Raw genomic sequence first — 60,948 nt, 5'->3', positions numbered from 1 at the left:
CACTAACCTGGCAGGTGCCATGGTGCGGCCGGCCACACAGCCCCTCCCAGACAGCAGTGCCGGGTCCCAGTCCCGGCTGCTCCCTGCTGGTGCCCCTGGAAAGCAGCAGAGGATGCCCCAAGTGCTCGGGCCCCTGCACCCACGGGGGAGCCCCGGATGCAGCTCCCGGCTCCTGGCTTCAGCCTGGCCCCGCCCCGGCTGCTGTGGGCATCTGGGGAGTGAGCCAGCGCATGGAAGATCTCTCCTGTCTCTCTGCATCACTCTTCCTCTCAATAAATAACGGAAACTCTGAATAACGGGGGTGGGAGTTCCGGCATCCACACCCCACCTCAGCCGTCCCGGCTTCAACACCCAGCTCCGGCTCCTGACCCTGGGGCGGCCGTGACGGCTCCAGGGGTTGGGCTCCTGCCTCCCACGCTGGAGACCCGGATGGAGCTCCCGGCTCCCTCTAGGACAAGGGCACTGCAGGCATGGTGGGAACGAGCCCGCAGGTGGGAGCTCCCCCCATCTCTCAAATTGATTGATTGATGAAAGAGTTTTGCAGACCTGGTAACTTCACAAAATTTGCATGACACGAACTGTTCGCTTCTTAAACAGGAACATCCGGCCGCACTTCAAAAGGTTCGTGGAAATGAAATTACTTCGCTGTAAAAAATGTTGAAATCCAGCGCACAGCTTTTTCCTATAAGGATTTTCCGTGAACTTTTTGAAGGACCCTGTTTGCATGAATTTCACATTTTTTTGCATCGAGATGAACTTATTTTTAATCCATGTTTTCATGGACGCTTTCGAAGTCTCTTTTGCAGCAGGCCCGGTTCCTGAATTAGTCACTCTTTGCCATGTACTCACAGGGCCCAGGGCCCTGCAAGGCTGGACCCACAGCGCCCCCTGGCGGCCGAGGCCCGCACTCACGACCTGCAGCGGGCCTGGGCGGCGGGACTCATAAGCCGCACCCCAAACCCCCCTGGCGCCGCCAGCCGCCCGGCACAGGCTTACCACGCGCACATTCCAGAAGCGAGCACCCACCCCCCGACGCGGGGCTGCCGTCAGGGGCTCAGAGTGGAACGACGGGGACACAGCGTGGTCGGTGGGCTCACAACCGAAGGTCACACAGGCCCGGCCCCGCTGTCTGGGCTGGAAAGGGGCCTGATGTCCCCGCTCTGACGTCTCCGGGTGCTCTGAGCGTGCCTCGGCAAGGGCGTGTTATAAACTGCAGAGCACTGTCCCCACCCGAGTGATCGGAGCATGGGCTCAGAGCCCTGTTGGAACAGCGTTGCCTGCATGCGTGGACCCGCGGCTGACCCGCCGTCACCCCGCCCCGTCTTCAGCGTTGCCTGCACGCGTGGACCCTCAGCTGACCCGCCGTCACCCCCTCCCCTGTCTCCAGCGTTGCCTGCACGCGAGGACCCGCGGCTGACCCGCCGTCACCCCCCCCCCGTCTTCTCCAGCGTTGCCTGCACGCGTGGACCCGGAGCTGACCCGCCGTCACCCCCCCCCCCCGTCTTCCCATCTGTCAGGCGGTCCCACCGCGGGTGCTGCTGCCAGGACTGTGCCGTGGTCACTGCCGCTGCCGCCAGCGCTGTCGTGGGGCCCGATGCTCCCCTCTCTGGCCTCGGGTGTCCAGCGGCCCTGGGTGGGCAGGCAGGTGTGGGGAAGATGGGACTCCCAGGGAGCTCCTGGCCTCTTCCAAGTGTCCGTTCCTCAAGCGCCCACCAAGAGCCCCGGACTCAGCCCGGTGCTGCGGGCCAGCCGCCCCCATGCTCCCAGATGTCCTCCTCCAACTCCCATCCCCGGGCTAACACCGCAGAGACCCGGGGTCTCCCCGCCCCCACGGCCCTAGCTCCAGCCGCTAGTCTGCCCACGTCCGCCCCCGCAGGACTCCGCACCACGCCCGCCCACGCTCACCCCTGGTGGCAGGGACAGCGGTCCCCGCCCCACCCCGTGGCGCCCACCAGCACGAGGTCCCGGCCGCAAGGCCCTGCCTACTCTGCAACCCCCTCCAGGCCCCGCCCAGTCCAGCGCCCGCCCCCCGGCCACGCCCAGGGCTGGCCTGCGTCCCCTCAGGGCCTTTGCTCGTGCCCTTCCCGTGCCCGAAGTGCTCGGCCCTGCAGGCACCAGCGTCGAAGGTCTGCGAGGGAACTTCTAGAATGCTCTCCTCCCGGAACCGCCTCTGCCCCAGCCGCTCCTCTCCGCGCTCACTCCTGGCTCTGCTTCCTCCCCGGCGCCAGGGCCCCTCGGGGCTCCGGCCGGGGCTGTGCTCACGGCGGACGAGGCTGGAGCCCTAACTGGACCCAGATCGACCCTTGGAGCTGCGTGCCCACGCGGCCTCCCGGCTTTCACGCCTGCACCCTGGCGCCCAGACAGCCTCCCGGACACGCCCTGGCCGGGAGTCCCTGTCTCCGTGTCTTCTGCTGGGGACCCGGCCCAGGCCAGCTCTGCACCCAGGGCGGGCCCCGGGCCCGGCGGGACGGAGGGGCAGAGGGGTCCGCGTGGCGCGTTAGGAGGGACGGCTGGGCGCCTGCCCGAGGCTCAGCACGCGGCCGTCACCGCGACTCCTCGGCTTTCCCGGGCCGGCCCCGCAGGGGTCAGCATGCAAGTAGCCGGGACAAGGCCGAGCAACCGGCCTGTCCCCTCCGAGACCCTGGGGGAGACGCGTAAAGACCAGGCCGCGGGTACCACCCCCAATTCAGGACCCACTGGCTGGGCTCCTAGAGGCCAGGCTGAGACCTGTGTGCACAGCTCGCCCCCCAGTGGCCAAGCGCAGCACTGCCCGGCAGCCCGGCTGAGGCCGAAGCGGGGACCAACGTGGGGTGGGGTGGGGGCTCCTCTCCCGGACTCGGCAGGGGCAGGTGCAGGTCAGGCCGCTGCCTGGAGGATGGACGCTGGGGACCTGCACCCGGGCTGGGCGCCCCGCAGCAGACGGGGGACCTCCACAGCGCCAGGGCGGCGCCGGATGGCGGCCCCAGCCCTGCACCCACCCCCCTCATCCCATCCCGCAACGGCCAGAGGGAGACCCCGGGGGACCACGGAGGGGCGGAACCGTGAGCCCCTCGGCCAGCGTTTCCTCAAACAGTGAGCACCCCACTGAGCCGAGGCTAGCTGAGGGCCTGACCCAGCAGGTACCCAGGGCTTCGCACATTCTAGAACATTCTACGTAGTGTACTGACGGCGGCTCCCGCCCTGAGCCTCATGGGGGCGCTGGGTGCAACCTGTCAGGGGGACGACCATGGGCCTGGGGCTCGGGAGAGCTTCTTGTCCACGGGCCCAGCCCCAACCCCCCCTCTCCAGGGACAGGCCAGAGGCTGGTGTCCACGCGACTTCCCTGCCACGACACGCGACCGCCACGCCGTCATGGACGCAGGGAGTCCTGGTCTTGGCTTTGCCGACAGCTAAGTGGACGCAGACTCCCGAGAGGCGCCGGGACTTGCTGGGGACTTGCACTCTGAGAGCAGAGGAGACCAAACGGTGGCCGCCCCCCAGGGAGGGAGGGAAATGTCCCCCCTTGGCAGCTTCATTCACATCGGAGCGCGACACGGCTCTCCTTCAGGTGGTCCCGGCCAACGAGGGTGAGGCAGGCGGGCAGAGACTGAAGCGGTGGCCTCTGTCCCTGCCCCCGCCACGCGCTGGGTGGGGACACCAGCGCCGGGGCAGGGACACCCTGCTGCCTGGGTCTCTCTCAGGGCCGTGCCGCGTGGGCTGGCCCTGCTGCCCATGAATCTGAGACAGGATGCGTGGAGCCCTGGGCACCGGGCAGGGCTCCCTCGGGTCTACCGCTCGCCTGCACCTGCCCCGGAGTGGCAATCCCACCTGGAACCCGTGTGGTGGGGCCTGCCGGGGTGGGGTGGGGACACGGAGACCACACAGCTCCCAAAGGCCCTGTCCCAGTGAGGATCCGCGCCACGCCCAAGGGGCCTGCACGTGGGGAACCACCAGAAAAGCGTCTCTCTCTTTTAAAAAGATTTATTTATTTATTTGAAAGAGTTACAGAGAGAGAGGAGAGGCGGGGGGGGGGGCAGAGAGTCTTCCATCTGCTGGTTCACTCCCTAATTGGCCACAATGGCTGAAGCTGTGCCAATCTGAAGCCAGGAGCCAGGAGCTTCTTCCAGGTCTCCCACGCAGGTGCAGGGGCCCAAGCACTTGGACCATCTTCCACTGCTTTCCCAGGCCACAGCAGAGAGCTGGATGGGAAGTGGAGCAGCCGGGACTTGAACCAGCGCCCATATGGGATGCCAGTGCTGCAGGCAGCGGCTTTACCTGCTACGCCACAGCGCCGGCCCCCAAAACCTTCTCTTTTAATTCCACTTACCTACTCATGACGGCTTAAAGCACCCCCAGATGCCACACAGCTCGTGTGTGTGTGTGTGTGTGTGCGCACGCGCGTGTTTCTGCACACAAAGCAGACAGGAAGCTCAAGGAAGCCAGCAGAGGTCCCGCCCCTCCGTTGGGGACCTGTGGCCTCCAGGACCAAGTGCGTGGAAGTCTGCCCCAGGTCCTTCATCCCAGCAGCCCACGCAGACTGCGACACTACGCCAGAGCCACGTGAACCCCCGCATGTGCCTCGCTTTGCACAGGGCCGGGCCCCCAGAGCCCAGCAGGGCGAGGGGTGAGCGGCTCAGAGGCTCCAGGTACGAACGCAGAGGGCAGCGTCGCGTGCAGGGGGCAGGGACACCGAATCCCGGCCGAGAGCTGCTCCGTGCGCGCCCCAGCAGGTGCACGACCCCGCCCTGCCGTCCAGGGCTGGACGCCTGAACCCAGGCTGAAGACGTTCCGAGGGCCCCAGCCCTCCTCCGAGCCACCTCTCGCCAGCCGAGCCACCTCTCGCCAGCCGTGGAGGTGACCCGGGAGTGGCCCCAAGGGACTTCCTGCTCGTCCACACAGGCAGGGGGTTTGCTTGCCCCCAGGGCTTCCACGGAGGCAGAAGCTGAGATACGCACAAGGCTGGACTCTGCAAACAGGGAGGCAGGTGAGCAGCCCGCCCAGGGTGGGGTGGGGTTCCGGGGGTCCCAGCCCCAGACCACAGGCTGCCAGACTCCAGCTCAATTTCTACAAAGGTTTATTGCTTTAATAGATTTGTAAAAGGTGCTAAAACTCAATTGTTTTCCAGTAGAAAAGGGACAGACCTGTCCCAGGGCCCAGGCAGACGGCCCCCACCCCCACCCCCCAGGAGGTCACCTGCCTCCACTTTGGCACCTGAGGAGTCAGGGCCCCCGTGGGGACAGCCGGGCAGGGCCACAGGGGAGTGGCCGGCTCAGTGCAGGCTGATGTCAGTTTAGGCTGGAGAGCAGGCCGGGGGGCAGGCCCGGGGAGCCACAGGCACCTCCTGGGCTCACACCCTCCGCCGGGGCCCAGGCAGGCAGAGGATGGGGGCAGCTCTCAGTCAGGGTCTGGCACTAAGCCCTCGCCCCCTGCCCACCCGGACCCCGGGGGATTCCCAGGTCCCTCCCATGTGGGTTGCCGGACTCAGGTCTGATGGGAGGCAACCAGGGAGAGGCGGGGCCGGGCTCAGCCGGGACAGGACACAATGCCCACTGCAAGCTGGCTGGGGCCTGGGGGAGTCCCCCCGAGAGAAGGTTCTAGAACAGTGCTATGGCTGCCCCTCCTCCGGGCCCCCGGCGACAGGTGCATCCCTGAGTGCCTGCAGCACAAGGGCAGGTGTGCAGACAGGGGTGTGGCGGCGGGGGTCAGGCCGTGGGGCCGGCGGGCGGTCCGCAGGGCGAGTCCTGGAGGAGCGGGGTATGCGGGCCGGCGGGCTGCTCCGGGCCGGCGGCCAGGCTCTGCCGGCGACCCTGCGGAGAAACGGAAGCCAGTCACGGGCCCAGCCCCAGCCCCGACCCGGCCACGCGGACCCACGGGCCCGGGAGGCCGTGGCCAGGGCTCCAGGCTCACGAGCCTCCCCATGGCTCTGCCCCCAGCCCCCGAGAGGGGGAACCCGAGGCCCAAAGCGGAACCGGGCGTGCACCACGATCAACACGCCACAACCAGACAAGACCACTGCGTGCCACAGACACGGAGCCGGGGACAGAGCAGCACGAGACAGAAGGCGCGGCCCACGCAGACATGAACCTGGACACGCGGGCTGGTTCACGCATGCGCACACATAGGCTCTGCGCTCTCCACACATGCGCACACATGCTCCCTTCACGCATGCGTACACATGCCCGCGCGCTCCAGTTCACGCATGCGCACACACAGGCTCTGTAGGAAAAGTGCTACACAGCGAATTCCTGGCTACCGAGCCTCTGGGGAGGCGGGGAAGGGCCTTGGGGAGATGGGCGGGGACTGCGAGGGCCGGAGACGGGACCGGAGGTCGGCGGTGGACTGGTCTGGGTGGGAGGAGACACAGAGGCCGCAACTGATCTAGTGTAAGAGTGGAAAGATTGGGGAGGAAGATGATGACAGTGCCTCGTCCCCGGGGCAGAGGCCACCAGGAACCCAACACTGCACAGCCGGGGGTCCTGCTTGCCCCCAGGGCCGGGAACCCCCGACACTGCACAGCCCGGGGGTCCTGCTTGCCCCCAGAGCCAGGAACCCAACACTGCACAGCCGGGGGGGTCCTGCTTGCCCGCAGAGCCAGGAACCCAACACTGCACAGCCCGGGGGTCCTGCTTGCCCCCGGGGCCGGGAACCCCCGACACTGCACAGCCGGGAGGTCCTGCTTGCCCGCAGAGCCAGGAACCCAACACTGCACAGCCCGGGGGTCCTGCTTGCCCCCGGGGCCGGGAACCCCCGACACTGCACAGCCGGGAGGTCCTGCTTGCCCCCGGGGCCGGGAACCCCCGACACTGCACAGCCGGGAGGTCCTGCTTGCCCGCAGAGCCAGGAACCCAACACTGCACAGCCCGGGGGTCCTGCTTGCCCCCGGGGCCGGGAACCCCCGACACTGCACAGCTGGGGGGTCCTGCTTGCCCCCAGAGCCAGGAACCCAACACTGCACAGCTGGGGGGGGGTCCTGCTTGCCCCCGGGGCCGGGAACCCTGACACTGCACAGCCGGGGGGTCCTGCTTGCCCCCGGGGCCGGGAACCCTGACACTGCACAGCCGGGGGGTCCTGCTTGCCCCCGGGGCCGGGAACCCTGACACTGCACAGCCGGGAGGTCCTGCTTGCCCCCGGGGCCGGGAACCCCCGACACTGCACAGCCCGGGGGTCCCACTTGCTCACGGCCGCGTCTGAGGCTGTCAGGCCCAGTGGGCACGGGAGCCCCCATGTGAGGAAGTCACAGGCTGGGGGAGCCCTGGCTGCAAGAGGGGGCTCCCAGGGCAGACACGGGAACCAGACCCCAAGGAGCCGGCGCCTCCTCCCCTCCCCCTTTTGTGTCACTGAGGAAGCAGGACTGAGAGGGACAGAGATGGACGAGGAGACACCAGAGGTCCAGCATCTCCCCGAAGGGCCGCCCTGGGCTGCTGTCCAGGCTGTCCACGGCACGAGGGCACGGCGGCCCGGGAGCTGCCCCTGCCTGTGCGTCTCAAGACCCCCATCTGAGCCAGCGAGGCCGTCCCCACCCCCACAAGCAGGCATCCTGGGGTCCACTGCCCACGCCCAGGAGCAGGGAGAGGTGAGGGCCTCCCGCAGGGGCTGGGGCCCCAGGCCCACTGAGGACGCTGCAGTTCCTGCACACGCAGGGCGGCCGGGCCTCTCGGCACATGGACGGGAACGGGCGTCTACTGGGAAGAGGAGACCCTGGCTTTGCTTTAGTCAGGGAGGCGGCGGGGACAGCAGGAGGTCCTGTGTCCAGGGCGCTGCAGCCATGGGGCTCTGACCCGGCTCCCTGCCCCCCCCCCCCGCCTGGGGACCCCGCGCCTGCCTCGGAGAAGCGCCCCGATCTACCTCCCCTCGCCAGCCCGGGCAGAGGCGGCCGAGAGCCCCCGCGAGCCGAGCCGGGCCGGGCCTCATGCCCTGGCCTTGGGTTCCCGGGGACGCTGTTTCAGCCAGACGGGCCCAGCCTCAGGAGGGCGAGGGCGGCGGCATCCTCAGAGGCTAAAATAGCAGCTATCATCTGAGGCGCCGCTCAGCCCTGCCCGGCCTCAAACTGGAGGGCCTGCGGCTGCGGCCACGGCCACGGCCACGGCCACTCAGACCTCAGGCCTGCAGGGGCACAGCTCGGGACAGAGGGGACCCCCGAAGGCAGCGCCCGCTTGTCCCGCAGGCAGGGGTGCCGGGCACCACCGGGGGCCTGCGTCTGAATGCGTGCAGGGAGCCTCTGCTCGGCGCTCACAGGCTGACCGTCCTCCCGCTGCCCTGACATCCAGACTGGCCGGCACCGCCCATGGCTCACGCCCGGGTTCATGCTGGTGCCCAGTCTGGCAGCACAACTGGCAGGCCCTGTCCTGGGCATACAGCTGGTGCTCAATGGATGCCTAAATTCTTTGTTCTCAGCCAAGCAATCTGGACTTCGACCAACGTTTCTCCGACAGGGGGTTCCTGGCCCTTCTACCTCCAAACCCCGAGGTCCCGGGATCCACCACCCACTGGGAACCGGGACTGCAAACCAGGCCGTGTGGGTCCCCCGTCGGCAGAGGCTCCAGGCCGAGCTGGGGCTGAGCAGGGGCCGGAGCCGCGGGCGTGGCCGGGAGGGCGGCGGGGCGTGGCGTTACCTGGTACCCACCTACAGCCTTGCTTCTTGGAGCACAGTGCCCTTGGGGTCTGGCGTCATCAGGGATTCAGAGTAGGCCTGAGCGGCCTCCTTATCCTTCGAGCCCTTTTTACTACTACTCCAAAATAAATAGCACTTCTCCTAGAAGACAACCAAGCTGGTTTAGGGCGGCCGCTGCCGCAGACTCTCGCGTTAGCACGGTCTCGCCGTGAGGAGGGCAGAGGGGAGAGCGGGTGCGGGCTCGGGGCTCCCACGGCCCTCAGCAGCTGGGCTGGGCTCTCGGACAGACGCGGGCCGGCCGAGGCCGCAGGACCGGGCAGCAGAGAAGCAGCGGGGCAGCGGGTGGAGCGGACGAGAGGTGGAGTTTTCTGTTAAAATACTTTTGATTTCTTAAAAAATGGCTTGAGAAGAAACAAGCTCTCTGAAGAGGAGCTGAAATGCAGTGAGTTAACTGGCATGCGGCTAAGCAAGAAAGCAGGGCAAACACAGAAAACGAGTAGGACATAAGCCTGCTGAGCCACAAAAAAAAAAACAAAAAACAAAAAACACAGACCTCATGGGACCCAGATCAATCACGGGGCCCCTGGGGAATCTGCAGGGACAGGAGCCTGAGCCACAGGACACAGGACCTGGCAGGGTCCCCGTGGGCATCAGGGGAGGGGACCCTGGCCAGCACCTTCCTGCTGTGTCCCCTGCTGGAGGGGGATGAGGAGCCATGCGGGGGGACTGCCGCGGGGTTCCTGCAGGCAGTGTCCCCGGCTGGGAGCGTGGCCTCTGTCCCTGGCGCCCTCCCTGCGTGATTCAGCGAAGGGACCACAGGCAGCTCTCACTGGCTGGCTGCAGTCAGAGCCCAGCTGGGCACCGGCTCTCCAGGGGCCACCGCACAGAAGGCGGCTCCCAACAGGGCCGTTCAACCCGCCCGGCGCAGGGCACAAACCCTCAAGGCCCCTGCACAGTGAGAGCGGGCAGCCTGGGAAGAAGCCGGGGTCTGGTTCCAACGGCCAGGCCGAGAGCCCAGAACGCCTGGTCTCAGCAGAGGCCATGGCGGAGGGCGACGTGGGCTGCAGCGGCTGCACCAGAGCGAGAAAGCAAGCACGGAGGCAGGCTGCCCACGCCCACGAGGGCAGGAGGCTCTGGGTGGTGTCAGGTCTCACGGCCCAGCCTCTCAGGACTCCTGGCCTGGGGCTGGCAGCCCTCCCTGCCCACCCACCGGCCATGGTGTAGCTCCGGGCCTTTCCTTAAGCCCTGCGGGGCCAGCGCTGTGGCACAGCAGGGTAAGACACTGCCCGCAGTGCCGGCATCCCGTGTGGGCCCCGGCTGTCCTGGCTGCGCCACTTCCCATCCAGCTCCCTGCTGATGCACCTGGGAAGCAGTGGAAGACGGCCCAGTGCTGGGGCCCCTGCAGCTGCGTGGGAGCCGTGGGAGAAGCTCCTGGCTTCAAATCGGCACAGCTCTGGCCATGGCGGCCATTTGGGGAGTGAACCAGCGGATGGACGATATCTCTCTCTCTCTGCCCCCCCTTCTCTCTCTGCCTCTCTCTCTCTCTGCCCCCACTTCTCTCTCTGCCTCTCTCTCTGCCTCTCTCTCTCTCTGCCTCTCTGTAACTCTGCCTTCCAAGTAAATTAAAAAATCTTTATAAACAAACAACAGAAGAGCAAGTTCTTTCCCGCCCGTCTCCAGACCTCGGAACCAGTTCACCATACAGCAGCTGTCCAGCGCAAGGCGCCGTGGCTCCTGTCACACTGGGAATCGGTCCCAAGCGTCTCAGCCTGCATCCCAGGGCCGGGGGACCTGCCCGTGCCTGAAAGCAGCCCCAGCTCCACCTTAGCTTTCTCCCCCCACCCTCACTCCCCGCCACGCCAGCCTGGCCATCCCTGCCGTGGGCCTTTGCACTGGCTGTCCCTGCCACTGGGTTATTGTTTTCCTGCCTTCTTAGTGTTCACATGGGAGCTTGAATTGTACCTCTTCCGAGATGCTTTTCCTGGGGCTCTGAGCCGGTCCCCCGCGCCCTTGAACACTGCAGGTCTCAAAGACTTAAAGTGAAAAAAGGGAAGACGCTTCTTCCGTTCTGCTCCCAGGTGGGAATGGCCCTGGGATGATCAGTCTCACCTGCTGTTTAAACGCACCGCGGCCGTGAGAAAGCCTGGCCTGGGAGCCAGCGCGTGGCTCGGTGCACCTCGTCCTCGGCTCGCGGCTGTCCCCGTCCCCCCAGGGAGACGACCTCGCCTGTCCCTTTACCTGGCGTCCACCTGTCCCCTTGACCACACCGCCAGCCCCCTCGCTCCCCGACAGGGTCCTCGCCTAGGAGGACGCCTGCACCTAGCCTGGCGGGACGAGCAGATGCCTCAAGCGCCAGGCGCCTCTGCTGGAACCCACCCGCGGCCCCCTGCCCCCAGGACAGGCAGAGCAGTGCGCGGCAGGAAGTGAAGGATGCAAGTGGCAGGGGGCAGAAGCTAGCACAGGCCTGAGCCCCGCCTCAGACCCCGTCCCCCCCGGCGGCCGGGCCGCGCTCTGGCCGCCACCTACCTGGCTGCGGACTTGGTAGATGACAGGGGCGAGCAGCAGGACGCAGCCCAGCGCCAGGAGGACGTACTGTGCGTACTGCAGCACGTTGGGCAGCAGCACCAGCTGGGTGTAGAACGTGCTGAGCGTCTCGCCCTCCATGGCCCCGCTCTGGGGGGCAAAGGACAAAAGGGAGCGCGGGGCCAGCGGCTGTGACCCCCACGCGACCTGCCTCGCCCAGCGCAAGGCCTCTGCCACGGCCCCTGCGAAGCAGGCTGGGGCGCGCAGGGGGCCTCTGCTTCCCCCAGGGCAGACTACATTTCCCAGAAGGCCTTTCAGGTGGGGGCAGGGCCATGTGGTCAGATTCTGGCCAATGGGAGGTGGGCCTGGTCTTTAAGTGCCACCCACACCAGCTACAGCTCTTTCCCCACCCAATGAACAGAAGAGGGCGGGGCTGTGTGGGCGGGGCTTGGGGCCCAGAATGACTGAATGGCGCAGAGCCCCACCTTCTCGCCAACTGGCTTAGACCTGGCTGGGGCAGAGTGAGCTTGACCTTTGCAGGCTGGCTGACCTGGCCAGTCAGCGCCCGCCGCGTTAAGACGGGGAGAAATAAGCTAAACTGAACACAACACAAAACAGGGAGTCAGTGGCCCAGGAGGAGGGAAGGGGCCAGTGCAAGGCTGGCACCCTGAGGCCAGTCCGGTCAGTGCCCACCTGGATGGGGGGCTCCCAGCCAGTGCCCACCTGGATGGGGGGCTCCTGGCCAGCGCCCACCTAGATGGGGGCTTCTGGCCAGCGCTCACCTGGATGGAGGGGCTCCTGGCCAGTGCCTGCGTCCCCAGCCCCCCAGGCGCCGCTCAGCCCCCGCAGGCCGGCAGCCCCGCCCCTCACCCGCACCTGTCCCGACGCCCACCGGGCCTTACCTCCCCAAACCACATCAGCGGCAGCACCACAGGCTCGATCTTCCCGGTTTGCCTGCAGGGAAGCGAGGTGAGCGGGTGAGCGGCCGTCCTGGGGCTCAGGGCGGCGCTGGGCCGTGCGGCCCGACCCCAGGACGGTCCTCCGGGGGCAGCAGGTGGCGGCTCAGGGTCCTCTCTCCCTGCTGGCCACGTGGGAGACCCCACGGGGTTCCCGGCTGCTGGCTCCAGCCTGGCCCGAGCCCAGCTGTTGCTGGTATTTGGGGAGTGAACCAGTGGGTGAAGGATCTGTCTCTCTTCCGTGTGTCTCTCAAATAAAATGAAAATAAGTAGCAATTCGGAAAAAAAAAAAAAAAAAAGGAGCGCAGGTTTCCATTTCTTTTTTGCCCCCACAACACTCATCCGTCAACTCTGCGTCTCCACAGGCTTGCCGAGGTGCCCCTCGTGTGTCTACACGGGCAGCCCTGCCCGTGAGTGGACACCACCCAGACAGCGGGAGCCCGCCCGGGCAGGACGCACCCCGAGAACACGGTGCCAGGGACACCACACGCGTGGGACACTCCCCCCAGAGAGACGAGGAGCAGTGGGAGACCCAGAGGAAGCTCCTGGCTCCTGGCGTTGGCCTGGCCCGGCCCTGGCTGTTGCAGCTCCCGGGAGGGAAGGAGCAGACGGGAGATCTCGCTGTCTCTCCCTGCGATTCTGTCCGTCTCTGTAAGGAGCTCCGCCCTCAGAGGGAGCGTGCACACGTGGCCGTCTGCAGCCTTCCGCTGCCCCCAACCCTCGGCTCTGCCTGACTCTGCCGTGGATGGAAGACCCTGGCTAGTTTGGGGCGGGGCGGGATGCAGAAGGAAGACGGGGACTCTGGGGAGGGGAGTCAGGGTGCAGCTGGGCCTCAGGCCCCCTGGGGAAAGCAGTGTGCGCAGGCCCCGAGCCCCAGCAGGTGCGGCCCGGCCCACTCACCCGATGCCCCTGATGGCTTTCATGTAGAGGCTCAGCTGCAGCTTCACGGAGCAGTTCATGGGGATCCCGGTGACCTGCGGTGAGCAGGCGCTGAGGACGCGGGCCACCCGCACGCCCCAGGGCCAGCCAAGCCCCTTCTCCCAGCCCCGCCGCAAACAGAAGGGATGCTGGCGACTGCGTGGGATGAAGGCTGTGCCCAGCCCTGGAGCCGGGCACACACGCACACACGCGGACTGAGCGCCACACTGGTCGCCAGGGGGCAGGCGCGCCCTCCGGGTGCCCAGTCAGAGCTGGTTCAGGAACAGAGGGCCGGCTGGGCGTTTGCCACAGAGGCTGAGCCCCCGCCTGCGCCGCCCACAGCCCACACTGCAGAGCCTGGGGTTCGAGTCCTGCTCCCTGCAGATGCAGCCCTGGGAGGCAGCAGTGATGGCTCAAGCACTGGGGCCCCTGCCAGCCACGTGGGAGACCGGACGGAGCTCCAGGCTCCCGGCTCCGGCCTGGCCCGGCCACGCGGGAGACCGGACGGAGCTCCCGGCTCCCGGCTCTGGCCTGGCCCCGCCATGTGGGAGACCGGACGGAGCTCCAGGCTCTCGGCTCTGGCCTGGCCTAGCCACACGGGGGACCAGACAGAGCTCCCGGCTCCTGGCTCTGGCCTGGCCCAGCCACAGCTGTAGCAGGTGTCTGGTGATCGAAGCAGCAAATAAATGATCTCCCCCCCCACCCCACACGTCACTCTGCTTTTCAAATAAATCTTCTCATCAGGTAAAAATATAAACACACCACCCACAGAGGCAGGGAGGAGACAGCGATTACAGGGCCGGGGTGGGGGCACGGGGAGGTGAGGCAGGAGGCAGAGGGGCAGCACCAGGGCTGCTCTGCTGGGCCTGGAGCCGCTCCCACTCCCGGCATGGACGTCCACGCGTCCTCCCCCAGGGCGTGCAGGTGTGAGGGGGGCGCTGGACACAGCTAACAGGCACCATCCAGAGTGTCCCATTTGAAAAATGAGCCCAGGAACACAAACCCAGGGAGCGTCTGAATCCGTGGCAGAGACCACAGGAGGGCCCAGGAGAGGGGCACAGCCGGCTGGCAGCAGGGCCACGGGCCCCGCCCGCACACGCAGCCGCACGTGGGGCAGGTTCCACAGAGCCTGACTTATCCGCGGGATGCTCCCTCCCGCTGCTATCTGAAGATCTTTATGGTGCCTTGACACAGCCCAAGGGCCTGCTCCAGCTAATTTGCAGGAGACACACCAGGCTGATAATTCCTAATTAATTTACTGTCTTACAGTCCTTTTATAGAGCCTTAGAGAGGGATAATCAAATACTTGAACTATGGAGTTGGGGTAAAGTGAGGATCTCTGATAGCTCCATATCGGAGCCAAAGACGGCCGGCTCCCTGGCACCCCTGCCCTACACTGGCACCCCGCCCTGCACCGGCACCCAGCCTTGCACTGGCCCCCCCGCCCTGCACCGGCCCCCCTGCCCTGCACCGGCCCCCCCGCCCTGCACCGGTCCCCCTGCCCTGCACCGGCACCCCTGCCCTGCACCGGCCCCCCCGCCCTGCACCGGCCCCCCTGCCCTGCACCGGCCCCCCCGCCCTGCACCGGTCCCCCTGCCCTGCACCGGCCCCCCCGCCCTGCACCGGTCCCCCTGCCCTGCACCGGCACCCCTGCCCTACACTGGCACCCCGCCCTGCACCGGCACCCCGCCTTGCACCGGCCCCCCAGCCCTGCACCGGCCCCCCTGCCCTGCACCGGCCCCCCTGTCCTGCACCGGCCCCCCTGCCCTGCACCGGCAGCCCGCCCTGCACCGGCACCCCGCCTTGCACTGGCAGCCTGCCCTGCACCGGCACCCCGCCCTGCACCGGCACCCCGCCTTGCACCGGCAGCCTGCCCTGCACCGGCCCCCCTGCCCTGCACCGGCCCCCTGCCCTGCCCCAGGCCCCCTGCCCTGCACCGGCACCCCGCCTTGCACCAGCACCCCTGCCCTGCACCGGCCCCCTGCCCTGCAGCGGCCCTGGGCCGTGGGGAGGGGGCAGGAAGGCCTGGGTGGGCACAGGAACAGCCTCCCCGCTGCCCGCCCTCGGGGGCCCGGGCTCACCGGGTGGATGTCCAGGAACAGAGCGTGTTCTTCTTCGTTGGGGTGGAGGCCGAGCACGGCTTCTGCCAGGACCGGGTCGGCGTTGTAGAAGTGAGGGTGGGAGAGAAACAGGGGTGCACCTGGGAGGCGAGGGCGGGGTGGGCGTCAGAGGAGGGTGCGCAGGCGTTGTGCCAGCCCTGAGCCGGGCACAAGGGGCGCAGAGATGGCGGGAGACAGCACACCTGCGACAATGACCAGACAGGGCCTGGGCGCGGGACAGAGCCGAGCCACACTCTGAGCCAGGAGGAGACAGGGACCGGCCATCCAGGTGGACGCAAGGCAGGGGCGAGCCAGGGAGGTGGGGAGGCGCAGGGGCGTGTGGGGCGCTGGATACGTGAGGGAGGGAAGGATTCAGACGAGGCGGGTGGGGACTCCGGTGAGCGCCACACCAGGCAGCCAGACTCTTCTGAAGCCCTGCGGCGTCCCTGGGAGAGCTCAGGTGTGCGCACCTGCGGCCAGATGTCCCTGCCATCCGGGGGAGGGGAGCAGACTCACCCACTCCCTTCTTTCCCTCAGCAGCAGCGTGCAGGGTGACACCGGCGTGCATGAGCAGGGGCTGACAGAGGCCCTCCACCCCCAGGTGAGACGGCGACACCCAGCCGCCATGGCGGACCTTGGCAGCCACCAAGCAGACCTGGCAAACGCCCCCTCCTGCTCAGCCCGATGCACCACGGGCCATCGACGAGCCCACGGAGCGACGGGAGAGACCCACGCTCGGACAGGGCCAAGAGTGGGGTGCGACGGCTCATGGGAACTCAGGTGATGGCCGCACAGCACTGCAAACGTCCCCAGTGCCACGGGAGACGGTGAAGCGGGGACACCAGCTCTGGCCCCCGGTGCCCGGCTAACGCGCGTCCTGGGAGCAGCAGGCGATGGCTGCCCCCCCCCCCCAGTTCCCAGCTCCCAGCTGCGGCCCCCCAGGCACTGCAGGCACTTGGTGAATGAGCCAGTGGATGAGAGCTCCCTCCCTCTCTCCCTCTCTCTCTCAAATAAACAAAGAAAGCCATTTCAAACGTCAGCAGAGGTTGCTCTCTGTCTCTTGCAGGTCACACAAAGGAGAAAACACACCTGGGGGGGTCTCCGCCCCGCCCCGCCCCGCCCCGCCCCTGCTGCACTCAGCCCCGCATTCCACATCCTCCCTGCTCTTCCCAGCAAAGCCCGGCCTTGCTTTGAAATAAAAGCAGGGACTTCGCGGACGTCTGACTTCATTTCTTCAGACTCCTGCCTCACCCCTGCCCGAGTGCGGCCGTAGCCACCCCTGCCTCCAATCAGCTTCCTCGGCCTCCACCACGCTGCAAGCTGCAGCCTACCGTGTGGGCCCGGCACACACAGCCACAGACAGAGAACTGGGCTACGGCGTGGGCCCGGCACACACGGCCACAGACAGAGAACTGGGCTACGGCGTGGGCCCGGCACACACGGCCACAGACAGAGAACTGGGCTACGGCGTGGGCCCGGCACACACGGCCACAGACAGAGAACTGGGCTACGGCGTGGGCCCGGCACACACGGCCACAGAGAACTGGGCTACGGCGTGGCCCCAGCACACACGGCCACAGACAGAGAACTGGGCTACGGCGTGGGCCCGGCACACACGGCCAGAGAACTGGGATGGAGACCTCCGGGGGGAGGGGCCGGTGAGACGCCACCAGACGCCCGCATCCCACATCAGAGCGGGTTCAAGGCCCCATGCTGCTTCCTGCCGACCTCGTGGGCGGCCTGGATGGGTTACCAGCTCCCAGCAGTGGCCAGCTCGGCCCAGGGTGTTGTGGGTATTTTGGGGATGAGCGGCAGAGGCAAGGTCTCTCTCTCTCTGTCTTGCAAATTCAATGAAAAAAAAACAGAAAGGAAGCCCTAGAAACTCCGGAGGGTGGTAAGCTCCGGGCAGACGCAGACCCCTGCGCAAGGCTCTGACCGTGAGGCCTGCCCTCTGCCGCAGAGACAGACCCGGGAGTGCGAGGCCGGCCTCCAGCCCTGTCGGAACCCACCCAGACCTCCGCCCGGAGCCAGCAGGAAGTAGAAAGGAAGCCCTGGCCGCCGCTGCCACACAGGCCCCTTCGAGGCCCTGCCCAGCGCCCCAGGAACAAAGTCCTGCCTCCCATCCTCCCCCCAGCACTGACGCGAGGACCCCGGGAAAGGCAGCCCCGCCCCCTGCCCGGGGAGCCCAGAGCCGCTGCAGCGACTGGGCAGGGCGGGAGCCCGTGGGTCCCTGTTTCTTCCTCCTGATTGCCAAACACCTGAGACCCACCCGGGCAATAAGCATAATTAATTTATAGCTTTATGGCGCATCTAACCAGATGTGATTGCCCAGGAGTACCGGATGATGATCAAGGGGCCCTGCGGGGCAAGCGGAGGCCGCCGAGGGACACCGCCAAAGCCCAGATGGCGAACGTGTGGCCATCGTCCGGCCTCAGACACAACACCACAGAAATGCAGACACGGAGGGCTGACCGGCACGTGCCAGCACGTTCCGAGCCGGGCTGGGGACAAGGGAAGGGGCGAGGGGGGCTGCACCGCGAGGCAGGGGACGCATTCCAGCCACGACACGCCAGGCGTGGCCTGTGCCCACTGCAGACAAGCAGACAAGCGGAGGACGTGCTGACACCATTCGCACACAGAGTACTTCTCTGAGTACTGCGATTCGAGTACTTCTCTGAGTGTCTGTGTACCTCCTTTTCAAAGAAACACCTGGGGAGGGGGCAGCATTGCAGCACAGCAGGTTAAACCTCCACCTGCCATGCCAGCATCCCATGTGGGCGCAGGTTCAAGCCGCGGCTGCTCCACTTCTGATCCCGCTCCCTGCTAATGCACCTGGGAAAGTAGCAGATGATGGCCCAAGTGCTGGGGGCCCTGCACCCGCGGGGGAGACCGGAGGAAGCTCCTGGCTCCAGGCCTGATCCAGCCCTGGCCATTGCAACCATTTGTGGGGGTGAACCAGAGGATGGACAATCTCTGTTTCTCTCTCTCTCTCCTTAACTCTGCCTTTCAAATGAGAGAGAGAGAGAGAGAGGAAAGCAGGCAAGCAGACAAGCCCGGGGCCGGCACTGTGGTACAGCTGGGTGCATTCCACATCCAACTGCCTGGTTCCTGTCCCAGTTCCTCTGCTCCCTGTCACCGTGCACTCTGGAGGCAGCAGGTGATGGCTCAAGTGCCTGGGCTCCTGCACCCGAGTGGAGACCTGGATACAATTCCAGGCTCCTGGCTTCAGCCTGGTCCAGGCCCAGCTGTCCCAGGCGTTTGGGGAGTGAACCAGCAAATGGAAGATCTCTCTTGCTCTCTCTCTCTCTTTCTGCCTTTCAAATAAATAAGAATAAATTGAAAAAAGAACTTTATCCAATTAAACATTTTCCAATTCCCCCGCACCTGTGCAATTCTGTTGGCCGTGCAAAGAGAGGCCAGCACGGAGCCCACCAGCTCATCCAGGCCTCTGCGGGGAGGGGTGGGGCGCCATTCCTTCCCGCTTCTGGGGCTTCTCACACTGCCCCTGCCCTGAGCCAGCCCCGCCCACGGAGATCTCTACAGGCCGGGGAGCAGCTTCCCAAGCTCTGGATCCCTGCCGGAAACTAGGATCTGCACCGGAATTCTAACCACACAAACCAGGAGGAGCCCTTTGGGGCCTGATTTGAGTGGGGCCTGGCGTTTGCCACCGGCCACAGAGGCGGCTGTGACACACCTCCCGCGGCGGATCCCCGCCCGCCAGCTCCTGTGGTCGCCAGGGAAGAGAGAGAGAAACAGAAGGCAGCGCAAAGCTGAGACAGTGGGTGTCTTCCAGGCCCAGCGCAAGCCCCTAGGGTGCCCTGTTGTGTGTGCTACCTGCAGCCACAGGCCGACCCGGGCTCACCTCCTCCAGCAGGGAGAAGCGGCCGGAGAACAGAGGTCCCCAGAGGGCAAGACCCAGCCAGGCCCAGCATGTGACCTCGGCCAGGCCCTCCCACGCACTCACGCAGCCGAGGATGGCAAAAGCAGCCACCAGGCTGGGCGTGCACTACTCCGGCTGTGGGTGCAGCCAGGGCCTCCCTGCCCACAGCGGTCACGGTCTGTGCGGGAGGCAGACAATGCATAAAGTAAAATGGGCCCGGGAAGAAATGACAGAAAGAGGATGGTGGGGGCGGGGTCGCTGCCATTCCTGAGCAGGAAATCAGAGCAGGCCTCTGGGAGGAGGTGGCATTTGGACAGACCAAGAGAAGCAAAGGACTGACCCACGTGGACATCCAGGGGAAGAGTAGGGGGGACGGCTGATGCAAAGGCCTTGAGGTGGGACTGACCTTGACACGTTCTAGAAACAGGGAGAAGAGGGAGAAGGCATCAGGCCACAGCTCGGCGAGTGGTGGGAGCCCCAGCCAAGGCCGCAGTGAGGACTCGGGCGTCACCACATGGCAGAGGCCGGCCTCGGGCAGTGCCGAGCGGCCGCCGAGCCATCTCCGGGGCTGCCGTGGGGAGCAGTGGTCTCCAACACGGCACAGGGTCCACCGTGCTGGCCAAGACACGTGGCCATTGCCTCTCAGTCCGATTTCATTTTAGCTGACTTCCACTGCATCAGGCAGGCGGGGCCGGGGGTGGGGACAGGAAGGACTCAGGGCTGAGCTGGAGTGGAGCCCACCAGGCTGCGCCTGCTGGACAAGGGAATGGAGCAGACGCCCAGTGTCCGGCTGAGCAAGGGCGGCCAGGGTGCCATGGGACACCAGGGCACAGCCGGCGGCAGTCGCCAATGTCACTACACCCAGCCAGGCCGCCACACCCGCTCACGGCAGGATTTTAGGGCACAGTGGCAGCTGTGCCCATTTCCTGGCATCAGAACAAGGTGACCCCCAAGTCACAAACCACAGCGGGGGGCAGTCAGTGACACCCCAGACTCACCCCTGTCCTAACCCCCATGCCTCCGAGGACAGGAAGTGCGTCCCTAGCCATTCGCCGTGGTCCCTGAGGACCTCAAACTGGAAGACGGGGCAGGGAAGGGACAGGGGGACCCCGCGGGCATGGACGGCACTGGCGACGCAGGCAGGGGCCAGGAGCCTGGGTACACGGGCGGCCTCGGGACGCACAGGACGCGTCCTCACGACCTTGGTCTCAGCAGGGAGCCGGGGCGGACTTGTGACCATGGACCCGCGAGATCATCTCCCCAAGATGGGATTTATCAGGCAGCAGGCAAGGCCGGCCGCGTTGCTCCTCCACGGAGCACCTGCTGCCCTCCTTATCTCCAGCTAATGGGATTATCGATTATCGGGGGACAGAGGCCGGCGCGGGGCAGATAGCGCGGGCCTGCCTGGCCGCCGCCCTCGCCCGCGGGCCGCGTGACACGTACCGAACCTGCAGGTGCTCACATTCTGGATTCCGGAGTCCAGGCACGGGCAGAAGCCCTCGTTGGGCGGGTACATGGAGCCGTTGGCGAATAAGGTTTTGGGGGCCACGAAGCGATAGGTGGGGATGCCCCCGAACACCCCTGGCTTCTGATAGATGAGCTTCATGGACCTGTGGGGACAGGCAGGCTGGGGTGACCCAGGTGCCCCGGAGCAGCACCCGCACCTGGGCCTGAGTAACGGCAGGGCCTCCTGGCCAGGCCCCCGCCCCGGCTCTGCTCCCCCCCGGGGCCCCTCCCTTCTCCAGGCAGACAGAGGATGCAGACAACAAACACTGGGGACAGACAGCGTCCGCACCAAGCACGGGGACACCTGCTCCTCTTGCCGGTCCCCCATACAACGCAGCACCACCACCAGTGCCGCCCCCACGCCGTGCCAGGGTCACTCGCAATCCAGAGGTGACAGAAAGTCCACGGGAGGCGTGGGCATCCCCTGGGCAAACAGCGCCCCGCTTCAGACAGGACTCAGGTCCGTGGGGGGTCCTGCAGCCTGTCCCCCAAGGATGCCATGGGCTGCCCACACCCCACGCCCTAGCGAGAGCCCCGCCCACACATTCCTCGCCGCTCTGCACCCCGCAGCCCTCCTGGTGACTCCTCCTGCCCACCCCAGGACCTCTGCACCTGCTGCCCTCTGTCCGGAAGGGTCTCTCCCCATAGCCTCCCACATCGGCCGGGTCTTAGTTCAGCTGTGGCTCCAGCACCCACCGGGTGCACCCGCCTCTGGCCTCTGTCACAGCACCTCTGAGTGCCAGCATGGACCCTCGGCCACTCTGTGCCCGCCTGCCACGCGTCCCACGTGGCCCCTGGCATGGGGTGAGTCCAAACTGAGACGCGCTGTTGAGTCTAGAATGCTTTCCAGCTTCAAGACACCCTGCAGTGCTCTCTGAAGGGACGTTATTTTCCACATACTGGGTTCAAACCCAACACGTTGCTCTGACCAGTCTCGCTCGTTTCTTGTGATTCTGGGACAGGAACGCTTCCCGGGCGCCCGTGACCTGCATGGCGCCTGCACTGCCCAGGGCCTCCACCGGGCGACGTGGGCACAGGGCTCCCTCCCCGCCTCAGAGGGCCCAGGAGAAAGACCGCCGGTGGGGGCAGAGGGGCGTGGTGGGTCAGGCGGGGCCCTGGGGGGGGCTGTGTGTCTGGTGAAGCTCTCTCTAGAATCCTCGCCCACTGCGACTCGCTTTGTCTGCTTACTGCCTGCGTCCCCACAGGACACAGCCGCCCATGGCAGGAGAGACTTTGCCCATCTGGCCACAGCCAGGTGTCCCGGTGCTCCCCAGTGGCCCGCCAGGCTGGGGCTTCCCAGGGGCTGGAATGGAGCTAAGGCCGTGGCCCAAGAGGGAGCCCCGGGACCACACTGGGCAGGGGGCCCCTAGGCCTGCAGGGTTGGGGGTGTCCCAGCATCCAAGTGCTCACTACAGTGGCCAGCCAGGTCAGCCAGGCACCAGGACGCCTGCCCCCGCCTTCCCCTCACGGCCCCAAGACCTCAACCATTTCCTGTCCCCCACCTCCGGGGGCTGGGCAAAAGCATCAGACACTGGGGTGGCCCTTCAAGGCGCAGCAGGGAGAATTCAAGATGGTGCCAAGGGCTAGTGAGCTGAAACGGTTCCCGGGGCACCCCCAAAGCAGCCACGGGAGCGGGCAGCAGGCGGCAGGGAGGGAGCCGGTACCGGCAGGCCTCGGGGCTGTAGAACTCCAGCGAGGACTCAGGCGTCATGAACGGCGCCCACATCTGGCCGGAGGTGCCGTTAATCATGTTGCACTGGTCGGAGTGCCAGAAGTTCACCTAGGAGGGACGTTGGGACAGGGGCTCAGCGCCGTGGACTCGGCCATGCCCTCGGGCCCCCATGCTCAAGTCCCCGTGCGGAGCACCGGCTGAGGCGGCCTGCAATGCACAACTCTGCTAGGGACTCGACTGCTCCATCTGTAAAATGGGCCTACTGCCCGCCTCCTCGCAGGTGACCGACACCTCTGGATGACGGGCAATGACTGGCGGTGCCGGGGGCAGCAGCAGGAGTGCTCCCAACACCGCCGGCGGCGGCTGCGAGCCCCGGACTTGGCAGGAGCGGCAGGAGGGGCAGGAATTGCCCCTCTGCCCCTCTGCAGTCAGGATCTGTGAGCTTCCTGCAGTTCACTGAGGGGGGGAAGCACCGCCCTCAGCCATGGCCACGGCCACACGGCGACAAGACCACACTCCCTGCCGGACTCTGGGCGCCCGGGCGAGAAGGCAGGTCCCGGGGTCAGTGCGCCCCCACTGTTTTCCTGGCCCATGGGCATGTCTTCCTGTTTTCAGCTCAGTGCTCGGAAAACATTTTCATAAACGAAGAATCGGAGGAAGACGGATTCAGCTCCCTGCAGGCTCGGGGCAGGCGGGGGTGGGGTCCCGCCCCTCCCCCAGGGCCGCCCCGCCCAGCGCCCTCACCTTGCTGAGCCCGTTCCACTTGTCCACCAGGTGGATCCTGCTGAAGTCCTTGACCCCGGTGAACACCGTGAAGACGCCCGAGTCGGAGTCGTTCATCTGCGGGCACGGCAGGGAGCGGCGGCTGTCGGCCGGGGCCGGGGGCTGGCCAGCGACGGCTGCGCCCCCGCCCCAGCACATGCTGAGTGGGGTCAGCATGGGGGCACAGGGGACTCTCGGGCCCCTCCCCTTCCAGCCCCCCCCCCCCCAGCCAGCTGAGCCCCCTTGCAGTGGACACTCAGGCTCTGCCACTGCGGGGGGCACCGCCGGCCCCTGAGTGCCCACCAGGAGCTGAGAGCCCCCGGCCACCCACACTGGACTCGGGGCACTCGAACACAGATGCCCTGTGAGTGGTTTTTTTTTTTTTTAAGATTTACTTATTTATTTGAAAGAGTTGGGGGAGGGACCTTCAGAACACCTGCTGAGACGCCAGCGGTTTGTCACGCACCTGCCTGCCTGCCCTGCGAGCCCACACCTGAGCCTGCAGGGGCTGCCCCCAAGGGGCCTGCGGCGGGCTCAGGAGCGGACGGCTGACCTCTCTCTCTCTCTCTCTCTCACCACCTTTCAAATAAATAAATCTTTATTAAAAAAAAAAATAAGGCTGAGCCACAGTCAGGGGTCAGAGCAAGGGGTCAGACCCTACCTGTCCATTCCGGACCTCAGCAGGTTGCCGGGGCTCACGTCAATAAAAAGTAGGCAGCTCAGAGCCAGCCCGGGGGCCGCGCTTGGGAACTGCCTCCCCTCCCCACTTCCGAGAAGTTTTCTCAGCTAACCCATCTCAGCCCAGATCACGCGGAACCCAGATCCATCCTGAGTTTCCAACTGTAAAAGCCAGCCCATGCCCGATTCTGCCACAGCCTGATGGAGGTAGGTTCTCCGCCCGGGACCCCAGCTCCAAGGCAAGCTGGGGACGGGACACAGGCTTCTCCCTGGGCCACTCACCTCGGCAAACAGGCCGAACTTGTCCTTGAAGGGGAAGACGCCCGGTAAGTACTTGTTGATGAGGTTCATGAGCGGGTCCTCGTAGCCCCACATGATCTCGCCGACCGTGCGGTTCATGAAGGCGCGCTGGCCGAGTGCGCTGAACGCCAAGGTCATGATCAGCTTCAGGCTCATGGGCCTGTGCTCCATCATGAATGACGCAGCCTGCAGAGACGGGCGGGTCACACACTGCACCTGCAGGCCCAGCCACCCCCACTCGCGACCGGGCCTCCCGGCAAAGGGTCCATGGAGGGGAGAGGCCTCCAGCCCATAGAGGGGACAGGCCTGCAGAACCCTCTCTGAGCCCGCGGAGCCAGGACCACAAGTGCCCATGAGAATCGTCCTCCCGCTGTGGCCCCCGTGAACTCCAAGCCCAATTAGAGGCAGGCATATGGCTCAGCCTTGGCCAATCATAAACCTGCCTTAGCCTCCCACCCCTCCCTCCAGCTACAATGATTGGTTCAGGGATGCGCCTGTGGTCCAACTAAGCCAATGAGCTACCAGGAAGCTGGGGGCGGGGGTGGAGGGCCCCTCTGCTGGCCGTGACCCGGGGGGCAAGCAAGGCGCAGGCCCACAGAAAGTGGAGCACCTGCTGTCCCTGGATGAACCTCACCTGAAGCCAGCGAGGCCTGGCCCTGGTGGTGACGTGAGCCCACACGTGGCCTGTCTGTGCAGGTTTCCCCTCTCCCCTCCCCAATCTTTCCCGGGCATCGGCGGCACCCATCCGCTGGCGTCTACTTCCTCTGGGGACACTGCCTGGATCTTGTTTTTTTTTTTTTTTTTTGTCCCACAGGCCCCTCATCCAAAAGCCGAGACGCGGGCGCTGTGAGCACCTCGGGCCAAGCCCCTGCAACTTGGTTTCTAGCGCGCACTCCGGGGAAGCGGACGTGGGATATAACATGCTCATCCCTCCCCAGCCCTGGGGGACCCGCTGTCCAAGCCCAGACTTTGGGGGGCACCCCGTTCTCTGATTTCCTGCAGGTGCCTGGGCCTCGGGCACGTGGCAGGCAGGTGTGCCCACGTGACCAACCCCCACACCGTGAGCTCCCAGCCTGTGGTGGGCGTCGCTGGTAGGTGACATGTCACGGCCCATTGTTGGGGCAGTTAAGGGCATCCTGTGTGACTCCACGGGAAGAAGATTCCGGAAGCTTCACCCTGGCCCCCGGGCACCTCCCTTTGCTCTACTAGAGCCGGGCTGTGAGCGCGCCTGGCGCGGTGTCCCGGCCAATCAGCGCAGCGGGGGTGGTCTCGGGGACCTCCACACATGGTAGGCAGCAACTGCAGGGATGCAGCCCCGGCCCCGCCCCCAGGCCTCCACGAGGTGCCCCTCTGGACGGCAGAGGAAAGCCCAGTGACTTCGGCCAGAGGCAGACGGGCGCCCTGGCCCGGGATGGCCGCGGAGAAGCCTACCAGGACCAGGATGTTGGGAATGACGATGTAGTCGCTCTCGGAGCCCCGGGACTTGTCCGGCTGGAACTGGAAGCTGCGGTGCTCCAGAAAGGACACGGTGTCATTGTCGTTGAAGGTGATGTTCTTCTTGTGCCGGAACTCCCTGTGGGGCAGCCGGTGGTCACCGCGGGGGCGGCACGGGCGCTCCGTGTGCATCTCAGCCCGAGGGCGCCCCAGCTGAGCCGGACCACCTGCCCGAGCCCGCCGCCAGCCTCACTCCACTCCCCTCTCTCCTCCGCCAGACTCCAGGGAGGGCCCCGCCCCGCCCCCACCCGGCCTCCCTCGCCAAGCCAGGGTCACCGCAGCAGCCTCCTCCTGGGTCCCCGCTCCTGCCAGAGAGGCCATGGAGCAGAGGGCTGGGGCTGGAGCGTCTCCACCACCTACCGCTTGAGCCTCTGTTTTCCTATCCACAAAATGGGAGCGACAACAAGGCCTGCTTCTCGAGCAAGCTCCCGCCGCAGCCCCCACGGTCCTCAGCCGCAGCCCCACTCAGCTGCTGCATGGCCCATCCCAGGCTGTACCTCCAACAGTCTCCCCATGCCCTTCCCAGGAAAGCCAGCCGGGTGGGCGCCCGCACACAGGGAGCCTGGCTCCACCAGCCACAGCCAAAGGCTCCCGGGCTCTGGCACTGCAGGCAGCCAGGCTGGGGGCAGGTTGGTCCCCTCTCCTCTACCTGAGAAATGTGACGATGTAGGGCTCTGGAGACCCCTGCCCCCTAGAGGCAGAGGCAGGTCCCTGGGGAGTGCACCTGGCCCATGTGCCAGCCCCGAACGAGCTGGGCTGCATCCTGGTCTCGTCCGGGTGTCTTGGCGACCAGGTTCAGCCGCTGCGGGGTCGTCACTATGCCCAGTCTACAGATGGGCCAACTGAGTCTCCGAGGGGTGCAGTCACTTCCCGGGGGCCACAGCAGGAACAAGGCAAGGCCAGAACCAAAGGCACATCCCTGGCACTTGGCCACCACATGCCACCAACAGCCGACCCCTCCTGGCGCTGGGCCCCCGGCCTCCACCCCAGACAAGGTGACAGAACGAGGTAGGCCGGACCCGCCTCACTGCTCGGACACCCCCCCCCATGCCTGGCTTGCTTCTGGAACAATCCCTAAGGCTCATCACAGCAGCCCCATGGTGGTACACTCGGAGACCCCCCCCCCCAGCCCCTGCAGCCCCTAGCCTCACCTGTACACGTAGGGCCCACGCTCCCGCACCTGCGGCTTCTCGCCTTTCAGGATCTCGTTGGGGTTGACCACGTCGAAGAAGTAGACGGAGAGGTAGAAGGGAACGGGGATCTCCTTCCACATGTTGAAAGACAGGCTGTTGGGGTCAATGCGTACATTCTGCGGGGGTGAGAAGCCGGCGGTGAGGCGGCCAAGCAGGCCATGGCACAGCTGCCTCGGGGAGGGGCCCGGGACCTGGGGTCCACCCGGGGCGGAGCAGCCTCCACACGCCGGGCTCCAGCGCCAGTCTGCAGGCTCAGCCAGGCGGTGGATCCGTGCTGAGCGCCACTGAGTGACAGTCCATCAGACAGGTGCCCCGTGCCATGGAACGAGACAGCCAGCGGCTTGCGTCACCCTCCCCTGTCCTTGGAACATGGCCTTCCAGGACAAGGACAGCCGCTCACACCAGCCAGAGCTGGCCCCCCACACAGGAGGGGCCTTGGAGGCAGCCGGACTCCAGGCCACGTGTCCAGCTTTGCTGGCTGTGCACCCGGGTGCGTGGGCTGTGTGCCATGAAGACCTATCTTGAGAAAGCAGTTTAAAAACAGGTGAAGAGGCCGCAGCCCACATCAGAGCGCCTGGTGCCACACCCAGCCCTGGCTCCAGCTCCGGCTCCGGCTCCCCGCCAGCGCAGACCCCAGACGCGGCCGTGATGGCTCAGGCCATCAGGTCCCTGCACCCATGTGGGATCCCAGTGAGGGGCCACCGCAGGCACCTTAAGAGTGGACCAGTGGATGGGAGGGGTCTCTCCTCACTTTCTCTCTGTGCCACACTCGCCCTGACTCCCAGATAAGTTCACACAAGTTCACACACACAAACACACGGTACCCCAGACGCGAAGGCAGGAGGGGCTGGGCAGGGGAAACCTCACGGGTGTTGCCCAGGGCCGCCAGGCCTGACTGCACAGGTGTCAAACCACTGGCCGCATGGCTGCCGCAGGTCGCTGATGTCTCAGGAGAGCCGTGGTCTCCGTGGCCGCATGCACCTGGGCCCGTTCTCAACAGAGGCGGCTGTGTGCAGGGAAGCCTCTGGATCCCAGAGCCCCTGGGGCTTGCCCTGGCTCCAGGGTGAGTGGGGGCCAGCCCTATAAGCCCAGGCACAGCCATGAGTCCAACAGGAGGGGCTTACAGCCCGCGTTCCAGCCCAGTGACCCCACGGCTGATGGTGGATGAGTCGCAGGCTCTCTCTGGGTCTAAGGGGAGCGTCCAGTCCTGGGCTGTTGCCAGGGCCTGGCAGACCCCGGGGTGTCCGGAAAGTCAGCCACACGGTCACCAGGCCTGAGGTGACCCTGCCTCTGCTGCCCCACCCCCACCCGGGCGGGGCGGACTTTGTCCAGCTTTCAAACAGCCGCGGGTATAGCAGGCCAGGGCATCTGGTCCAGGCAGCTGATTAGATAGTATTGCACGGCTTGCGGCCTCCTGCTGCACACAGCTGAACCTGGGCTCCGCCCCCCCAGGTCAAAGGTCTCGGCCCTGGCATGCAAAGTTGGGAGGGAGTGCCAAAGGGAGCCCTCGGCAGACACCGCTCCCTCCCAAGCAGCCAGACTCCGGGAGCCCATTCCTGGGCAGGCAGGAAGGCTGCCCAGAGGAGGGGACATCTGAGCTGGGTATTAAAAATGAGCTGCGCTGCCCCAGGAAGAGAAGACGAGGGCAGCCCCGGCAGAGGACACCTGTCCTGCCCACGCGGGCACCACCACCACGCGTGGCTCCCACGCAGTGGCACAGGGCAGGCCGGTCAACAAGCCAAGAGCCCGGCACCAAAGGAGGCCACTCAGCTGCGTCCTGTAGGCGTGGATCCTGGGAAACTGGATCCTCGGCTCGGGGCTGAGGCCTGACCATAACCAGCGCAGGGAGACTGGCTCCCAGGTGTCCTCCATCCCGGTCTCTGGTGAGAAAATGCACCAAACTATACACTTTCAAAGGATGGGGCGGGCTCTGTCATGGCAGCCTGAACCACCGCCCGGGATACCGCCTGGTTCAGTCCTGGCTGCTCTACTTCTGAGCCAGCTCCTGGCAGTGCAGCTGGGAGGGCAGTGGAAGGTGGCCCAAGAGCTCGGGCCCCTGCACCTGCATGGGAGACCCAGAGGAAGCTCCTGGCCGTGGCCTGGCCCAGCCCCGGCCACTGCGGCCATCTGGGAAGTGAACCAGTGGATGGAAGATCTCTCTCCGTCTCTATAACTCTTTCAAATAAATAAATAAATAAATATTTAAAAACAAAAAACCAACAGTACAATACCATGTTTATTTCCATGAAAGAGACTCCAGGATCTTCAAGTATAAACTGACCAGACTGGGCCAAAGACGGCAGGGACAGACGGGGCCAGGGTGGGGGGCGCTGGCGCAGGACGCGGGGAGCCCTCGGAGGAGGCCGGCGCTGCTCCCTGATGGTTCAGAGCTTTCCCGCGCAGGCCGCCCACCAGTGTCAGATACAAGACGGTTGGGGCCGACATTCTCCAGGCACAGAAACGGCCGCGCAGCCCGGAGGAGGCTGCAAACCGCAGACCAGGGTCTGAGGAGACGCCGCCCCCACAAGGCAGCGGCTGCGGGAAATGGGGAGGCTCAGCAGGGACGTGGGAGGGGGCCCTGCCCACGGGCGTGGGCGTGGGCATGGGAGGGGGCGCGGCGGCCACAGAAACCAGTCCGCTAGTGTCCCCCGCACGGCCAAACCCATCAGCATCACTCCACGAAAACAGGGCTGCACCCGGCCCAGGTGTCCCTCGACAAACAGGACGCGCTCCGTAAACCGCGGGCCGCCTACCCAGTGGGCTGGCTCAGCCCGGGCAACCCTGCGGGGTGCGGCCGCCCGCGCCCAGCGCCCGGCTCCCAGGGCCTGGCATGCAGTCCAGCTCTGCTCCCGCGCCCCCAGGCCGCGGGTGGCCGAGTGCCTGGGCCCTGCCACCCACGTGGGGGACCCGGAGGGAGCGCCCGGCCCGGCCCCGGCTGTTGTGGGCGCGCGGGGAGTGAGGACAGGAGAGCTTTCTCTGCCTCTCACACCACCAATTAACAAAGTCACGCGCGGGGTCCACAGACAGAGCACAGGCGCGGGACGCCGGGGGCGGTGCCGGGGGCGTGGCGGTGCCGGGGGCGGGGCTGGGCAGGGAGTGGTGGGAGATGACCGCTGGAGGGTCCCAGGTTTCCCCTGGGGTGGGAAAACAGCTGGATCCGACAGTGTTCATCTGAGGGAAACGCGCATTGTGAAAAAAATCACGCTCAGACTTCAAAAACCTTTGCACCGAGATAAACCTATCTTTTAGTTCCGTTTTCCAGGAACAGCGTCCCGAGAAACCGAGCACGGGCGAGCATGATGGAAGCGGCGGGCCGGCGCCTGGCCAGGGCGAGGTCGCTGGGCCGGGAGCAGGGGGCACCGCCAAGGGGCCACCCCCGCTGCGGAGCCCACCTCCCCTGCTTCCTCTGCAGGGCTGTGGGCGACAGGTGGGAGACAGTGCACACAGTAGGTGCTTAATGAGGCAGCTGCAGCTTCACTGGATTCTGTGCCCCCTTCAGGCATGAGCCCCCCACCTCACCTCTGCAACACAAACACCTCCCACCCTCCCTCAAGGAGGGCGGGGGGGCGCCCTGGTGATGCGCAGGGCAGGAGGACCCGGTGACTCCGCAGGACAGGGGGTGCCTAGTGATCCACAGGCAGGGGGCCCTGGTGACTCCACAGGCCCGGTGCCCCCACCTCCCCTCCTCCCCGCAGCCCGGGGCGGACCCCACCCCTGCTTCTACAGGGCTAAGAGGAAGCAGAGAAGAGCTCCTGGAGCCGACGTTAGGCAGAGAACCAGAGCCACCCTGGACCCCTCTGCGCCCCTCCCACCCAGCACCTGTCCGCCCCCACGGACCCAGCCAGCTGTGCCCGGCCGCCTGCCTGGATGGGGGGCAGTGTCCTCCCTGCACGCCTGCCCCCCCCCGCCCTGGAGCCGGTTACCCCTGCAGGGTTTCAGTCAGACGCTGTCGCTCTCCCACGGGAATAAAACCCAAATTTCTAGCAGAGATTTCTGAGGTCACCTGACCCAGCTCCCTTAACATCGCCCAGCCGCGGGCCTAGCTGTGCTCCCGAGCCGCCAGGTCTGCCACAGGGCCTTTGCACCGCTTGCCCCCAGAGCAGCCTGTCCCTGAGGTCCACGCGGGCGACCCCTTCACTTCTCAAGTCTACACGTCTTCCGTGAGACCTTCCCTCAACACTCTTCACTCCCACAATATTTTTTTTTTTACTTGAAAATGTCTTTATTTGAAAGGCAGAGTTAAAGAGAGAAATCTTTCATCCACTGGTTCACTCCCCCAATGGCCACAATGGCCATGGAAGCCAGGAGCCAGGAGCTTCCTCCAGGTCTCCCACGCGGGTGCAGGGCCCAAGGACCTGGGCATCTTCCACTGCTTTCCCAGGCCACAGCAGGGAGCTGGATGGGAAGTGGAGCAGCCAGGACTTGAACCGGCGCCCATGTAGGGTGCCGGCATCTCACCCGCTGTGCCACAACACTGACTCCTTGACAATATTTATGAAGCTCCCACTGCATGCCAGGCTCCATGTCAGACCTGGGGCTGACGGCAGTGAGCAGAATGACAGACCAGCCGGCGCCATGGCTCACTAGGCTAATCTTCCACCTGTGGCGCCGGCACCCCAGGGGGTTCTAGTCCCGGTAGGGGCGCTGGATTCTGTCCCGGTCACTCCTCTTCCAGGCCAGCTCTCTGCTGTGGCCAGGGAGTGCAGTGGAGGATGGCCCAAGTGCTTGGGCCCTGCACCCCATGGGAGACCAGGAGAAGCACCTGGCTCCTGCCATCGGATCAGCGCGGTGCACCAGCTGCAGCGCACCAGCCACGGTGGCCACTGGGGGGTGAACCAACAGAAAAGGAAGACCTTTCTCTCTGTCTCTCTCTCACTGTCCACTCTGCCTGTCAAAAATAAATAAATAAATAAAATTTAAAAAAAACAATGACAGACCATCTTTCCTATAGCGACCCTTCCCCCATACCCGGCTCTATCCCCACGATACCATCAACACCAGAAGTTCCTGTGCTATTTGTCCACGAGTTCCCCCTTCCAGCCGCCCCGGATTCAGTCAAGAGGGATGGAGCTAAGGCAGTCACCCTGGATCACGAGGCAGCCTTGAGCCTGGAGGCACACACAAAGGACAGGAGTGGAAAGCGTCCTGGAGCCAGTCTCCTGCCCCCAGGCCTGGCCTGAGAGCCACACGGCTCGGCTGGGAAGTTGGACAACAGCAAGTGTGGACGAGAGCGCAGAGCGAGCGGAACCCCCACGCGGTCAGTGGCAGCGGGCATCGCGGTCACTCCAGGAAGGGCTGTGTTCTCTGTGGCCCCCCAGGACCCACCCCAGAGAAAGGAAACAGATGCCCGCACAGAGCCTGCCTGCCCGGTGCACGTGGCCCTGCTCACGACGGCTGGGGACAACGGTGACAGCAGGGTGCACAGCACTGACCCCTGGGGCCCGACCGGGCTTGGGTGACCACTCCCGGCCTGAGACGGGCACTTCCCTCCACGCAGGGCGGGTGTCAGCTTCGGCCAAAGACCCTCTTGATACGAACGTGGGTGCTGGCGGGCGGGCAGCACATGTGTGCCCTCACGCCCCCCCTCCCCGCCAGCCAGGCACCGTCCCTGGGGAGAAAGGACTCTGACCACTGCAGCCTCCCACGCTCCCGTCCATCAGGGGCTGGTCACCTACCTAGGTGCCATGGCCGCGCGTGGCGGCCCCTCCTCCCTCTCCCAGAGCTGCAGCCCAGGCAACCCCGGCAAGTGCATAGGCCAGGGGCTGCACTCCCGGGGAGGCGGGTGAGCATGGCTCACTGCCGGCAGCTTCCAGGAGCCACGCGGCCTCCCCGCCCCTGCTCTGAGCCCCTGCCTCCCTGGGAAGGACCCGTGGATGGCAGGGCGCGCCCCACGCAATCATCCACACCTGCAAAGCCTTTTGTACCAAGGTCACGTCCTCAGAGGCCCGGGAGTAGGATGTGAGATCTCTGGGGGCCATGACGCTGCCAGCGAGAGCCCCTCAGGACCCTGCCCCCACCCAGGAGCAGCCCAGGGCCAGGACAGCTGCCACTGGCTCCCGCTGTCCCCTCCTTTCCCAAGCAGTCCTTCTTCAGCCAGCACAGCCCCACCCCCACCCCACCCCAGGACAAGGCAGACCTGGGTCCCTCCCGCCCACAGGAGCGCCCAGAAGGCTCGTCTCCCCGCCATTTGAGCCCAGCCCAGTGGCTGTAGGAAGCGTGGGCCAGGGCAGGTGCACACTGGGCAGGAGGTGGGCGGGCCCTGCTTCCCAGGGCCATGGCCAGGCCCTTCCTCCTCCCCTCTGGGATCTGGACAGGAAAGCTGGTCCGGTCCCGGGCGCTGTCTCTGCTCGACTTCGACTGTCACACCTGTCGCTCCCCCTCTTCGTGGAGGAACGACACAGGACCCTGCGCTGTTCTTTCGTCTGCTCGGCCCTCCCCGGGTTTGCTGCTGGTTCTTCCCGGGTTGGCTACTATCCCTTCCACCTCCGTGGAAGGGCGGTTCCCCCTGGCCACTTTCCCCACTTCCGCAGGGGAGCGGCACACCGCCGGCCGGCTCTTCTCGGGGGCTGCACAGGTGTTCCTTCAGCTAGATGTTCCCCTTAGATGTTCCCCATAGATGTTCCTGGTGCATGCCGTCTCTCTCCTCCTTTATAGTCCTCCTCCGCCAATCCCAACTTGGCTGCCCACACACCGAGTACGCTGCTCTCCTCCAATCAGGAGCAAGTCCTACAGTTTATTAGTTGAACTGGAGGCAGCTGTGCGGAAGCTGTTTACTTCTCTCCCAGCGCCATATTGTGGGAGAGCAGATGCATAGAATAAGTCCTAATTCGAGTAACTTAGTCTAGTCCGGATTGCTCCCCACAGATCCCCCTTTCTTTTTATTTTTTGGCGTTGATACGCGCCTGTCTTCGGTGTCCCGCGGCACACACTCTGCTCTACTTGCTAGCGTTGCCACAGGCTCTTACAAGTCCTATCAATCAGGAAAACCGAATCCGGGTCCTCTCTTCGCCATTGTGAGGAGGTTTTTAGGCGCTGATGCGTGCCTGTGTTCGGTGCCCTGCAGCGCATGCTCTACTCTGCTAGAACTGCCTGCAGGTGTTTACAAAACCTATCAGGCAAACCGAATCCAAGCCTTCTCATTGCCGTATTGTGGGGGAGACTTATTAGTGTTGGTTTGTGCCTATCTTCGGTGACCTGCAGCTCATACTCTGGTCGAGCTTTGCTGGCGCTTACCGCCTTAAATCAGGCAGACCGAATCCAAGCCTCCTAATTGTTGCATTGTGGGGAAGCTTTACTGATGTTAATTCGTGCCTGTCTTCGGTGACCTGCGGCTAGCCGCCCAGGTGCTCATCGCCTCACTAATCGGGCAGACCGAATCCAAGCCTTCTAATTGGCATGTTGAGGGGAGGCCTTATTTTTCTCTATTTCTCTATCTCCGGGCATTCCTACCTCTCCCATTTCACTTCTATCTTCCAGCATTCCCATTTCTCTCACTCCACTTCCAAACTTCTGTTTCTCTTATCCCCGCAGCTTCCCGCTCTCATTCCATTTCTAAACTTCTGTTTTCTCTTATCCCCGCGGCTTCCCGGCGCCTCGCCCTGCCGGCAGCTTCACGGCTCCGCGCAGCTTCCCGGCGCCTCGCCCCGCCAGCGGGCTCCGCCCCGAGGCTGCTTCTCCGCGCCTTGCCGGCTCTGAGCCGCTTCAGCCCGCGCCTCATCTGCGCGGCTTCCCGGCTTTGCGCGGTCCGCGGTCTCCACGCTTAACCCTTTCGCGTCTGAACCACGGCCTACGCCAGCGTTCCCTATCTATTCACGCCCCGTGCTCTCTCTGCACGCGGCGGCTTCCGCGAGTAACACAGCGTAGCTTGCGTCTCCACCACTAGCATTCAATCCAAGTTCCCCGGGCTAGCCTGGCGAATTCAACCCAGCGTACGTCTCCGCCCCACGATTTGGCTTCCCGTCCTTTGCTCCCCGGGCTAATCAGACGGATCCCAATCTGGCTTACGTCTCAGCTTCTGGTTTCAACTTTTCGCCCCCTATTCCCGGGCTAACTTGAGAATCCCAAAGTGGCTTTCGTTTCCGCCTTGGCCTGCCCCCCGCGGCTTCAATTTCCCTAACATTTTTCTCTACCCGGTATGTTTCCCTAAGTTTTCTTCCAACAATACTCCTCCCTCATTTCTCCTGGCCTCTCCCCACAGTCCGCGTCCGAGTCTGTTTGTTCTAGCTTTCACTTTCGCTTTCGACCTTAGAGATTTCTCCCAGCTTCCCCCCATAGTCCGTATCCGAGTCTATGCCTAGGCTTTCAATAGCTTCTTCCGGCACCTCTTTCGTCCGGCTTTTCCCTAGGCTGTTTGCTAGTCTCTCTCTCCGATATTTTCCCTAGGCTGTTTGCTAGTCTCTCTCTCCGATATTTTCCCTAGTTCTTCCCATTTCTTCCCTCCTAAGTTTCATATCCGTCCTAAGTTTCCTATCCGAGTCAGGTTTCCTATCCGTCCTAGGTTTCCTATCCGAGCTAGGTTTCCTATCCGAGTCACGTTTCTTCCCTCCTAAGTTTGCTCTCCGTCCTAGGTTTCCTATCCGAGTCACGGCACCACTATGTCGCTCCCCCTCTTCGTGGAGGAACGACACAGGACCCTGCGCTGTTCTTTCGTCTGCTCGGCCCTCCCCGGGTTTGCTGCTGGTTCTTCCCGGGTTGGCTACTATCCCTTCCACCTCCGTGGAAGGGCGGTTCCCCCTGGCCACTTTCCCCACTTCCGCAGGGGAGCGGCACACCGCCGGCCGGCTCTTCTCGGGGGCTGCACAGGTGTTCCTTCAGCTAGATGTTCCCCTTAGATGTTCCCCATAGATGTTCCTGGTGCATGCCGTCTCTCTCCTCCTTTATAGTCCTCCTCCGCCAATCCCAACTTGGCTGCCCACACGCCGAGTACGCTGCTCTCCTCCAATCAGGAGCAAGTCCTACAGTTTATTAGTTGAACTGGAGGCAGCTGTGCGGAAGCTGTTTACTTCTCTCCCAGCGCCATATTGTGGGAGAGCAGATGCATAGAATAAGTCCTAATTCGAGTAACTTAGTCTAGTCCGGATTGCTCCCCACAACACCAGGGTCAAACCACGTCCCACCCTAACAAGAGCTCGGCCGCCTTCATTCACGCACAAGAGGAAAGACACCGGGAGCCACTGCTGCCCCTCTCCTGGGCGACACCGGCATGGGGCCTCGCCAAACGCAGCTTCAAAGCCAGCGGCCCCCAGGGCACGGGCGTGGGGGGAGCAGAGGCAGCCAGAGGTTAGAGCAACTTGAAGGAGAGCGAGTCGCCCCGGGTTCTGTGCTGGGTCCTGACCCCTGCACCTCACTCCCTCGGGAGCAGGGGACTCGAAGCCCAGGCAGGGGCCCCGAGGAGGGGGCTTGGCCCCCGTGAGCAGGTCGCTGTCTCAGGTCTGCGGTGTGACAGCAGCACAGCAATGCGTCACAGAACGCGGGCCCCAAGCAGCAGGGCCCACGCTCAGCCCCGGCCCCCAGCCCCGGACAGGCAGGGCTGGCAGCCCGTGTTCCAGCACGTCCCGGGCACGGCGATTCGGATGCTGGCAAAACCTGGCAGGACTGTGCCAGACACCGCAGGGAACCACGTCGCAGCAGCCGGGGAGGGGGTGGGGCGATCTCACGGCACCCTGCTTCTGTGCCTGTTTGTTCCTAACAACAGGTGCTCACAGGTCACCTGGACGCGGCTGCACCCCTGCCCCACCCCAGGGAAATGAAAACACAGGCTGCATCCTCCGTCTTCTGGCCACGCTCCATCGACTTCTCACACCTGGGCCAGCGGGCGAGTTTTGGATCTCGCACTGTTTCAACACGGCTGACGGATTTGTTGACAGCAGCTTACAACGAGCAGAGTTCAGACTCCTGGCCTCTTTGAACAACCGGGGGATGGGCCAGCAGTGGCCGCCCCTTAGGCCGGCGTGTCCCCCAGCTTGCCACAGACCTCCCCACGCCCTGTCGCCTCCCACCAGGCTGCCCCTCCCGGAGGGGTCCCTGCCCTGGAGGGCCGCAGCACTCACTCATCCGCTCTGTGGGCAGAGCTGGGCTCGGTGCTACCAGGACAGAGAGAACCAAACAGGATCCGGAGCCTCGGGGAACGGGGCAGGAGGCGGGGAAGAGGACTTGCGATTGGCAGTGACTCCGACCCGGCAGGGAGAGCTCGGGCCCCCAAGCATCTGCGGGTGTGTACTGGCGAGGCCGCAGCGCTCCCCCCACCGGGCAGCCCCTGCCCAAGCACAGCCCGCGTGTTCCCTGCAGCCCAGTAACCGGGGCTTGCTCAAGAGAAACAAACACACATGTCCACACAGGCCCGGCCTGTGTGCGTTCCCAACTCAACCAGAGCCCGGGGCCCGAGCCGCCACAGCCTGGGGGTCCTCGGAAGCTTCACGGGCAGGCGGGGTCTTTGGCATAGCCGTTAAGACGCTGCTTGAGGGGCTGGCGCTGTGGCATTCCATAGGGATGCCAACTCAAGTCCCGGCTGCTCCATCTCAGGCCAGCTCTCTGCTGCGGCCTGGGGAAGCAGCAGAGGACGGTCCAAGTCCTTGGGCTCCTACACCCGCGTGGGAGGCCGGGAAGAAGCTCCTGGCTCCTGGTTCTGGCCTGGCACAGCCTCGAACATTGCGGCCATTTGAAGAGTGAACCAACAGATAAAAAGACCTCTGTGTCTCCTCTCTCTCTAGCTCTGCCTTTCAAATACATGTTTAAAAAACAAAAAAAGGGGGGGCCGGCACTGTGGCTCAGTTGGTTAATTCTCATTCTCCACCTGCGGTGCCGGCATCCCATATGGGTGCTGGGTTCTAGTCCTGGCTGCTGCTCTTCCAGTCCAGCTCTCTGCTGTGGCCTGGGAAGGCAGTGGAGGATGGCCCAAGTGCTTGGGCCCTGCACCCCATGGGAGACCAGGGGGAAGCACCTGGCTCCTGGCTTTGAATCAGCGCAGCTCCGGCCGTAGCAGCCATTTGGGGGGGGGGGGTGAACAACGGAAGGAAGACCTTTCTCTCTGTCTCTCTCACTGTCTAGCCCTGCCTTTCAAATACATGTTAAAACAAAACAAAAACAAACAAAAACCGCCACTTGGACGCCTGTGTCCGTCCTGGAGCGCCTGGGTCCAAGTGTCAGCTGCGCTCCCAGCACACCCTGAGAGGCAGCGAGTGCTTGGGTCCTGTCACCCACGTGAGAGACACAGGCTGAGGCCCACCCATGTTACAGGCATTTGGGGAGTGAATGGGCAGGGGGAAGGGTCTCTCTCCATCCCCCTGGGAATAAGTAACTAAATCGGTTTCTTGAAGAACTAGCTTGGTACAAAGGCAGAGAGCACACTGGGGGCAGCTGTGCTACGGGACAGGTGACTCGGGGAGAACACAGGGGACCCGGGTGCTGCTACCTCTCCCTGTGGGTGCCGGCCGCTGGGCTGAGCCCCCAGGGGAAGGCTCTGCGCGCTCGGGCCGTGGCCAGGGCTGACCGAGGGCTGGCATCTGACCCGTGCTGTCGCTCCCCCTCTTCGTGGAGGAACGACACAGAGTCCTGCCTAGGCTTCATATCCGAGTCACGGCACCATTATGTCGCTCCCCCTCTTCATGGAGGAACGACACAGGACCCTGCGCTGTTCTTTCATCTGCTCTGCCCTCCCCGGGTTTGCTGCTGGTTCTTCCCGGGTTGGCTGCCGTCCCTTCCACCTCCGTGGAAGGGCAGTTCCCCCTGGCCACATTCCCCACTTCCGCAGGGGAGCGGCACACCGCCGGCCGGCTCTCTCGGGGGCTGCACAGGTGTTCCCCTTAGATGTTCCCCTTAGATGTTCCTGGCGCATGCCGTCTCTCTCCTCCTTTATAGTCCTCCTCCGCCAATCCTAACTCGGCTGCCCACACGCCGAGTACGCTGCTCTCCAATCAGGAGCAGGTCCTACAGTTTATTGGTTGAACTGGAGGCAGCTGTGCGGAAGCTGTTTTCTTCTCTCCCAGCGCCATGTTGTGGGAGAGCAGATGCATAGAGTAAGTCTTAATTCCAGTAACTCAGTCCAGTCCGGGCTGCTCCCCACACCGTGCTGCTGCCCACCCGAGGCCATCCCCACTCCGCACCCCCACAAGACAGCCTTGACTTGGTCCGAATACCGAGGGGCCCCACTGCAGCCCATGGAAAGCAAGCGGGGACTGCGGCAGGCTCCTCGGGAGGAACCCTCCTCCTGGTAGAAGAGGAACCTGGGCAAGCCCTGCCTTGCTCCTGCTGTCCTGGCTCTGAAGGGCGTCGTGTGACCGCCTGATGTCTGGAGCTGTGGCAGCCATCATGAGGCCAGGAGGGCATGGCCAGGAGACTCAGAGACACCACCCCAGTGCCCTGCAGCCTCCAACCACTCCCATCTGCAGCACCTCCCACCTCCCACCTCGTGTAAGCGGGGTCAGCGCGCTCCGGGCCCTGCGAGGGCCTGGGAGGTGGGGGATGCTGCCCGCATCCCCTCTGAAACGGCGTTTTCTTTCAACAATCCGTCTGTGGGGCGGGTACCAGAGCTGGCTCCGCTTTGCAGAGGAGACAGCGTGGGTACCGAGGGGTGAGGCCGATACCTGCCCAAGGGCACGGACTCAGCAGTGGCAGGACGCCTTGAGCTCAAGTCTGACCCCAAAACCACTGCGCGCCATGGTCTCCACGAGCCAGCAGCTCGGGGAGGAGCTGGGAGGCGCACCGGGCCCCATGCCAAGCCAGGCACAAGCTCACCTCCCACCCCTACCCTGAACCGGGGCCTCCTGATGGGACTCCCAGCGGCACCTGCCTGTGCCCCTCCGGGCTGGTCCCCAGCCACTGTCCTGCCCTGTCAGGCGGTCAGGCACCTCGCCGTGGTCAATCCAGGGGGGTCAGGTGGTCAGGCACCTCGCCGAGGTCAATCCAGGGGGGTCAGGGTGTCCCCGGCCACACACACCATCCCCGGGTCGCCCAGCAAGGCTCGCCAATCAACCCTGCCCGCGCCCCGAGCTCACGCTGGCTCCCGTTTCTAACCGGTGGGAAACGTGGGAAAAACCTGCCATGCAGCACGCAGTGACTGAAGGTGAGCCGACAGAACGTGGCACCAGGCTCAGCCACGCCCCGTGCCGTGAGCCTGCGGCAGCTCCTGCCTGGCAGTGGGGCTGAGCACCGAGACACGCCGAGACCTAGCCCGGCTGAGTGGAACATGCTCACACCTGTCCATTTGAGATTTGGGCATGGCTGGCCCCTGCCACACCAGCAGCGTGTGAGGCTGGACGGTGGCCGCTGGGAGAGCCGGGACGTGCCGGGGCCCCGGCTCTCTCTGCTGCCTCTGCCCAGGGCCCCAATCGGCCACTCGGAGACCATGCCAGCTGGTGCCTTCCCCCACTGGGGCAGTGAACGAGGTGACCCAGGCCTCACCGCTGGTCTGAGCTTCCTCGGCTCGCCACCGGCCCCAGCCAACATGGCACGGGAGGCTCGCCAAGGCCGTGCACCACGGGGCAACAGCGGCGCGGGCCTGGCAGGCCTTCAAAGGCTCTGTCTTTTGCAAGAGGCCCGGTGGGTTGGAATTTGACCGTGGTCAACGGGCTGTGCCCGCTGTACTGTCTACACTGCAGCCACCGTCTCCTGCCACCAGGAGGGCGGGACCGGCTCCGGCTGCCTCCTGGCGCCTTGCCTGATTCTTTCGGCCTGGTCTCAGCCGTGCACAACACACATCGCGGAGCGGGGACCCGTGTTGCCGTTTCACGTGTACCGTGCTGGGCCACGCTCGCTGCCACACACTCACGGAATCTTCGCGCACCAAAGCCCTGCAGCCCTTCGACAAACACTCCTGCTCCCTAGCCCGCTCCGGCCCCGACACCCTGACCGCTCCAGGCGGCTCTGGCGACGGCGCCACGGAAAGCTTGGCGCCCCCATCCCGTGCTCAGGACGCTGCACCCCTCCCCCTCCGGCATCCTCCGATCTGACCGGCGCGCGGACGAATCGCCGGCACCTCCCGGCCCGAGGTACCCCGTGCCCTCCTCCGGCGCTGCCCCGCTGTGAGCTTCCGCTGTGGGGCGGAGGGCCCGCGCCGCCCGCCTCTCCCCCAGTATCCCACCCACACCCACAGCACCCCGCAAAGCCATGCCCTTCTCCCACCCCTGCCGGCCGCCCCGCCCCCTCGCTGGTCCCTCACCTGCACCCTGGCTTCTCCCCACCGTAGCCAGCGGCTCTGAGACCCGGCCCGGACCACGGCTCCCCCTGGCCTGGGGACGCGACTCCCGAGGGAACACAAAAGCTAAACTCGCCCAGGGGCCCTCAGACTCCCCCAGGGGCCCTCAGACTCCCCCAGGGGCCCTCTCCCTGCTCCCCATCGCTTCTGCCCAAGCCCCTGCCCCTCTCCATGGTGCCTCTGCACGGCTGTGCCCCTGCCTGGCTCCTCCTTAGGGGCCGCCCTTCTGAGCTCCTCCCCCGACTCGGCCCCTCTGTGCCTGCCCAGGACCCGTCCCTCGTGGGCCAGGGCGGCTGCTGTGCCAGGACCCGCTCTCCTGCCCACAGCTCTGCTCCAACAGCAGCACGACGCCCAGGGCCAGTGCTTGCACAGTGGACGGTGCTGGGAGTGGTTCTCCAACCACTGGCCAGAGTGGACCCAGCACTGGAGCCTGCCCCATCTGTAAAATGGGGTGACCACCCGAGCCCTTGTGGGAGCGACAAGGACACAGCTGGAGACGGACGCAAGGTGCCAAGTGCGGCTGTCGGCGGGGGCCGGAGAGCACGCAGCCGGAGCCTGTGCAGGGCAGGGACACCTGAGGCCCGCGCGGCCAGGGCCGGCAGCCGAGCCAGACGGCTGGTGCTGCAGCCTTCAAGGCCTCTCGCTGTGCCACTGTCACCGCTAGCCCCCCCCCCCCCACAGGTGGCCTTGGCAACTGCCAGCCACGTATCTGCTCCCAGGACACTCACGGCAGATGTGGGAGCATGGGGAGCGGTGAGGTCAGCCACGCCGCCCACGCCGCCCGCCCCAAGGCCCCCAACTCAGGCGGGGTCTCCCCTGCTGTCAGGGACTCCAGTCATCACCAGGACAAGGCCTGCGGGGCTGGCACCTGTGGCGGGCGGGCGGGCGGGCGGGCAGTGCTTCGCTCACGGGACCCCTACAGCAGCCTGACAGCACACGTTGAGCCCGCCCCCAGGACCACACCTCAGAGCAGGGGCCACACAGCAGCGCGGGGACACCACGGCGCTGCCCGAGGCAGTGGCTAGGCTAGTGCGTGGGCCCGTTTCTCCCCAGCCCACGCCCCCATACTGTGCTAAGAACTACAGTCAGAAAAACGGTGTTTGCTTGCTCACTTCACCGTCACCAGCTCCGTCACACGAGGACACCGAGGCAGGAGGCAAACTACGGCCCAGGACCTCCCACGGCCCCCAGGGACTGACCGGGAATCCACAGGCACGGGCAGTGGTGCCTGCCAGGCCCTCGCCGCCCACGATGGCTGCTGGACACGCACCAAGCGCCAACACGTTTCCTGTTTGTGTGCCCCTTGCAGCAACAGCCCTGTGAGGCTGGGCTGGTACCAGCCCCTTCTCACAGAGGAGGCTAGGCACGGGGCGGCCGCACGGCTCAGCCATGGGGCACAGGGGCCGCGCTCTGCCCCTGCGTGACCCCCCCCCCCCAGCTTGACTAGACGGCAGTCTGGAAACACAGGCAACCAACTCAATTTTCATTTCAGTAATGGCATGGGTCAGGGCCGGCGCCATGGTGTAGCAGGTAAAGCCACCACCTGCAGTGCCGGCTCAAGTCCCGGCTGCTCCACTTCTGATCCAGCTCTCTGCTGTGACCTGGGAAAGCAGTGGAAGATGCCCAAGTCCTTGGGCCCCTGCACCCACATGGGAGACCCAGAGGAGGCTCCTGGCTCCTGGCTTCGGATCAGCGCAGCTCTGGCTGTTGTGGCCATGTGGGGAGTGAACCAGCAGATGGAAGACCTCTCTCTCTCTCTTTTTCTCTCTCTCTCTCTCTGCCTCTCCTCTCTTTGTGTAACTGTGACTTTCAAGAAAAATACATAACTCTTTAAAACAATTAAAGTAATGGCACGGGCCAAACTGAACACAGCTGCGGCTAGGCCCAGGGCAGCCTCTGGACACGGGTAAGAGGAGGCAGGGCCTCTCTCCCTGCCATGAGCTCAGGCAGGTCCCTTTGAGCCTGCGTGCCTCCACTGTGCTGGTGTCCAGATCTCGTGAGCTGTGGCCCGTGGCCCACGCAGCACGGGGGCCGGTGCACGGCGGGCACTCGCTCACGAACACCCTTCCTGCAGGGGCTGCGCACGTGCCCGGCCTCGGAGGAGGGGGCTAACCGTGCTGATGGTGCCCTCGTGAGCTCAGGCCCGAGGAGAGGCCACAGGAGACGGAGGCGGGACAGGGATGCGGTCATAGCCAGGCAGCTGCCGCAGCCCCCCAAAGCTGCAAGAAGCCGGCCCCCACCCCCGAGCTGCTGGAGGGAGGGAGGCCGCCCTGTGGACACTGGTCCACGGCGCCGAGATAATTCACTTCTGTCACTTGCAGCTGCCAAGGCCATTTGCTCCACCAGCCCTGGCAACAAACGCGTCCCCCGAGAAAGCTCCGGAAGGCACGCAGGTGTTTCCAGCTCGAGGACATTGTTTGGAATGGCCCTGATGGCCCAGAGGGGGCTTCCCGGGCACACACCCTCCCAACCCGTCCCAGCTGTGTCCTTTGCCAAGCTAGCAGGGCAGGGCAAGGCCAAGGTCAGGGTGAGCCACGGCCAGAACGTGGGCTCTCAGAGCCATCGAGCGCCAAGCCAGGCGGGAAAAGCCAGGGAGCACGTGCCCGCGTGTGCCGTGTGCCGGGCAAGGGCGCAGGAAGTAACAGGAGGAGGCCGTGTTCTTCCCAGGAGAGATCGTCGAGGAGCCGCCAACCGAGGTGGGCCCTGAGCAGAGACGGGTGGGGGCCGGGGCCACAGCGCCACGTGGGCCTCCAGGGGTCGAGTGCCCCGTATGTGCCTTAAACGTCTGTGCCCACGTCCCTGTTTTATGCTCCCGGTCTGGCCTGTGATGTCACCTGGCTGTCTGTGCCCCGCCGAGCACACCTGCCCGGGGCGCCCGAGTTTCCGGAACAGCCAGAGCGGCTGCATTTGGCCTCGTTTTCTAGGGCTCCACCTGTGGTGGTGCTCGGCAGGAGTTGCCACAGAACCCAAGGGACCTGAATTTGAAAGCAAGGTTCTGCAGGCCCAAGGATCGGTCACACGCACACGTGTGCACACATGAACACACATGAACATGTGTGTGCACACGCATGCCCTGAGCTGGCTTGACAAGCTTCCCCTCCAAATCCATGTCCACCTGGGACCTCGAAAGGTGACCTCATCTGAAAGCAGAGTCTCTGCAGAGGACGTCAAGCAGAGACTCTCCGGACAACGTCATCCCGGATGCAGGGTGGGCCCAGAAGCCAGGGACGTCGTCTCTGTAAGAAACGGAGGGAGGGGCCGCCCAGGAGGACGCAGACCGAGATGGCGGTGCTGGGTCCACAAACCAAGGAGCGCCAAGGGTTGCAGCTGCCACCAAAGGCCGGCATCACGGCTGCCAGAGGAGCGACCGTGCTGGCACCACCAGACGGGTGAGAGAGGCCGGCACTGTACAGCAAGCGGCTGAGCCACTGTGGCGCCAGCATCCATATGGACACCAGTTCAAGTCCTGGCTGCTCCACTTCTGATCCAGCTCCCTGCTATGGCCTGGGAAAGCAGTGGAAGATGGCCCAAGCGCTCGGGCCTCTGCACCTGCGTGGGAGACCCGGAAGAAGCTCCTGGCTTTGGACCTGCCCAGTCCCAGCCAATGGGGCCATTTGGGGAGTGACCCAGCAGATGGGAGATCTCTCTCTCTCTCCCTCTCTCTAACTCCACCTTTCAAATAAATAACTAAAATCTTAAAAAAAAAGGGGGGGGGGCGGTTCCGTGGCTCACTTGGTTAATCCTCCACCTGCAGCACCAGCATCCCATGTGGGCGCCGGGTTCTAGTCCTGGTTGCTCCTCTTCCAGTCCTGCTCTCTGCTGTGGCCTGGGAAGGCAGTGGAGGATGGCCCAAGTGCTTGGGCCCCTGCACCCACATGGGAGACCAGGGGGAAGCACCTGGCTCCTGGCTTCAGATTGGCGTAGCGCTGTCCGTGGTGGCCATTTGGGGGGTGAACCAACGGAAGGAAGACCTTTCTCTCTCTCACTGTCTAACCCTGCCTGTCAAATAAAAAAAATTAAAAAAAAAAAAAAAAGCCCAGAGGCGGCACTAGGGAAGGTGACACAAGCTATGGTGCCACAGCCCAGGGCAGCCGTCCCTGAAACGCCCAGCCCAGGCAGGGCCAACGTACCTGCCACCTCTGAGCTCGCTTGTCTCCACCTCCACCCCGCAGGAAAGCAGGCTTCTATCTGTAACAGATACGCTGCGTCCCCCCACACACTGAAGGCCCCACCCCCAGTGCCGCAGACCTGTCTGCTGGTTAGGACACAGGGCATTGAACCAGGGGACTGAGTTAAAATGAGGGGACGAGGACGGGCCCTGGTCCCGGTGAGCAGAGCAGGACGCTCAGAGGTCAGCAGGTGTCTGTGTGAAGAGGCGGCCCCAGGAGGCCCCGGGGGAAGGTGCCAGCTGAGGGGAGAGGCGCTGGGAGGAACCAGCCCTGCCTTCACACTGCGAGAAAGTAAGGCAAGGCAGCCCTGCGGACCGAGACGCCTGCCCGGCCCAGAGCTCAGCGAGCGGCCCAAGGTCTCACGGCCAGAGGCAGGGCCGGGACTCAGACCCCGTCCACTGCCGTGCGTGCAGGCTGCCAGCACTGCACGCGGGACAAGGACACGTCCACAGCCCAGGACACAGCCATGCAGGGGACAGTGCCAGGAAGGGAAGGAGGGACACACAGGAGACCAGAGAGGCCAGGGACTCCAAGGAGCACCGGCACACACGGCCCCAGGGCCCCTGCACAGAAGAACGGAAATGCAGTGCTTGGCAACAGACGCTAAGGAAAGAAAGCAAAGCAGGGACCGGCGTTCGCGGCACAGCGGGCTACGCCATCACTTAGGAGGCCGGCATCCCACATCCCAGCATCAGTTCCAGTCCTGGCTCCTCCGCCCCAATCCAGCTCCCTGCTTGTGTGCCTAGGTGATGGCCCAAGTACTCGGGCCTCTGCCACTCACGTGGGAGACCCGGGGCGGGTTCCTGGCTCCTGGCTTCAGCCTGGCGCAGCCCTGCTGTTGCAGGCATTTGGGCCGTGAATCAGCAGGCAAAGATCTCTCTCTCTCCCTGCCACTCTGCCTTTCAAATAAATCAGTCGACCAATCTTAACAAAGAAACGGGCAGTCTCCCCTGCAGGGCCGCCGGGGGGCGATGGCACGCGTGTTCTCGTGGGCGCCGGCTTTAACCGTGTGCGTCTCTCCTGGTGTTGCATCATATTTCACAATAACAAGAAACCAGACTCTGGGGTGAAAGTGTGAAGTCAGAGGCCGCCGCGGGCAGCGCGCACAGTCTGGGAACAGACCCCAGAGAGAAATCCCAAGGCCTGCTCCCCATGCCGCCAGGAGCGCCCCGAGGGGCGGTGCGCCCTTCCCCCACTGCCCGAAGGCCAGATCTGGCCAGGGTGACCTGGCACGGGGTTTACAGCGGGACTGGGGCCAGGCAGGGGTGGGCAAAATGGGGAGAAGCCTCCCCCCCGGCACTGCCTCGGCTCCCCACCTCCGCCAGCCCGGTCCTGGCAAGGATGGGCCCGCCTCACACAAAGGCCGAGGATCAGAGCGGGAGATGCAGGAAGCAGTCGGGGCAGGGGGAAGGGCATGGCTTGTGCAGGCCAGGGGTCAGATGCGCCCTGGGGTCCGGGGCTGCTGTGGGTGGGGACAGACGCCCATGGCTCAGCCAGGTCAGCTCTCCCCGCCCCCAACCCACACAAGGAGGCTTTTGTGTGGGGTCTACTCCAGGAGGAGCAATTGGCCAAATCCAAGGGAGGAGCATCCTGCCAAAACACCGGCCGGCACAGAGGGCTGCAGGGTGGCCTGGACCGAGCAGGCAAAGCCGGCGAGGCAGCCGGCCTCGGACGGACGCTGACCCGACCACCCGAACCCAAAGCACCGTGCAGGCACTGCTGCAGGCAGGAGGCACCGAAACGCAAGCCGGGCACCAGATGAAGGCTGTCAATGACCTCGAACGCTCCCGAAGAACGTCCTTGTCCCAAGTCCACGCATCTACAAGGGACTCGAAGTTCAGCACCGGGGACAGGGAGCCGGGACGAGAACCGCGTGCTCCCGCAATCCGAAATGAACGCCCCGTAGCCGGAGCAGCGGGGTAGGAAGCACACACACTGAGCCACTGTGCACGTGGCTCTGCCACGGCTCCCGGGGGCCACAGCCCAGGACGCAACTAGGTCCCACCCAGCCCGGCCTGTGGTCACCGGGTGATCCCAGGGGACCGCGAAGCTTGGCGGCAGCAAAGCCTGCACAGGGTCTGGGTGCCGGCGGCGGAAGCCACAAGCGTGGAGGCGAGAACTGCCGATTGCTACATGGAGGCGAGAATTGCCAATTGCTACTGTAAGCGCCGGGCACACACCGGCTCCTCCACCTTCCTTGTGGTCCAGAGAGGGAAGGCACTTCCTGAAGACCCCCAGCCGGGTCGTGGCACTCCTGCCAGGGCGCCCGCCTTCCTGGGAGCACAGGCTCCAGCCCACCCACGCTGCTGGCAGCCCGGCGCTGGGGGCCCGAGAACTGCCAGACCCCGGCAGGCGCTCTGCCCAGGCCTCTCGGGCAGGGACTCACTCAGCACAGAGCGTGCCCCCTCCCCCACACCAGGTACAGCGGGGTGCGCCCAGGCCCCACAGCAGGGCTCCACTCTCTGCCAGGCTCCGAGTGGGCACTGCTGCCAACCCGTGAGCCCGGGTGCCTCACAGCACACGGCCGGCTCCTCCGCTGCTGTGGCCGGCCGGGGTCTCCCGGGGGCCACTGAGTCCTGGGCTCCCTGCCTGGCCCCAAGTGCCCACCCCCAGGGCTCAGCACACAGCCTGGCCCTGACGCCTGTCCGTCTCCGTCAGCTGCACCTCCTGGCTGTGCTGCGGCCGGGGTGTGAGCGGGCAGAGGTGGAAGTGGCCCCAGGGGACACAGACCGAAGGTCACTGGCGAATGACTTCCTGCCGCATCCACCCAGCCCCTCCAATTCCTCTCCCGGGTGCCTCCGCCCAGCTCCCTGCTCCCCGGCCCAGGCCCAGGCCCAGCCAGGAACTGCTGCTAACGACGGCCGTGGCCTTGAGTAAACCCTGCTCCCTCCAGGTTCTGGTTTCCTCAAAGGAAAAACAAAAGACAACTGAGCGAGGCCCGGCTGGGTCCAGATCTAAGGATCCGAGAGTTTGGATCTGCCCCCTTGAAAACAATGAGCTGATGATCCCCCACCTCCTGAGGGGTCGCAGACTCAGCACCAAATAACCCAGCAGCAGCAGGCGAGAGCGAGGCCACGCCGGGGGGGGGGGGGGGGGCGTGGCCACGGGCCCCCTGTTGCTTTGGTCACCCTTTCCCCCGCCAGCCAGCTGCCCCAGCCCCACGCGGGTCCCTCGCTGCCCTCCCTGGGCTGGACACGGCCACGGGACCAGCACCGCAGCGCAGCCACAGGGCCGAGCCCAGCACTGAACTCCAGCCGCCGAGAGCCCACACGCTCACCCGTGACTTTCCCAGCCACTGCGGGAGGCTCTGCTTACTCTTCGCGCTCCCAGGGAAGGTTCCCTGCCCTCGGGACCTCCCGGGAGACTCCCAGGCAGCCGGTTCTCCCTGCCGTGCTGCGGAACGAACGCCAGGCCTCGGAGGGGAGGGACCCCCGGCTGGAGCGCGTGTACAAACAGGAAGACGTTGTGGTTCTTGAACCCGGCCGGGCTGGACGCTGTACTGCGGACCCCCTTGGTCCCTGTCACCGGTGCTGTGATTCCGAGCGGGCAGGTGACAGAGCACGGCGCAGGCAGGTGGGGGCGGCGTTTGCCGGGGCGGTTGAGACCTGCTTCAGACACCCCCCCACATCCCATCAGGAGTGCCTGGGCTCCAGCTGCCCTGCTCCCAATCCAGAGCCCTGCTGAGGGCACCTGGGAGCAGCAGGTGTGTCCCTGCCACCCATGTAGGAGATGCAGATCGGGTTCTGGCTCCTGACCCCGCCCAGCTGCTGCTGTGAGCACCTGGGTAATGAACCAGGAGATGGGAGATCAAGCTCACGCGCTCTCTCTGCCTTTCAAAATAAAATGGAAGTCATGTTTTGTGAACTGGCAGCCGAAAGGGTATGGGCATCTGACGGCAGCCCCTGGGCTCCCGGGGCAGGGACGAGAAAATGGGACAGGGAAGGAACCTGGGGGGCAGCAGGTGGGCAGCCCTGCCCAGCCCGAGAGGCCTGCTGGACCCTGGAGCTCCTCTGCTCCCGGGGGGCAGACGGAGGTGCCCAGACCCCGCCCTGCGCCTCCCTCGGCCCCTGCGCATTTATCCACCCCCATGCCAGGTGATGGCCCACACCCCACAGACGGCCTTGATCCCCGCCTTGTGACCCTGGGCGCCTTCCAGCCGCTCTGCCGTCACACTGGGCCAGGAAGTGCCGGGGCAGCACCCAGGCTGCGGAGTAGAAAGGGGGCACTGGCCACAGAGCGGGCACGCCAGGCCCAGGCCCGGGACCCAAGGGTGCGTCCTGGGGATCCAGGCCTCGGGGGGCTCATGACAGCCACGGGAGGCCGGCCTGGGAAGTGAGGCACAGGGGTCAGGGCCAGCGTGGAACCCAAGGGGCCTGCGCCATGGCCCACACCTCTGGGGACCCCCAGAGTCCCACCCAGGCAGGGCCCCCCCCAGCCAAGCACCCCCAAGTTGGAAGCATCAGGAAGGAGACAGACAAGGTCCTCATGGACCCTCAAGCAGGTGAACGAGCCGACCTCAGAGAAAGCCAAAGGCCCGGGAGGGAACCATACAGGAAGCTGTAACACAGACGGGGCCGACGAGGGGGTGGCCGGGCCGTGTCTGGTTCAAGAGGGGACACGTGAGCTGAAACACACAAGAGCCAGGGGAGAAAGGCATTTCAGGCGGCAGGAACAGCACGCGCAAAGGCCCTGAGACGGGAACAAGGAAGACCCGTCGAAGGGAAAGGCCCACAAGACAGGGCCCTGGGAGAGGGGACTCACACAGCTGGGGCAGGTAGACCAGATGCCGATTCGCACGTTGTAAAGAGCACTGTGGCTTCCATGGGGCCCTGAGGGTGGAGAAGTGTGAACAGGCAGAGCAGGCAGCCTAGGACAAAGCGCCAGCAGCTGCCCACGAGAGGCAGGGTGGTGGCTGCGGCAGGCCCCGCCACGCCCCGGGGAGGACCACACCCCACCGTGGGCCACGGGTCTCCCATACAGCAACCCGTCTGCCAGCCCCACTCATGCGCTCAGGGAATCCTGCAGCTCCGAAGCCGTGCGGGGTTCCCGGGGCCCGGGACGCGGCGCTGGACAGCAGGAAGGCCCCGGCCTCGTGGCCCCGTGTGTGTGGGGAAAAGCGGACGGCGACAGGGAGGAACAGGGAGGTCTCGTGTCATCATGGTGCTCACGGGGGTCAGCAGGACTAGGAGCATGGGGTGGGGGCCTACAGTGGTGAAGGCAGGCCAGGGTGGCGTCTGTGTGTGAGCAGGGTCTGCCCCCAGACGCAAGGGAGCGGGGGCAGGACAGGGGGCGCGGTGCCTGCCAAGTGGCTGTGGGAGGGCGGGGCCAGCGTGGGAGGAAGGGGACAGACCCAGCGAGAAAGGTGTCGGGGCCGATGGTGCAGGCCTCCCGGGGGCCACAGGGGGGCTCTGAGCACAGAAGATGGCGGCCTCGCTGCAGCTTGAACAGGGTCCCTGCAGCCACGGCACTGAGTGGACCCATGGGACAGCCAGAGTGGACGCAGCGAGGTCAGAGAAGAGGCAGGTGCGGGGACCTGGGGGACAGTCACCAGTGCCTGGGACCAGGGTGGAAACCGGTACAGGAGTCGCAGACGAGGCCAGAGTCGGTCCCGAGGGTCCGGTGCGGGAAGCAGAGGGCAGCGCAAGGCCAGGGCCTCTGCTGCTGCCCACGGAGGGGCCTTGGCCAAGGTCTGGCGGGGGTGGGGAGAAGGGGAGCAGGGGGCTGCAGTTCAGGGGACAGGGCTGGGCCCAGGGACACCATTAGGGAGGGGCAGCAAGGACCCAGGCGGCGCTGAACACGTGAGCCTGGGTGAGCTCACCCAGGGGTGGCCTGGGGACACCCTAACAGCAGGAGAACAGCGAGCCAAGGGGCGGCAGACGAGGCCGAGGGCGGCCAGCAGGGCGGGAGGAAGCCAGGAGGGCCGACATCTAACGCGGCTCAGGTCCTTCCAGAAGCTTCCAGACAGGGTGGAAGACCTTCACCCAAAATGCCAGGAAACGAGCAGGGTGGGGCGGCCCCGTTCCTTCCCCTGCCCGGCACGGGGCACTCAGTGAACAGGAAGAAGCCCCTGTGCAGGGAGGGAAGAGGAACAAGACAATGGAGGCCGCTGCGCCTCGGCCGCAGCTCCGGGTCCGACCCGGGGCTGGAAGACATCCGCCGGGAACCTGCAGGGGGCCCGCCCCCGGCCCTTGAGTGGCGCCTTCTGTGTCCTTCTTGTTGCCGTCTGTGCCGGCCACAGAGGCCAAGGTCGCGGCTGACGGAGGGGAAGGAGGGAGGAGAAGAAAAGGGATTCTCCATTCGGTTTGCACTTTGAGTTTTGAGTTCTCAACACCGTAAACATGCTTGTCACGCCAGGGCGCCCTGTGCGTCGACAGGGCAAAGGCGTGGGCTGGGCACGCCTGGCGGGGCCGCTGCTCCCAGGACCATGAGCCACAACCCCTCCTGGACCAGCCGTGGGAGCCTCAGTGCTGGTGGACACGGGATCCCGTGGACAGGACCCACTCGCGGACAGAGACGCCCATACGGGAGCCATACTACGGCCTCCCTCGTGCAGCCCCGGTGTGAGCTGAGCTGGCGGGAAGTGATTCCAGGTAGCCGAGCTCACGGAGTTCCTGCGGATGGGGGAGACGCCAGCGCCGACCTTCTGGGAAGGTTTGGGGAGCGCTTCCCGGAATGCGGAGAAGAACGCCAAACACATGCTGGTGCCAGGCATGGCCCTTCCTGGCAACACGCCAGCGGATACACGTGGACGCGGCAACATGTGTGTGCATGCATGGAGAGGCATGATGACATGCGTGGGCACCTGTCCACATGCTTCAGCACGCACGGCCATACCTCAAGGCCCCCGTGTGCATAGCGAGACGCACACAGTGACGCCAGCCAGAAGCAACGGCACAGCACAGAGGAAGCAAAACAAGCACTCAGGGCACTAAAATTAGCCCGCCTTTCTCAGCAGCTGCCAGGGCCCGGAGCCCGGGAGGCCTCGCACGCGCAGGAGCAAGGAGGATCAAGCACCAAAGAGGAAGCCACAAAATGGGCTCAGGCCACACCTGTGACCCCAGCCGACTCTGACAGAGGCCACCCCCCCCATGACCGCTGGTACATTCACAGCCTCGTCCACCGCGTCCAGATATGGGGGTCCCGACCACGTACCCCAGCAGGCCCCAGGGGACAGGTGGGAGACCTGGGCTGGGAGGAGGCCGCCCACGAGGGCTTCACTGGCCGCACCTGCTGTGGGAGGGGCCTGGCTTTGTTACCCTGGCCCAGAGGGGGAGCTGCTGGGCATCCGTGCCGCCTGTCCAGGTGGGAAAGGGAGACAGGCCCGGGGCCAACTCGCAGCCCACGGCGATGCAGAGTATCTCACGGGCCAACCCAAGGGCACGCAGAGACTGGCCCGGGGCATGAAGCAGACTCCAGACAGGGTGGAGTGAAAGTTGCCGCCTAGGACATGGCACCCTGTACCAGAGTGCCTGGGTTTGGGCCCCGGCTCTGCTTCGATCCAGCCCCTGCTAACGCACACCCCGGGGGGCAGCAGGTGACGGCTCAGGTACCTGGGCCCTGCCACCCATAGAGGAGAGCCAGTGAACCAGTGGATGGAAGCTCTCTCTCTCTCTCTCTCTCTCTGTAACTCTGCTTTTCAAGTAAATAAATAAATAAAGCGTTAAAACAACAGAGGGGACCCAGCTTCCCTCCTGGACGTGGGAGAAGGGACAGACGGTGGCCTGGCAAGTGCACCAAGCAGCAGAGGGGCCTCGGCCAGCACCCTCCAGCTGGGCCCTCCCTGGAGGACACCCAGAACTCGGGCCACGCCTGGTTAGCCCTCAAATCCGGCCTGCCTGGCCCAGCTCCACGGGAGCCGATCCGCACACGGTCGGTCTCCTCATGGCCCAGCAAGGCCAGGGTGCGTTCCCCTGACTGAAGGCGATGACAGATGAGACGCACAGAGGGGCTTCGACCCTGCCTGGCACACAGCAAGCCCCCACCAGCAGACGTCATGGGGCTCACAGTCATGGCGGCATGTGCTCGTGCTCCACGCCTCCGTCCTGTCCCCCCACTGTGGGAAAAGAGAAGAGAGGAATCTCACTTCCCCACGCCTCTCTCGGCAACCTTAATCCCCGGGCCCCTCTGCCACGGGTTCCTGTGTCCGTGTCTAACACATTTGGCCACTCGTGGGGGAAAGCCTTGCATCTGATCTTCTACAATTCTTAGTTAAACACACATCACCTGGACACATTCTCTCCGTAAACATTATATACACAGACACATGTGTGCACATCTGTGTGTGCACAAGGATCAGACAGGGCACTCGGTTCCGCTTGGCCACAGCTCCGGGCCGTCCCCTGAGAGGAACCAACACTGTCAGTATGGTGTGCACCCTTCCACACCTTTTTATAAACTTTTACACACACTAACATTAGAAATACAGAGTAGTATTTGGTCAGGCGTGGGTTTTTTCAACATTTTTTAAAATGCATTTATTTGAGGGGCCGACGCTGTGGCATAGCAGGTAAAGCTGCGGTGCCAGCATCCCACAGGGGCACCGGTTCGAGTCCCGGCTGCTCCACTTCTGATCCAGCTCTCTGCTGTGGCCTGGGACAGCAGTAGAAGATGGCCCAAGTCCTTGGGCCCCTGCACCTGCATGGGAGACCCGGAAGAAGCTCCTGGCTCCTGGCTTCGGATCAGCACAGCTCCGGCCATTGTGGCCATCTGGGAAGTGAACCAGCGGATGGAAGACCTCTCTCTCTCTGCCTCTGCCTCTGCCCCTCTGTAACTCTGCCTTTGAAATAAATAAAAAAAATCTTTTTGTGCCAGCGCCGGCCTTTTCACAAGGCTGCTGTCAGCGAGAAAGAATCGACCCAGGGCCTTCACGTCCCCGTACTGCAGAGCCTGGCACGGGCCGAGCTGACCTAACCCCTGTCTGAGGGCTGCCGCCCAGAGGTGGGATATCCGGCCCAAGGCCTGGCCGGCACAGGGAACAGCTGGGCCCAGGCTCCCGAAGGCAACACGGCTTTCAAAATGCATCCCGACCTAGGCAGGAACCCGAAATCGAGGAACCCCAAGAGCGAGAGAACCCGGGACCATCCACAGGCAGCAGGGACGAGGGTGGGGAAGGCCCACAGCCGGCTGCTGGGGGTGCTCTCGGGGGCCAGCTGGGATAATTATGCAGAGCCAGACAAGGGGCCGGCACCGGGGGCAGCGGTGAAGCCGCCGCTGGAGACGCCAGCACCCACATCGGAGCGCGGGGGGCCAAGTCCCGGCTCCTGCTCATGCACACCCTGGGACGCAGCAGCGATGCTCAGTGCATGGTCTCTGCCACCCACGTGGGAGACCCAGACGGAGCTGCTGGCTCCCGGCTTTGGCCCAGCGCCATCTGTTGCAGGATCTGGGGAGTGAACCAGCGGCTGAAGGTTTCTCTCTCTCCCGCTGGCTATGTGCGTCTCATTGCCTTTCTAATCAGTTGATTTAAAATAAAGTTCAAACTGAGCCCACTTTCACAACTGAGACGTCTACCCGGAGAACAGGTTCATCCCACACACAGAGAGGCGGGGTCCCAGGACCGCTACTGTCCTTAGCGAGAGACGATGGGCCGCGAGCAGAGGAAGAGGCGCACAAGTGTGGGTCCACGCAAAGGAATTCTGCGCAGTGGTGGGGAAAACGCGGGGGGCTGCTGTGTTCTCACATGGAAGAGTTTCAGGCCTGAAAAGCAGATTTCAGGATACCTGTACACAGTACAGCTCAGTCTACACGTAAGGAACCCAGGGGGCACTGAGAGGCCCACAGCGCGCAGCAGAGGGCCTGGCCCTGACTCCAGCTCCCGCTGATGCACCCTGGGAGGCAGCGGCGACGGCCCAAGTGCTTGGGTCCCTGCCACCCACGTGGGAGACCCGGATGGAGCTCCAGGTTTCCAGCCACAGCCTCGGCTCAGTCGCGGCTGGCACCGGCATTGGGGGGGTGAACCAAATGACAGCTCTCTCTGTCTCGCTGCCTCCCAATAACTCCGCATGGAAAATCAGCTGTTTGCACTGGTGTGTATCCGTACACGCTCCCGACAAAGGTCTGGAGAGACGCGCGGATGATGGAGGGACTGAGGGGAACTTTCCCGTTTCTCCATGTGACTTTTTTTTAACAAGCTGATATTCACATCTTTTATATACGAATTTATTGAATTAGCCAAAAAGAAAAAAAAAATCAAAGCCAAAGCACAAGGCCTGCCATTCAATGTGCCGATGGACGCACACAGCCTGAGCCCACGCCGGCGGGCAGGCTCCCCCCGCCCTGGTGCACACAGACTGGCTTCTTCCTCGGGAGGCGGCCGTGGTGGGCAAGGGCAGGGGGCGTGGCTTCCTCCCCTGCCACCTTCACGCCACTCAGCCCCACACCAATCGCCTTGAGCCGCTCCCGCCAAGGCCCGGCGGGAGCTGAGCTTCCAGCCGGGAGCTCGGGAGACCCGGGGGTGCTGTGGTGCTCCTCCCTGGCACCCGGAGGAGCGGTGGGGAAATCCGGCTGTGCATGTGCGTCGCACACACACATGCACACACACGCACACACACGCTCACCACCGACACCCTCAACCTGATCCACGGCCTGAGAGTGAAAACATCCCGACGCCGCCGGCCAAGAATGGCGGGGCTGCCAAGCCTCCTGCCGCCCCCACGCCTGACCCAGGACACCAGGTGCTGTGTGCACAGGTCACAGGCGCTGTGTGCACAGGCACCACCTGAGGGAGAGCCTCCCCGGGGGCGGGCAAGGCACAGCCGAGAACGCACCGTGGACACGCGGGGAGGGCCGGTGAGGCCACAGACACAAGGCTGCGCCGAGATAACGCTCTGGCTCGGCTCCCAGACGCCGGCAGTGCTGCGCTCCAGCGCAAGGGCTTTTCCCGCCATCCCCGGAGGCAACGTCACCACCCACGGAGGCACCCGTCCCATAAGTTAGGCGACGGGGACCCAGCGAGACAGGATTTGTCAAACCAAGAAAAGGCACGGTGTGACCAAGATGAATCAGATAACTGCTCAGCCAGAGAGCTTGGGAGGAGTGCGCCGGCCGGGCCCACGCAGGGGAGTCCCGCGTGCACTCACGGCCTCCACTGTGCGCGGCGCGGCAGGGACAGGACACCCACAGGAGGGCAGCTCAGGCAGCAGTGTCCAGAGGAAAAGCCTCCACTCGCGGGACAAGTCCACATCGCCCCAGCTGTGCCCGGCTGCATCTTTGCAAAAGCGGGGCCTCGGGACCCCACCCAGGCACCTGCGCCCCCAGCTTGGAGTGCCCACGTGACGTCCTGCCAACCACGGCGCCGCACTCAGCAGGTGCCCAGGGCACAGGGTGGCCTCTGCTGGCCAGCTGACCGCGCTGAAAGGGCAATCAGCGATGGGCAGGGTTGGGGGCAGAGGCGAGACCTCAGGCCGTGTGTACCCAGAAGGCCTTGGGCGGGTGCCTGCCTGCCTGGCTCGGTGGGAATCCGGGAAGAAAAGCGGCTTAGGCCTCCAGGCTGCCCCAGGAGGGCGGCGGGGGAGGGGCGGGGGCGCGGGAGCGGCTTGGTGGGGAGGGTGCCTGGCCGAGCGCCCACCCGGGCACCCACTGGCGCGCACAGAACCCAGCACGGAGGGCGCCCTGGGCTCGAGCAGTCCCGCGGCCGCCGTGGGGAGGGGCGCCCTGGACAGCACGGTCGCACTGCTGACCCGCTGTGGGCCCTGGAGTGCTTAGAGCGAGGTCAGGACCCGCGGCGGCCCTCCAGGGCGACCCCCAGGCATCCCCTCCGCCGCCCCGCCCGGCGCCTCACCCACCTTGAGCACCATCTGCCTGATGAGCGGGGGCACGGCGGCGATCAACACGGCGCCCACCACGGCGCACAGCAGCCCCACGACGCCCAGCCCCGCGGCCGCCCGGCGCGCTCTGGCACGGCCGCCCATGTCTGAGCGCCCGGGGGGACGGCGGCGGGGGCGACAGAGCCGGGGACTCCGGGTTCGCGCGGCAGCGGCTCGGCGGGCCCCGCTCGGCGGTGTGCGGAGGAGCAGCCCGGCAGGCGGCCCGCGGTTTTATGCGCCATGGCGGGGCGGCCGCACCGCCCACGACCGCCGGGCGCTGGGATTCGGGCGGGCGCGCGCGGCGGGGGCGGGGCCTGCGCGGCGGGGGGCGGGCGGGGGCGGGGCCAGGGCCAGGGGCGGGGCGCCGCGGAGCCGCCGGACACGCCCCCCGGCTGGGCCGGCTGAGCGGGCGGAGGTCTGGGGCGGACCTGGGCGTGGGGCGGGCCTGACGCACGTGCGCCTTTCCTGCTCCCCGGCCTCTACGCTTCCCTCGTGGACCCTGCTCCGGCCGTCCTCATCCTTGCCCGCGGTGAGCAGGAAGCGACCCTCAAGACCGCCAAGGCCCACTGGAGGGTCTCCAGCGCCCACCACTTCCTCCACGCCTCCGACCTCGCGGCTCTCTCCACGCCAGCACTCTGTGGCAGCCCCATTGTCCTCAGGGTAAACCTCGCAGGCCCTTGCCCCAGGGCTCCTGTACAGCCCGGAGGCCCGCCGGGCTCAGCCCTGATGGCTGCCCAGGCCAGTTATCAGAAAGGCCTGCCCTAGCTGCCCTGGCCCTTATCAGCGGGCACCACCCGGCCTGCCAGGCATCCACTCTGCCCCAGCTGGAAGTCCGGTCCCCAGCTCCCCACACTGCCAGGCAAGGGGGCTTCTCCCCAGAAATGCCCTGGAGCCCAGGAGGGAGGCGCCTTCTGTGAGCAGGCCCTTGCGAGCTTTGACTGGCAGGTGAGAACGCAGAGGCACAGCGCTGATGTCCCACCTGCTGGGGACGGGTGACAAGCAGGGGAGCGGGCCACAGTGGGCCCATGGGGGGCTCCCTGCAGTCCTGCCGGCCTCATTTCCTGCATAGACATCAGGGCCTCTCCAGGCTGCAGGGCTGGCAGTGTGGGGCCCTCACCCCCCAGCAAGGACGACAAATGAGGCCCTGTAACCCCCCAGGAGGGCAGCTTGTCCCGGGCCTGTCCTGGACTGGGTCAGCGCCTACTGAGCACAGCCTGTGTGTGGGCAGTCTTGAGACCTGACCCGTCCCTGCCCCCAAAGAAGGGGCCAGACCCTCCCGGGGGGCGGGCAGGGCTGGGAGGCCGAGGCTGCAGGGTCAGGGGGGAGCAGGTTCTGGGGGAGCAGGTGGGCCTCATGGCGCCTCCACTTCCTCATCTATGAATGGGGATAACAAGGCTCTCTCTCCAGGGGCTGTGGTGTTAAGCTAGGGGAGGGAGACGGTGCTCGGAATGGTGCTGGGTTTTCCCAGCCCCTGCACAGCCGGGCCCCGCCCACTCTGCACAGCCACTCCTCTCGCTCCCCTTGACCGTCTCTGCCCCGTTCCTGCCTCAGGGCTTCTGCACTTGCTGCTGTAGCTGGAACACTCTTCTGGATCCTCCCGTGGCTGATGCGCACTCGCCCGGGGCTCAGAGAGAGAAGTTGGGGCAACATCTCGTCCAGGGCATCAGTTAGCCCAGGAATGCCTTGACTGGTCAGCCAAGCACCTGCTGGGTGCACGAACACCATCTCGTTGAATTCCCAAGCCTGCGCCTCGGAGATGCTTCGTCCCTGCTTCAGGAATCGGCCAAGGCGCTGGGCCCTGCCGCCTCCCCCGTCCTCCCAAGGGTGACACACGCTCGCCTTGACCACGTCACCCAGCCTAGCGTTTCTGTGTGAGCTCCACTTCAAGGCCCGAATGTGCGTAGTTCTCACCCAGGAGGCCCAAGGTCGTGGCTGAGTGCCCTCGTGCGTGCCGTGCCATCACCGGAGGGCAGAGCCGGCCCAGGAGCAAGGGTGCTGGACGCTGGCGACCTCGCTGGCCGGGGTCACGTCCGGCGGCAGGGAGGGGCTGGGGGGGAAACCCGCACCATGCTGTAGACAGAGGCCTTGTGGTGAGGCAAGACACGGGCAGGTATCCACGTGGGGGTCAGGGGCCCTGGGAGCCCAGGCCGACGCTGCCCCTCCCCACTCCAAACGCTCCTGATGGGGCTCGGAGTGCCTGGGTTTGGGGAGTGAACCGGCAGATGGGAGATAACCCCCCCCCAATTAAGAAGAAAGGAGAGGGAGGAAGAAAGCAAGCGTGCACCTGGGCAGAAATGCGGAGCGAGGGGGGCGTCGTCCGCGCCTCCGAAGCTCCACCCCCGCGGGAGGCCAGTGCACGGCCACGCGGAGACGCCAGCGACCCACACGGCCCCGTGCAGGCGGGCAAGGAGTGAAATGCGATCCAGACGTGTGACAGGCGGCGGCATCTTCCGCGCCCCGTGGCCGCAGCGCCAGGCCAGGCTCAAGCCAGGAGCCCGGGACTCCAGCTGGGTCTCCCCCGAGAGTGGCAGGGACCTACACACTTGAACCATCACCTGCTGCCTCCCGGAGTCGGACTGCCAGGGAGCTGGCTTGACTGGAACCCGGGCATCCCCACGTGGCGTCTCCATGACTGCGCCACGTCCCCCCCCCACGCCACCTCCCTGAGCATTGAAAGGCGCGAGCCCGGCCCAGGCTGCCCCGCGGACGCTCGCGGACAACGCTGCCCGGCACAGTGGCCGCCGGCTGATTCCCGTCCACCAGCGGTCCACAGCGGGCAGCTCTGCGGAGCCCGACCGTGGATTCCTGGTTCTGTCTTTCTCAAGTAAACAACGCAACAGCAGCCTTACCCGTGGCTCCCAGCGCACTCAGGCTAAAAGCTCAAGTCCCGGCCCTGGCCCGCCAGGTTGCAGCCAGTGACCAGCCTCCTGGGAGTGGTGCAGCCTCCTGGGAGCCCCTCAACCCCTGCTTGCTCCCTCTCGGGGCTCTGCACTGACTGCCCACCGCTGGGACGTTCGTCCCTGCAACCCCTGCCTGCGGACCCACGCTCACCAGGCGCCTTTGAACCAAGACGTCCTCCGCACTCCGCTTTCCATTACAGACCCCCCCGCACTCCCTAACCCTCCCCCGCACTCCCTATCCCTCTCCACGCACCAACACACCGCTTAATGCGCATATATCGTTGTTTGAGAAGCAGCTTCCGAAGAGCGGAATCAGTCTCTCATCCAGCACCGTGCCCCCAGCCCCTGGAACAGTGCCTGGTGCCCAGCAGGTCCCCGCTGCCCAGAGCCTCGGGCGAGGTGTTCACGCTCTGTCCTGTGGAGCCACGGCGCCGACCTGACGGGTGCCCGGCCCCGGGTACATGAGGAGCATTGAGCTGCAGAGCCCTGGACACACACTCAGCGAGATGCCTGTGCCAAGTGGGGCCCTCGCTGTGTGCGGGCAGCCGCATGCCGCAGCCCCCCCCCCCCAGGAATACTCTCCCGCTGGGGGATGGCACAGGCACTGCAAAGTGGCAGAGCCGAGAGATGACAAGGACTTGAGTCAGAGTCACTGCCCTTCTGTCCTTGCTGAAGGAAGGAGGTGGCGGAGGGAGGACAGGGCAGAGAAAGGACGAGGGCAGCAGTGAGGAGGAAGAGGAGACCCTGGCCCTACAGCCACATCTGCTGGCCAGGGCAGGAAAGAATTCACCCGGCTTGTCCACTCAGCTGCTGTTGGGTGCACAGCTACCAAACACAGGGACTGGGCTAGGGCCTGGGGACCTAGCAGTGACCGTGACCAGTCCCCTGGCCTTGTGAAGCCCATGTTGCGGCAGATGGGCAAAGACAACAGGTGATGCATGAGTGATGGTCGGTGACGTAGGACCTGTAAGTCAGGTACACCAGCCACACGTGGCTCCTGAACCCCTGGCACGTGGCCAGTCCCATCCGCAGGGCGATGGGCTGGGTGTCAGTGCCCAGTCCAAAGACTTCGCAGCAAAGAAGAACTCTCTCCACATTCTTAGATGGATACCATGTTGCAATGGCGATATTTGGATGTAGGAGGCTAAGTAAAATACACTGTTAAGTCAGTTTCACTTTTCTTTTTATTTTTGCAAACGTGGCTGCTAAAAACGCTTTATCCTGGAGCCGGCGCTGTGGAGCAGTGGGTTGCGCTGCCCTTGTCTGCAGCCCGGCTGCTCCACTCCCGATCCGGCTTCCGGCTAGTACATCCC

At 65.1% G+C, this 60,948-nt stretch overlaps 1 protein-coding gene and 1 long non-coding RNA gene across 3 annotated transcripts in view; both read right to left on the bottom strand.

Moving 5' to 3' along the window:
- Nucleotides 1-5,036: 5,036 nt before the first annotated feature.
- SCARB1 (scavenger receptor class B member 1) lies at nucleotides 5,037-57,000 on the bottom strand. 2 transcript variants are annotated; one of them, NM_001082788.1, is given in 13 exon segments: nucleotides 5,040-5,786; nucleotides 8,603-8,731; nucleotides 11,117-11,263; nucleotides 12,016-12,067; nucleotides 12,970-13,043; nucleotides 15,069-15,187; nucleotides 20,410-20,576; nucleotides 22,137-22,252; nucleotides 22,889-22,984; nucleotides 23,867-24,070; nucleotides 25,316-25,457; nucleotides 26,530-26,687; nucleotides 56,715-56,940. In NM_001082788.1, coding segments are annotated over 12 exon segments (1,530 nt in total). In that variant the 5' UTR covers nucleotides 56,841-56,940; the 3' UTR covers nucleotides 5,040-5,786.
- Nucleotides 57,001-60,801: 3,801 nt separating this feature from the next.
- Nucleotides 60,802-60,948, bottom strand: part of LOC138847427 (uncharacterized) — a 2,645-nt gene continuing 2,498 nt past the window's right edge. The window contains exon 2 of the long non-coding RNA XR_011385246.2: nucleotides 60,802-60,948. This exon is cut by the window's right edge and continues 163 nt beyond it. This is a non-coding gene — a long non-coding RNA (uncharacterized LOC138847427).

This window comes from Oryctolagus cuniculus, chromosome 21 (genome assembly GCF_051225735.1).
Source record: "Oryctolagus cuniculus isolate XC-2025 breed Fujian yellow rabbit chromosome 21, ASM5122573v1, whole genome shotgun sequence".
NCBI classification, from domain to species: domain Eukaryota; kingdom Metazoa; phylum Chordata; class Mammalia; order Lagomorpha; family Leporidae; genus Oryctolagus; species Oryctolagus cuniculus.
Note: the sequence above shows the minus strand (reverse complement) of the source record. Positions and strands in the feature narration are given on the sequence as shown.

Coding starts and splice junctions, on each gene's coding strand:
- SCARB1 (XM_070065680.2), bottom strand. CDS start 56,840: ATGGGCGGCCGTGCCAGAGCGCGCCGGGCGGCCGCGGGGCTGGGCGTC. Junction 15,188..20,409: donor TGTGAGCACCTGCAGGTTCG/GTACGTGTCACG, acceptor CTCGCCTCCCAG/GTGCACCCCTGTTTCTCTCC. Junction 5,787..11,116: donor TCTACCAAGTCCGCAGCCAG/GTAGGTGGCGGC, acceptor GTTTCTCCGCAG/GGTCGCCGGCAGAGCCTGGC.